The sequence below is a fragment of the Phoenix dactylifera genome, chromosome 5, assembly GCF_009389715.1.
Source record: "Phoenix dactylifera cultivar Barhee BC4 chromosome 5, palm_55x_up_171113_PBpolish2nd_filt_p, whole genome shotgun sequence".
In the NCBI taxonomy this organism is placed as follows: Eukaryota; Viridiplantae; Streptophyta; class Magnoliopsida; order Arecales; family Arecaceae; genus Phoenix; species Phoenix dactylifera.
In genome coordinates this window covers 5,564,569-5,627,057 of record NC_052396.1, presented here as the reverse complement: position 1 = coordinate 5,627,057, position 62,489 = coordinate 5,564,569, and the positions used below count along the sequence as shown (strand labels likewise).

Sequence of the window (62,489 nt, the reverse complement as noted above, 5' to 3'; positions counted from 1 at the left end):
AGCACCTCCCAAGTACATTAGCTATATGAAGGGAAGGTCATCTCTTTAGAAAATCAACGTACTGGTTTATTTTCCAAGTTATACCAGGTATCTTCCCCACTACTGAAAGTAGACATATACATTCCGGTTCAAATAAGACTTCCCCCTTATAATAGGTGTATGGGCATTCGTGTCATGACGTGCCAAGTTGCAGCTGCTTGCCTACAACACAGTAGGACTAGTTTAGGTATTACGTGGCCACAAGCACATTGTTATTGTGCGTCATGTACTGCTTCCTTGGAGATCATGTCTTGTAGGTTATCTGGATTGTTTTTTTTAGCACGCATCTAAACCTTTCGGTCTCTCTGCGGCAATTAAGGTTTCAGCTTTTTGCGTCGTCATCGACGCAAGCATGTAAACGGTAGAGAAAAGTATAAATAAATTAATGCTGGGTCACTGAGTCAATCCTCACCAACCTGATCTAGTCTTGCTTCTATTGTATTGACTATCCTTTTCTTCTGCTAGCTCCTTCCCACTTTTGCTGCGGTAAACTACACGTATGGGATAAAAAATGGCATATATTTAAGACCCAACTACACTCTGGTCTCTTCGCTCTTCTAAAGTAATCACTTATTTAGTTATTTGTATTCTCATAGGCAGTCTTCTTGTGCTTTGATCATTAAATGCTTTTAGGTAGTTCAGCTGATAATTTGGTTGTCTTTCTTCCGTGCACGCTAATGCATGGCTCTTTCTTTCCTTCGCACGAGATGTGTGACTCTTCTCCTGCCCATTTGGTTGTGTAAAAGATCCACACCCTGGAAAAATGGAAAAAGACATTACAACTTGAGGATTGAGAATGGAGAGATATGGAAGAATAACTTTTATTTCGCCGTTTCTTAAAAATATTTTTTGTTTTGATTTGGTGGGAAAAGTGATCAGTGTTCTTTAGAAATTCAAAAGTACCCCTCCATCGCCGTCCTTCAACCGGGAATTAATGAAGTTGGGATTTTTGGCAAGACAGAATGAAATGAGGTAGGATAATGTAATAATTATTTTGTGGACAACTCCACTTTATCCCGAAACCGGACGAGACTGTGACTGCATCATTTTATGTTCGTATCTTATTAGTGTCTTCTAATTACGACCTCCCTATCCCCCTACGTACAACTGGATAAGCAATCTTGTTAGGGTTCGGTATGATTGTATCCTGAGGATAAAGGTCAGATGATCTATGAGAGACTAGCTTAGAGAAAATCTAAAATTAAACAAATTTAAATAGTTCTAAATCTTTAGTGGCTTTGAGGCCTTCTGTCCTTCCTAGGCCATGGAAACTATAGTATGTAAATGCTAAGAACAATCCTGACTTTTACTATAATGAACATATATGGATACATACTACTTAAATGTTGAGGAAATTAATTCCCCATCCTCCTGATGACTGTGGTATAACAGATAATCCCTATTAACTGGAACTGCCATTTCCAGTCCACAAATACCGCTCATCCTAATTCCAGGTCCTTATTAGCGATTTCCATATTTTAAAATTTCGAATATGCCCCCATGACCCCACCAAAATGGTTGCAATGCTGATTGCTAAGGGTCAATATTGCCCGCATCGAACATTCTCCTGGCGGGATGGGGGCTGCTACGCGGGGGTGGGCTTGTCCCTTCCTCCCCCCTTCCCCTTTTTTTTAAGCAAAAAAAAAAAATATTTGTTTTTTATGGAAACTTATTTCGAAAATTGATATCGCTTCTTATGTATTATTCTCCAAATATGTTCGCATTCTGTTTCATTTAAGGTAATTATTCTCGATACTCATATCTGTTTCATGAAATTATTTTGTTTTTTGAAATCACTTCCCTATTCTTCACTAACACACTATTAAGTAAGCCTGGTATATAGTTCAATAAGGTTTGAACATGGTTAAAATAGCCTAGCACATAATTAAGTCATCTTGGCACACAGTTAATAAGGTATGAACACGGTTAATATAGCCTGGTGCACAGTTAAGTCACCTTAGCACACAGTAAAGTAAGCTTGGTACACAGTAGTTAATAGAGCCTGACACAATTTAACACAGTAACATACCTTATTTTTACTATTTTCAAATCTTATTGAATTGTGTACCATGCTTACTTAACTGTGTACCAATGAAGAATAGGAAAGTGATTTCAAAAAACGAAATAACTTCCATGAAAAACAGATATGGGGTATCCGGAATAATTACCTTAAATGAAATGGAATACGAACAAATTTGAAGAATAATACATAAGAAGCGATATCAATTTTCGAAATAAGTTTCCATAAAAAATAGCTATTGATCAGAATAAACGTGTGGGGTCATGGAGCATATTCGAAATTTTAAAATATAGAAATCACTAATAGGGACCGAGAATTAGGATTAGTGGCATTTGTGGACCGACGATGGCAATTCCGGTCAATAGGGATTATCTATTATACCAAAGTCATCAGGAGGATGGAGAATTAATTTCCCCTTAAATGTTTTTCCCATCGACAGGCAATTGTTTAAGTTCTCTTTTTCTAAAGAATACTTCCCAACATTTTATCCAATATAAAAAGACTACACACAGTTGTTGAAGCATATCGACCATTTGATGTTACAGTTTTTATTGAATTTATAATAGCCATTTGAATTAATTTATATACATGCATCGGATAATTCGTTGCAGGCTTTGTTGATGCACTACTAACATGAAAATAACCTAAAAGTGGTCATAATAAGGAGAGATCTGAGGCTATGGTTCCGATAAGATACTTTTTGTGACTCAAATTTGTCTTCAAGCTGAAACCCCAAAATTCATAGGAACATATATATCTTCTTTCTGTAGAAAGAAAATATCCTTAAATTTCACCCGTCAGCTTCTAATATACAAAATTAGTGTGGAATTGTTTGCATGAGCAGTCCGTCTGCAACAATTGTTAATAGCCACGTAAAATTTGAGATTTCAGAAGCATGTACTTTAAGTACTCTACGTTGGGCTTTCCAATGGATACCATGAGATTAATCTGGCGTACAAGTTATACCTACCCATCAAAAACTAACTTGCAGCCTTTTTTTTACTGGAAAAGAATTTAAAAGCAGAAATCAATAGAAATCTCAATTGATGAAATCAGACTCAAAGACCAAGGCTAGATCCAAGTCCTAGCTCAGAAAGGAAAGTATCTTTTTCTTCTTTCCGTTTTTTGTCTGCACTTAAAGGAACTTTTTGACAATATCCATCAGGTCGCGTGAGCAGGTGGTGTATAAATCAAAGAAGTACGGCTTCTCTCACCCACCAAATGATCCTTTTGAGGTTTCAGGGCAGGCGTCTATCTTACGGAAAATGAAATTAAGCACCAACTCTTTATAGGTCAAGTCAGGTTGCTGGATGATCATCGAACATTTCAAACTCGTGGTGCATCACAACTTGAGTAATAAAACATCAGCAATTTAGCTCCACAAATATAGAAGGCTGACAGGAAAAAATGTTGGTGTCCCTGTCACGGTTACATGGACCGCTATAAATGGTCATAAGCCAATAAGATGAAATTTTGATAGATTTCAGGCTATTAGCTACTTTCTTGCACGAAGGAACGATCGTTAGTGGAAAACATTTCTTACTGCCTCTTTAATTGAGAATCTTGACACAATTGCAAACGTGTAAGTGCATCAAAAAGTCAAGGTAGTTTAAGCATCTTGTCAATTTACAGCATCCGTGTAGACTAAATTTTATTGACGAACTAAACTCAGTTGTTCTATCGAATTACTGCGAAGTAGGCTTTGAGTCCACAGAATTACATATCGTGATGGACCAATTTATTGGCTGGCAATTTTAGTTTACAAAGGGAAGGAATGGAAGATGAGTATTTGACGACTTCAGGTAGTGATTGTCGCTCTCTTTCGCAGTAATCCTTCTCTGCTCTCTATCATCAGTCATCATAGCGGGAAGGTCTGAGGAAAAGCATTCATCTGAACCTGATCTCCCTCTGGGTTCAAGAGCTCAGAGTACTCTTGGTACAGCCTTTCAAGTAGTCTATCCTTTGAGGGGAAATCACAAGCTGGAACATGGTTCGAAACATCTTCTCCAAAGAAAAAGCCACCTTGGTCGATATCAGACCAATTAATAATTCCCAAATCCTCCATGCTGGTATCTCCATTCTGTTCCTCCGATGTAGCAGTATTTTCGATCTGAGGAATATCTGACCCACTGCTATTCTCCATCAGATTATAGTTCCTCGAGGTTGGTCCCAACCTTGTGGGTTTTGGAACGTAGATCTTAGTCCTAGTAATCTCTCCAGTGCCTTCCACTTCATTCTTTTTCCTTCTCTTGCCTTGTCGATTCTTGCCGTTATGGCTGCTGCTCTTGTTATTAGTGTTCTCGGTCTTTTTTTGTGCTGCCCGGGCTCGCTTTGATGTACCTTTGGAGGTCCCTTCTCTAACCTCAATTCCTTGCTCTCGGAGCCTCTTACTGAGATGGCTGTTCCAGTAGTTCTTGATCTCGTTATCCGTTCGACCAGGGAGCCTTCCAGCTATCAAAGACCATCTGTTGCCGAGCAACGAATGAAGTCGGATAATGAGATCTTCTTCATCTGGCCCGATGTTGCCACGCTTGATGTCTGGCTTCAGGTAGTTCATCCATCGTAGTCTGCAGCTCTTTCCGCATCTAAGAAGACCTGCAAGCGAGTAGGTTTTAGCAAGCGAGAGAGAGAGAGAGAGAGAGAGAGAGAGAAATATTATCTTTTGTTCAAGAAAGAAAACATGAAATACTTTAAAGTATTTCCTTCGTATTTGCACCGAAGTCTCTTTCTTTAAGAAGAATAGCAACACACCTTCTAGCGTTTTAAATTTTTAAGTAACACGTCTTCCGTTGTCATATAAGAGGAAGTCCACATTTGACATGCTACCGTTTATTAGAAAGATTGAACGTGGAGGTCAAAATGCCTTCAGATTTAAGGATATTGATTTCTCAAAATCCTTCTTAAAACTAGCCAACAATTGGAGATTGTGGAAGGCTTATGATTACTGCTATTCCTATTGGAAATAATATGGAGAAGAGGTCTGCTAAGATAGAAAATAACCATCGATCGTACTCCCTACAGCTTGAAACTGGAAATAAAGGAACTTAAAACACATATCAAAAGTTACCAGGAAAACGAAAAAATGAAGTAACTGAAACAATAAGGGAACGGCACTAAATACATAGAAGAAATCAACAAAAACAAGGATAAATATCTCTCATCAAAAAAAAAAAAACAAGGATGAATATCATAACTCCTGCTACTTATCTTTGTGGAAAGAAGAAAACATTAAGTTCTTACAAAACAAGAGAAAAGGAAAGGAAAAGGGAGAAGATAATATTGGTCCATGAAGAAGTGGGTGTTGGTTTACCTAACAATGAAGTGGGAGTTGGTGAATAGGAGTATGTATACATTCAAAAGATACGTGCCTGCTTTTTTAGGGAGATGCCTCCAGTTTCCTTCTCCATGACAATGGATATAGCTGGCGAGCAATGCATCTTCTCTTGCAGTCCATGGCCCTTTGTGCAGCCCCACCTTGGAGCAGCAAGGGGCTCTCCCCATCTTCCCCTGCGTTCCTCCTAGGTTTTCAGTGTGATGCCAAGAGATCCTTCGTTTTTTTTGGATGGAAGTGTCGTACCAAGAGATCGCGTGACAGAGAACGCTCCCTAGTACTCTTTTATAGACGCCATGTGCGCAAAAGAAGGACTTCAAAGATTTATTTAAAAAAGCTTCAACGAATGGCGGTTCGTGTGTGCCGAGGATTGCGGTCAAAGATGGCAGTCATATCATTGATATATATTATTGTTTGAGGTAACGAGGAGGAAGCATGGCGCTTCCCCAAGTTTATTATATCAGAATGTTATCGATATGTTGAGGCAATCTGCTGCCAGATTCTGAACAGCAAACAGAATTCTGACCCTATGAAGCTATGGCATGGAAATTTTTTTTCCTCTGCCGCCGAGGGAGAAACGTGACCTATTTTAATTCTCAAGAAAAAGTTTCAAACAAGCTGACTCTCAAATTAATGTAACATCATCTAAATCAGGATCATATGGCAACGCCAAAAATATGTTAAAAAATAAAGAATTAGCTCTCTAACTATGTAAATTTATTTTTGAGAATATAAATATTGCTATAATAGAAATCACTTATAAAAATAAATTCCGAACTAGATTTTTGAGTTTCTAAGCCGGATGATGTAATAAATATTTGACAATTGGGTCTTATGGGGGGACAATTTAAGATTCAACTATCATTTCGGCTTTTGACTTTTCTCATGCTGACGTGCAATGATGAGGTTTACAATAGCTAGTGTAATTTCTAAGGTATTGACTGAATGATAAACTTGCTTTGGTTAGCGCCTAAATGGTTAATTAAAAGGCAGGAAGAAAAAGAAAAAAAAGAGCACCATAGGTTGGATGGTCCTAAATTGCATGCTGAGGAAAGCACGGTCCAGTACCAAGAGCACCACACCAGATCCACCGCAGTGAAAACTCTAAGGACCGAGTGCACTTTACGTACTTTTCCTGGTGAGAAGGGAAGTTGTCCCATCCCACCGCCCTTCTCTCGACGCTGCCGTCCCTTTCCTTTGTACCTTTAGATGGACGCGGGTGAAAAGGCAACAGTGGAAAGAAGACAAGAAGGTCATGGCGATAAAAAGAAAAACAGGACAGGTTTCGTATAGATTGTGGCTCGCTCGTTTTAGGAGAGTGTGGTCTCCAAGGCACTTGGGGCGATGACGGCATTTGGGGTGGTAGGGAGTTTCATATATATTGACCATTGACTTAAAGGTTTAATTTTTAAGTGATAAAAGCTGGGGAATACATAGTGGGATGGATTAATTTAGATAACGAGGAGCAATACTGTGATTACAAGCAGCTTAGAGAACTCTCTACATCTGCGTGAAGATAAAGGGAGGGAGGAAAAAAAGAGAACTTTCAGTATTTACTAAATCTACTTAGTAGGAATCGTGTTAATTATACGAGTTGGGTGCTCGATTGTGTCCTAGCTGCTAGAAAGAGTGTCTCATTCTACGGATTGGATTCCTGACTTCAATGAGATTGTCATTAATTGAGATTGGAAATGTTACTAGAATTAGGTATCCTCTATATATATGGAATGATCAGGATCGTTCAGGGTTTGGGCCTGGTCAGTTGAAATGGATGGGTGGCTAAAATTTAAGATGGAATTGGGATGGCTCAGATCAAATGACAATGAAATATGTGCAGGTCAAACTTAAGCTAAAGTTACAAGAATAAGTGGTCATAATTAAATATAATCCCTAGATTAGCTTTATTGATAAAATAAAATATTCTCTAAACTAATGAATTACTTAGTTGTCTGTTATTGACTAGATGATTATTTAGATTCTTTGCGAGAAACAACACATAACTTTGTGATGATGTAAATCGTGACCGCTCAATATTTCTTATAATCAGTTGCCAATAAATTGCAATATTGGTGGATAACTGCCCTACCTGCATTAATTTTTAACTAAATATAACAAAGAAGATGCTCGATAGTTTATTTCTTAAATTTATGTATGCAATTTCTTTCTAAATTTTTTTAAAAGTTTCTCCCTATTTTCACAAGTTTCAAATTTTTATCCCTAAATGTTCTTGAACACTAAATTATTGACAACCGTTGCAATCGATTAGTGCTACAGATTTTCTTGTAAGTGTTTGATTTATCAAACCTGATCTAATGGATTGCGATTATTTGATGCCAAGTCACTCTTTTATTTAACACGCATGCTTCACGCAACTATTAATTTCAATTTGCTCCTCATTTATATATTGATTTTTTATTCTAAACCTTTATGCAATTGAACTATTTGCACCTAAAAGAGATGAAATATAGTCCGTATTTCACTTTTCAGAAAAAAAAAAAAAAGGAGACAGGATCTTTATTTTCATATTTGGGGATCTCCTTTCATTTAGCTTTTCATTTTTTCAATGGTTGGACCATGCTCCGAACTATTCTTTGGACATGTAGCGACAAGGCACTATTCAATTATAAGTGGCTGGGCCCAAAATCATCAAGAGAAGGTAAGTACTCTTGGCGGCAGCGATGTTTCTCTGCTATCTTACCAGTGTTCTCTCCTATACTTATTTCTACATATGGATACACACGCGCAAAAAAAAAAAAAAAAAACCTAGCTGTCATTGTTTTTTTATTCTATTCTAATTTTTAGTATTTTGAACTTTTCATACTTCTTTTAGTTAATTTCCCATACTTTTCTGAATTCTGAATCTTTACCTCCTTGTGACTATAGTTTATACAGGGACAAATTATTGGGAACTAGCCCAAGTGGTAACCAAGTCCAATTTTCAGGTCTAGGCTTAATTCTAGATTTAGCTGAAAGGTGGGATATATAGGCTCCTACCTTACAACCTTTAGTTCAGGTTGCTTCTGATGGATTAGAATGAGTTCGAACTTTGTAGGACGATAAAAGCATGAACTTTTTATCTCGAACACGATTCATGGATCAATTATAGTTCTGCACTACTCATTTTCATGTTGCTTTTGCTTTTGTAGGCTTCTACAACCCATTTCGCATTGCTTTTGTTTCTTGTTTTTCTTTATAAAAACCCTTTAACAAGAACAAACTAGACTGAACAACGTCCAATGAAACCCATTTGTTTTTTAAATTGCTTATTTTCCCTTTGGCCACTGCTTGTGGGAGACAAACTTACCTCATCTAAGTTGAATTCACATCTAAAATTAGAAAGAATAGGCAGTGAAAGAGCTTGTAAGTTAAGAGTATTTTTTTGATGGAATATGGAGGAAGTGAGAAACTTCCCTCATATTATATTAATTTTAAAACTTTTTGAATACAAAATATTTACAAAGAAAGAGAGTTTAGAAAAGAAGGAAAGAAGCCAAGGATGGAGGGTTATGAATACAATGAGAACAACTTGGATAAGACGCCCTAATGATTTAGCCGAGCAAAGGTTATCCCACAAGGCAAGGAATGCAGGAGTAGTTCATGCAGAACATAGAAGGTGGAAACTTTTTTCTTGAAGAAAATTCTTGCATTCCTTTCGTTCCAAACGTGCCACATGAGAGCCATGCAAAGTTAACCCCATCCCTTCCCTTCCTTAAGCAAGCTTGCACTCTTCTTTTCCGCCACAAAGTCCAGAGGGCATTTATATTTGGAGGCCGACCATGGAGATTAACAGATTGGAATCGATAAGGCTTGAGCAGCAATCAGATTAGGATGCACATAAAGAGCATTCAACACTTACTCTCCAACCTTTCCTTGCCGGTATCTCATTTATTTTTAAGAGTCGGCCATAAGAACATCTTAGGGCTCGTTTGGTTCGCAAAAAAAAAAAAAGGAAGAAAGTATGGTCAACGGAAAAGTAATAAGATGCCTCTTGTTTGGTTGGAGTTTTCAAAGAAGAGAGACGAAAATGCCGTATTCTCATGGGAATATGATTCCTATATTTCATGAAAAAGTTTTTCCCATAAGAAACATGCAAAAATTACTTTTTCATGAGCCAGGAATTACTTCATTTTTATTTTTTTTCCAAAAAAGCCCTTCAGCATTAAAGAGGCATCAAAAACCTAATTTTTATTAAAGGTATAATAAGAATTACACATAACTTTTTTAGAAAAGTGAATGGTCAATCAAACACAAGCATTCTGGAAATCTGTCGCTTTTTCATTGTCAACCAAATATGCCAAAAGTAGATTTTTAGGTATTCTCTTTCTAAAAATCTACTTTTTAGAAATCATATTTTTAAGAAAAAAAATGCTTCCTGGAAACCAAATGAGCCCTTAATCTTTTCTAGCACACCAACTTTTCATATTGTCTTGTAATACCGACAAAGAATCTCTCCATTATTGATGAACCTGTAATAAGAATCTCTCCACTATGATTTTTCCGCACGGGCACATTTAAGAGTCAAAACGGAAGCATTCAAATGGTCAAGAAGCCCACGTAAGCTACTGAACATCTTGTTCTAATGTTACCATTCAGAAGCAGACCATAAGGAGGGCTTCGCAGAAGGAACTCAGCCTCAAAGTAAGGTACGGGTCTTTAAACCAGTAAGGCTCTAGTTAATTTGTCTTGTCTTGAACTATTCTAACTCATAGAATACGGAAAATGTTGCTCTTCACTAGAATTTCTAAAACCATGGGCGTCCCAATTAAGTGCTTGGCCATCGCACCTGCCACGAGGCGTTTCTCGCCAGGCATGCTAAAGTTGGTCAAGCTTTTCGATTTGGAAGTGCCGACTGAGTTCACACAGTTCATCCGAACCAAAGCAAAAGAAACTACGCATTCGTCATACTAGAAGAAACAAATTAGTTGACAGGAGCTAAGAAGTTATATTCCCTGGTTTCGACGGGGAAAATAGAAATATGGGAAATCGATAACGATACCCGACACACTTCTTAACTACCCTGCTAAATCTAATGAAAAGCTTCTATATGATGAGGTCTTTCATGGAGTAATCTCATCTTAGAAGCGTTCTTTCCGAGAAAAACTGTCGATGGAGGTGTCGATATTTGAATTTCTTTCTCCTTTCTTTCTTTTGGGAAAAGGAACAGAAGCTCCACCTACTTCATTGAGATTAGAATATGATGACGATGTTTGAAGCTATCGAATGTTTACTGTTCTGGGATCAGAGGATATTGGTAGGGCATTCCGCCGAACTTTCATCAAGGCGGTCCACAATTTGGTCCTTGAACAATTCTACATTCTAAATGAGTTGAACCTTAACATTTGGAACTGCGCTTGTATCTGACCATGAAAAAACTGCGCAGATCTCTGACACGGCTGATATATTTGAATGCTCATTCTTTAAGATACGGAATTCGTTCTTAAGGCATTCGACTTTTCGAAATCCATGGAGAAAGGAAAGGATGGATGTGCACAAAGGTGATCCTTATAACGTTCTATATACCAACTGCATCAAACATGGGACCGTATGCGTGTCGTAGACTAAAAAAGCTGTGTCAGCTAGTCTGACTTTTTTTTATTTTTCAATTTTTTACGTATATATCCTTTTAAATATTAAAATTTATATGAATATTCTTCCAAAATTGATATTTATATGTATATCTTTATAAAATACTTGTTTTTTATGTATATCTTTCATTTTTCTTTTTTTTTACATATATGCCCATCCCATCTAACACCATTAAGAAATTAGTGGTTTAAAATTAAAAATAACTGAAATACCCTTAATAGGTAAACATGAGGGTATATATGCAAATAATACTTTGTGAGGGTATTCATGCAATTTCACATATTTATGAGGGTTTACATACAAAAAAATCTAATTCTATTTTTCTATTTCAACCTATTTTAGTTTTCAGTGAGATATGTTAACTTGTTACCCAATTTAAAAATAAAAAGATATTTTTATAATTTTAATTAATTTTTAAATGAAATAAATATATTTAAATAAATCAAATTTTATGAGGGTAGACAAGTAAATATTAATTTAAAGAACATTCGTGCAAATTTTAATATTTAGAAGGGTATTTATACAAAAATCTTTTTTTTTACATATATACCCTCTTAAATATATGAAATTACATAAATACCCTCTAAAATTGCTACTTTCATGTATACCCTTATAAACGTTTCTTTTTATATGTTTACTCATTAATGATATTTTTGTCATTTTAATTTTAAGCCGCTAACTTCTTGACAGCGTTAGATAGCATAGGTATACATACAAAACAAGTATATGATGAGGGTATACATACAAATATTAATTTTAAAAGGATATTCACCTAAATTCTAATATTTAGGAAGGTATGTACTTTTTTTTTTTTTTTTTTTCCTGTTCACAGGAGTCAATGCCTGTGTTCTCTGCTTCCGTAAACAAAATGATCCATGAACGTGGGCTGTTCATCGAATAGAGTTTACTCATTTAATGGTATTCCACACTTATATCATTCTTAACGTACACAGGAGATACAGTACATATTATATCTTCAGGTAACTCGATCTTAGGAAACTCCTATGACTTCGGAAGCACCACAGATCCAAAATATTAATGCAATATGAGCGGCTTCGCATTTCTTGCCGCCATCTTTGGCATGCTTTACTTTTTTTTTTTTGTTGAACTGTTGCAACTTCCACCTTTAGATTAACTTATTCCTCTGATAACTTTTTACGAGCCCTGTTTTCCCTTGTCACCTCTATTCTGGCCCCTTATCCTGGAAATACTTTCCCCCTTTATCTTGTCAGTCTTTTCCCACGATGTGCTACCAACTTTTCCTCTCTTTCTTTCTTCTTTGTTTTCTTTTTTTAAAGCAAAATTGCTACCAGTGCATGCTGTGCTGGTCTCTAAATTGGAATTCCCTTGTTCCTACTATATTAAATGAGAGAGAAATTTCCTTGCCCTGTTTCTGATGGGCTTCTTGCGCTTTATTAGTTTCACACTCTATACCAACAACAGGCCATTTCAGCCCGTACAAATGATTGCCATATCATTTCAATTCAAATAAAAATGGTTGCCACATTATACGCCATGCAAATCACTGTAGTTCCCTAGTCTTCTCATGATTCTTCTTGCTTTTTCACACGAAACTGGCGGCGAGCCACCATGTCACTGGACAAAAGAAAAGTGAAATACTCTTTAAATCATCGTGCATTCCTTCCAAATGGTTCTTACAAAAGTTTTAAAATAACATGTACTAACATAAATTAAATAATCTAACAAATCTAACTAATATGCCAATAATTAAAAGAAAATCTTCGGAATCTAGCGCACTCTTCAATCCCGTGCGATCATGCCTCTAGATCTAAAAAATGAAAAAAATATGATAATGAGCTATATTAGTACAGTAAGCAACATAATATCCCAGAGTGGGGTCAAAGCATACTAGATATTTAATTAAAACATAAAGTAATGACTAAAAAATAAACCATCAATAAATATATATTTTTAAAAAATTTATTATTATTTTTACAAAAACTCTGATATCAGAATTTCAACATCCATATACCATGGCTACTTAACCCAATGGCATGGGTTGTACAAAGTGTCAAATCCAATATTTTTAACTATCGTTGGCAATGGTGTCCAAATACCACTATTTTAATCACCGGCGGTGTGGTGTCAAAACCAGTTTCTCACATATTATAAGTCGACATGGCCAACAAATAATCTCCATTGGCGGTGCCAGAATAGATCATAGCCATGCTGAGAATATATACATACAAAATAAATTTTTCATAATTTATCCAGCCACATTTTTTAGATTTCGTAATATATAACATAAATTCAAAATGATTATTAACATGTCTGACCCGATTAACTAAGTACAAAATATCAAAAGTTAATCAACTAATAATTATTTTATCAAATAATTTTGAAAACACGCTTTGAAGTATTATGTTACTTATCTCTTCTTGCTTAAATCTCACTTCAGGCAAACATGTCAGATACACCTATTTAATATCATTAAAATATTATTAATTTTAATACAATTTCAGAAGTTAAAATTAAATACTACGATCTCATGCTTCCAGATCAGTTTGGTCCGAGCAAGAAAGATTCAACAGGTTAGAGGTGAAGATCGAAAGTAGCAGAATTTAGTTGGGGCTGAAGTAATGGCCGGTCTACTGCTCGGGTAATGAGGCGGTTCAAGGTCTCTAAACTGGATCAACTTAGATCCGAGCAACAAGAAGAGCAGGGCTTACACTAGGATCTCCAAGCATGTCTAGAGAGAGAAAAAAGAAGAGGAGAGAGAATCTTAGCTCGGATCTGGATTTGGTCTGATCCTAGTCTTGGGCTCGGTCCGAGTGGTTCGGATCGACCATTAGAGAAAAGGTCAGATCTAGCCAGAATGTGAGCTTGCCTAGAGAGAGAAAGAGATACATAATCTAAGGTTAGTTGAGCTTTTAGGCTTGATCCACTTAGTTAAGTCCAATCAGAGGCTTAGACAGGGCCCAACAAGACTGAACTGGGCCCAAATGTGGCCCACAATGGGTACGGCCCAACGCCCATAATGGACACGACTCAACAGGGCTAAGAAGAAATACGGCCCAACAAAACTTAAGATGGCTAAGATGGGCCCAAGTTTGGCCCACAATGGGCATAGCCCAACAAAGCCCAGAGTGACTAAACTGGGCCAGCACAGCCCTACATGAATGAGCTGGGCTCAACACAGCCCAATAAGAGCTCTTCATGCCGACGACTGAGAAACAAGGAGGAAGGGGAAAGAGATGGAAGAGGAAGGTGCTCCGATGGTAGCCGGGCCTGGGTGGACGGAGGTCGACGGCCACCCGACCACAGTGGCGGCCGCTGCGGTGGCCGACGGGGAGGAAGACCAAGAGAGCTCTCGGTTTGGGTCCTAAACAGGGGAAGAAGAACAGCATGATTCGGCTAGGAGTCGAAAAGAAGAGGGAAGGAGACTTACCAGTGAGCGACGGCGGGGAAGGATCTCATCCGAGGGTGGCTCGGTCCAGCAGCTAGTAGTGGCAGAGCTTCCGCCGACGAAGTGGACCTCGGAACAGGGGGAAATCAAAGAATACAGGACAGTCGGGTGGTGGTGCTTGGTCGGGGTGGCATGCCGGCCACCGGATAAGGATGAGAAAGATGGAGGAGAGGGAGAAGAAGACTCGGCGGTGGATCAATAGCAGAGGGATGAGCGGTTTTTATAATGGGTTTCCGAAGGACTGAAGGAGGTCGACTCATTCATCGCCGTGATTCTCGCGGCCGTTCCTAGTGGCCGCGGGGCTGCCACAGAACCGCCGCGGCGCCTCCGCCCCACCTTGCCCGAGGAAGGCAGAGCAGGGGATCGCGATTGCGATCCCGATCCCCTGTTCCGCTTCTCTTTTGGGCCAAGGGCTGGAGTCGGCCGCGCTGCCGACTTTAGCCTTCCATTCAGGCCTCTCGCAGTTTATATAAGTACGAACGAGCACCACGAGCTTACCATAAGAGATTGCTCAGCTAGAGAAACTCTTTCAAACTGCCAATGACGCTATTCACATTTTCTCAAGTCATTACCTTAATAACAAGTTGTGCTAATTCATGTTGATGATAAAGCTAGTCTCTAAAAGACCAGACTAATTGCTTGCTTCAGGTTGGAGAATCAACATGATTCTATTAAATAATACGAAGCCAACTATTACATTTTAGCTTCCAAATCCATCATAAACAAAATATAATAAAAAAATTCAATTTCATCATCCATTAAATAATAAAGCAAACACCAGTTCAAAACATCTAACTCCAAATAAAAATATCAAAACCTATAATCCTCAAAATTCAAAAATTACTAACTACAAATTTATAGTCAATTAAAATACTAAAATTCTTTTATACAATCGTCAAGGTTGTTAGCGCGAACTCCAAACCTGAATCATTCTTCGTTCCTAGTGATCCTATTCATCTGAAAAGAGAATAAAAAGAGATATGAGCTACACGACCCGTAAGTAAACCTTAAACTAGCTTACCAGATCAAGTATAAGTTTTCATATGACTAGCACACCGTTTTAAAAAAATAATAATTAATATGAAAATAAGGCATTTCATAGTGTAGTATAATAAAGCAAGTCAAAAAGCAAATAATGTATGAATATATCATCCACATTTCATAAAAATGGCTCTATGTTTATATTACAAATAAATTCATAAATTATTCTTCTGCCAATTAATACATCATAGTTTAAAATATTGCTCATAGATATTCGTACTAATATCACTTTATACCCATAACAAAGCTTGTTTTTGTAATCGACAAAGTATCATATTTTGTATGCCAACTTTATACATGTTGATTGGACCTGTGTTTGTATGAATTATAGCTATCTGAGAACTTTTAAAATATTTATATCTTTTTCTTAAAACTTACACATAAGTAAATGAAAAAAATACTAAATAGTATGATAAAATCCGTGCTTCATAAACATGTTGTTTTCATCAAAAATATTCATAGAAACCACTTTTTATAACGAAGCATAATTTTCATAACATATATGTTGATCCATAATTTTTAAAAAAATATGATATCTTCACTAGCAAACTATGCATGAAAAACATGATAATTTAAAAAATAATGAGTATAAGATCTACTTACCTCTTCCACCGCAAACTTCAATAAACGAATCTGCTAAGCCTATTTAAAATATTAAGAGCAAAATAATTTCTATTAGATGATTTTTAATATAATTAAAGTAGTAAGAAAAATAAGACAGATGATCAGGTGGTAGCGTTCGAAGACTCCGGCGAACAGGTTTAAGCAACCCGATCAATGAATAATGGGGCACAGACTTAACAACAGCTAAGGTCATTCAATAGGGTTTATTATTAGTAGATTCTAAGGACACTCAACACGGTTGAAAATGATTGGATCGACAAGTGCCCAAGCACGAGGGTGGTTCAAGGTATTTTTGCAAGGTCATCTCGGATCCATAGAATTGGTTGGTAGGACCCTTCACCGGGATCTATAAGCTTGCTAGAGAGAAAAAGAGGGAGAAGAGAGAGGAAGAGAGAGAAGAAAGAGATAGAAGGAGAGGATGTGTTTCTCTTTCTTGGTAGAACAGGGAATAAGGGAGAGTGGATAGTGGTGTTTCGGCGAGGTAACCGCAAGCAGCGGTGGCGGGTAGCAGAGAGCGGCTAGCAACGACGGCCTACCAGCTGAAGTTAGCCTAAAAATAGGGCCGAGTAAGGGGGTTTCTTAGCTCGATCACCCTCGGATACCAGCTTACTAGCCGGCTGGGGCTCCGTCTTCGGCCAAAGGCTGAGGCCCTCGACAACGAACGTTGGCGGTGAAGATAATCGAAAAAGAGATAAACAAATCGAATAAACAGGAAAAGTAGAGTTCGGCTGATTTCTGGCTAATTTCTTCGTTAGTGGCGATGGTTTAAGGCTGTGGGGAGAACAGAAACAAAGGGGAGAATGTTCGGGGTTTTACCTCAGCTTTAGTGGTATTCTTTGGCCTTGATTCTTGGTGGCCACAGTGAGAGTAAGCGGGCGATCAAAAGTAAAAAAAAGGGAGGAAAAGAATGAAGGTGGTCAATGATCATCAGCGGTGGAGGGTCTTAGTAGGAGAGGGAGCCTATTTATAGAGGAGGCAAGCCTCCGGCGGCTCGCGGAAGTTTGACTCGCGTCGGGAGTCGGCATAGAATTAGGGAGCCTTCCTCCTTTTTCTTTTTCCAACGGCAGCTTGGGTTGGGGCAAGTTCAGATCGGCTCAAAAGGACCAAGCCCTGGCTCAGACCATCACAAATCATCTTGGATATTTCTAACAAATCCCTGATAAAAACCAACACAAATGCAAAAGACGCATGCCATACTTAGCCAAAATACAAAAAAGAAAAAAGACACATCCCATTAATTTTGGTTGAAGTATGGAATATTTAATGAACATTCCCAGCAGCAAGCACTCACAATTAACCATGACAATTTTCAATTGTTAGTTTGAGGTCATCCTATTGTATCACAACCCCTTTAGCTTATAAAAATCCTTTTAAGAAATAGATTGCCTTGTTTCATGTCCTAGTTTCTCATAATAACTCATTTAGAATGCCACACTGTTGGACGTTCCCTGTCTCGGCTGGATAGAGCCGTGGAGGTTGAGATTGGCGCCAATCCCTTCACTTTCGCAGTCCTTCCAGCGTACCAACCATCATCCTATCTCACCTCCCGAGTCACCAAGACCCCACCCAGAATCCACCAGACGTTGTAGATCTCAGGTATATACCTCCATCACAACATCCAACGGTGACAAAAGCTACATTACAGGGACCCAAAAGCATCAGAAAAGCACCTAGAGTCCAAAACTCAGGCCGCCTAAAGAAAACCACCACCTACAGCTTCAGCTCATCCCCACATCAAGCACTTGAATAAGCTATCCCACCACACAAACACAAACTTCACACAGAAGAGTCCTTTTTTTCTTTTTTTCCTTAGCAGGCCACCATGGACATCCACGCATGAATAAACGAAAGAATCTGTACAATTAAATGGAATTTGTCTATCCGGCAATACAATTTATCCGGTCCCACAAGCCCCCCTCTCTTTGCCACTTGCTGCTTAAGGCGATAGGCAAGCTTTACAAGCCACTTCTGTCTTTAAATTTGTTTGCGGTATATATCTCCGAAACCCCGGATGGGTCCCAAAGCTGAAAGAAAAGGAAACGCCAAATGCACAAATCTCCAAAGAACTCAAGCCTCCGGGGCCTGCCATCATCTGTCGATGCTGACGAGCTATTGAAGGACCACTCAAATGCATAAACTCTGGCCCACGCACTATTCGGCAGGAACACCGAGCATGTGAGGCTTCGTACGGTGCAACTCCAAACTGGACCAGCGGCATCCCCTTTAGCCAAAACCCAGCCTCCGTGCACTGGGGTTGCCACAAAAAGCTTCTGTTACGAGCATGCGGCCAAGCCAAATGATAGGATTGAGACCCATGGTGCAAAGCCTACATCGTATTACAACCGTACTGGCAGACCGTAATTCTGGAACGACCTGATCCTCCCATCCAATCCAGCAGTTACTATAACTTGACCCCATGCATGGGAGGTGCCCTGGCAAGAGGATTTTAGGAACTTGTACTGGGATTTACACAAGGCAGATGCTGTTGTGGAGCTCGAGGGAAGCTTTTCCTCAGGCCATGTAGCCGAGCCCTTGGGAAGAAACTCTGAGATGAACTCATGGCTTAGAGTGAAGCTACCAGAAGGCGACAGAGAGAGTGTGTTGTTGCCAAAAGAATCTTCACCATGATGGGAACTGTCATCTGTAGTTCCAGCTTGGTCCAGGAAGACGTCTTCTTGCGAGGGGAGAACCTCGGAAGTGACAGAGACTGGATTTCTACATCCCAGGCCATGCCAAGGTATTGCAATAGATACATTGTCGGAGAAGAAGCGCTCGCAAGACCATGTACTCTTCAAGTGGTTGGAGAACGGCACTTCCTGGTTAGCGTGGTCCCATACATAGACATTAGAGTCCTCGCAGGCAGAAATGATATGCCGCCCATCTGCAGTGAATGATGCGGATATCTGACTTCCAGCATTCCGCGGACCTGAATATTAGGGTAGCAAGTATATGTAAGGAATGGAGCCCGGCAAAATGCTGAAATGAAAAAAAGGAGATGGCTTTATGGAGATAGAAAGATTTTGTACCTTTGTATTTGGAGACGACATCAATCCCATCAAGAATTCGAATTTGTGAGTCAGCAGAAGCAACCAGTAGTTTTTGATGATCACTTGGGCAAAACTGGAGAATGCAAATTAAAGATGAACAGTCAATGCACATGTAAAGTTAACAAGAAGACATACATAAGCCATGAAGTCGGAGTTTCAAAGGAAGCTACCTGAAAGCCTGTTATCCTCTTGAAAGGAGGCTTCCTTTTACCGAGTAGGGGGATCTGAACCTCTAGTTGTAGATTATTATCTGATCCATAGTAAAAGAAAGCGATAAGCAACCATAAACTAACTTGTATGGCCAACACTACAAAGTGCATTGCTGCTTTCAAACACAAATACTAACCAGTACAGACATTAACGTAGCGCAATGTAAAATACAAATAATATTTAATATGCAGTTCTAATTCTGGAGAATTTTATTCACAAGCATAACCATCATATATTCCTGATGCTACGACAAACTGCAACATGACAGAAAAACTTGTTTCAACTTTCAAGTTAGGAAGAGCAGGCAACCACAATGCTTCAAAAATCACAAGCCAAATATTTACCGATAACATTTATCATAAGACAATAATCTCAACAAACATGAGTCAGAGGGATGGGGAAAGCACACTGTGTAGCAAAACTAGCAGTGTGGGCGCCAGTAAAAATGGCAGCCACATGATATTATCAAAGGTGTGGCTCACGTTTAATTAAAAAGACAAAAATGAGCGAATAGTCAGCCTGAACATTTTTTACGGATTTGGTGGTACTCTTTATGATCAAGAGTGAAAAATGGATGATGAAACATTGCAGAAAATAAGACAATTAAAAGGCCTGTACTTCATACAACAAGGTGATCTCAACTATGAAAGCACCAACTTCCTCAAACAAATTCGCAAGTTGCCTATAAGTTGCGCATTGATGTATTCACATAAAAGACAGCATTTCCACCTAGTCTATTATTTTCTAGACACTAGAACAAGTATGCTTGTGAATCACTTTGCTATATATGTAAAATGTGTACTCGTAAATCACATATTCTTTAGGCATCAGTATTTGACATTTTAGACTGAACCATGTGGATATGTGCATCTAATAAATAGATTGAATTCTGTTATGGAAACAACTTCCAGCAACCACAACACTCAATTTGTTCAACTACTCTCAGCAAAACCTAAAAAACTACATAGCATGTCCATGGACCACCTACTGAGATCAGCAGATTGCAAAGCTGATAAAAGATGACTGCTGCTTCAACTTTTAGGAGGAAACCTTTATTAGTGCTTTGGCATGTGAATGTTTTGCAATCAAGCAATTATACTAAAAGCAATAAAGATCCACCTAATTTATCCTGCAACATCTAACAAGATGGGGTTCATAGCTCGGCATTACTCGAGCCATGTCAAAAACATATTCAGACAAAGGACATTTATAAAGGAAATAACATTTAGACCATTAAGTATACCTGATGCATCATAGAAGCGACAATCTCCTGTCAAGGTGCCAACTACTACTCCCTACAAGAAAAAAGTACAAGCATTTATTTACATAATGTTCCATAACTATCAATTCGTCTAAACACTGTTACAGAGAACAGTAATTAACATACCTTCCCACCTGGTCGGTAACAGACAGCAGTGACTATTTCTCTAGTATCAGTCCAATCCACTACATGACATCCTGGAATTTCCCAGATACGAACTTTTCCATCTATAGAGCCACTGATGAAATAATCCTCGTTGACAGGATTAAATTGAACACATGTCACTGGATATAATGTATTAGAAAACAAAAGAGCTTATGAGAACAACAAACTAAAAAGAGATAGCAAATTGCATACGAAAAGATAGATCAACAATAATACACCCATAAATATAACAAGTCTATTACCATAATTGCTGTGGCAAAAAACTTTGAGGCAGCTATTGCATCCAACTTGCCACAGGTGGACAGTTTTGTCTATGGATGATGACAGCAGATACTGTGAAAAAAGCATGCATTGGCATTCAAAGAAGAGTTTTTGCATGGCCTTGATAGACATTAAATGAAGAGATTTTAGCTTACAAGCACAGGGATAAGTACACTTTTCTGAGAAGATATCTTACCTTATTATTTTTGGACCAAGAAAGATCCAACACATCACCATCATGTCCATGAAACTCATGCAGTGGCTTATCAGATATCCGAAAAACCTCTGGAGGAATGAGAACACAAGCTGAGTCTGAAGTCCTCCTCATGCTCCTCAACTTAGCCTTTCTCTCCTTATCAGCATACAGGGGAGCTAATTCGGAATTATGGTTCACTGTAAAATATAAGCATGAGGGATCATCCTCAGGAAAGTCACTTTCCTCATTTCGTTCGCATTCCATCACACGCCACACACGCACGACTCCGTCTTCACCTCCACTGGCTAAGAACTGGCCATCAGGGCTAAATTTCATGGTCAAGATTGCACCATCATGGGCTTTGATGTCTTCACCCTTGTAGACTGCCGATAGTTCCTTTGATCGCTTCCTATATGGACGGACTTTAACTCTCTGAATCCTAGCACAACCAGTCTGCTCCGAACCAGAGCTACATAAATTGTTCTCCTCCATTTGCCTATCTACAATGCAAGCCACAGAGCCCAATCTCTGCAACCACCCAATCCTTCTCCTCCTCATCGTCTTGTTGGAACTGCTCAATGCATTGTCCTCTCGCCGCATAAGCTGCTGGATGAAAGACGGTGGACCAAAGCTTCTCTCGAACTCGTGGAGCGTTACGATCCTATTTGAACCAACTTCACGAAGGCTTCTCAAGCTACCATCTTTACCCAACTCATCCACGACAAACATCATGCCATCATCCAAATTCTTAATTCTGTACTTGGACTTCTCCTCCGAGGTCCCATCATGGGATGCACTTGGGCCCTCACTGGACCAGCTAGGCACCGAAGAAGACTCATATTCCGAACCAGAGCACCTCAGCACCGCTCCCCCACCCAACGTAATTCTATCGACTTCCGGCATAACTTCACTGCCCACCTTGAGTTCCTGGCCATGATCGGCGGAGTCTCGACGGGGACTGTGAACCAGATCCAGACCCATCCATCTCATGAACCTATCTCGCCGCTCCTGTATGCTATCAGGATTCTTGATCCAGACCTGGTACCAAGGGTCGGTCGGGGGCCCATCGAGATTTCCTTCCGGACACGGATCATAGACTGCCGGGCTGCTGGGGCACGAATCGCTCGCAGACGATATGTCTTCTCTCGGGTCGAAGAACACCTCCTCCTCCTCTCCGTCTTGGAAGGCGCAAGGACGAGTCATGGCTGTCTCACTTGAAAAACAATGGAAACAGAGAACCTCATCTCAGAAATCAATCCAGTGTCCTTAAAAAACAGCAAGCAAGGTCCTGAAATCCCTACGTGACTAGAGGGAAATAAGTGGATAAACTAAGCGGCCAAATCTTTTACTATAAAAAGAAGAAAAAGGGCCAAATCGATATGTCAACGAGCAAATCTCCCAAATTTTATAACCCTAGATTGCAACACATGTGCCAACCAGAGGGCCATGAATCTAGTCTCTAGTCATCCCATTGCAACTAAAAAAATCCATTAAAGAAAAGAAAAAAGCTGCCGACTTACTTCAAATCCATGACCAAAACCTCAATCTCCGACATTAATTAAGGAGAACGCAGCTCAAACCTCAAAGCGGAAAAACAAATCATCGAGAAAACGAAATCGAGGTGCGATTTTGACCCAAAATTGCGAGCAAAAGAAGCTTAAAAAGAATTCCAGAGAACAGAGCAGGTACAGAGTTAGGACACGGGGGATGCTCACCAGGAAAAGCATCGAAAACGCCGTCAAATCCAAGCAACAAAATTCTCTACAGCGATCGCCAGCTCCCCAGTTCCCAGCCCTTTAACCTTCCCCCCTCCCGCCCGATGGCCCAAAGAATTCGAGAAATCGCTAATAAAAAGGGACTTCTGCGCCGAAATTGACCTAAAAAATTAGAAGGGCATCGATCTCCGCGATCAAATGGCCCGAGGTAGGGATTTGGAAGCTAATGAAAGGAAGGTTCACTCTCTTGCCTTGGCATTAATCCTGGCCTTCTTTTATCGCCCAAAAAGATCCTGGCCTTCTTTTATTTCTCGTTTCTCTCCCTCGCGCTGCTGCTACTGCCGCCCTTAGCCTGGCCATCTGCCGTGTTGCCAAAATCTCTCTCATCCGACCAAATGACGGAAATCGCCCCCCTATTTGGCCCTTCTTTCGGTCCTGCCCCTGTACCCAGGCCTTGCTGCTCCGCTTCACCTGGTTGGTTTTTGGGTCAAATTAGCCACTGCCCACCACTACCACCCATGGGTTGCAGGATTAGCACCACACGATGAGTTTCTTTGTGATGCATACTTGCATTTACTAATTTGCCCATGATGGGGATTACTTGATTAAATTAATTGATGAGCATTGTAATTACTTTCTTCTTCTTCTTTTTTGAGTAATGGATCATCGTAATTTTTTAAAATTAATTGCAAGGGTTAATTTTGATGGTGCTCCCGTGTAATGTATGTTGTGAGCAAGGCTTTTCTTCGGCTTTTATTTTATGGGTAACACTAGGTCGATGCACTCGTAAGGTCTAATGAGTCACAAAATAGTATCATTAAAATGTAGTGTATCATGAAGTTATGAATTTTTTGCTAGGAAAAAAGCAATCATATACATAAAAATATCCGATTAACAACATCTTGTGGAAAAAATGGTATAAGATATGGTATTTACATGAAGCTCAAATTGGTTTTAGATTGACTCTTTTTTTTTCAATTTGTCTCCATACTAGTAGGAGGCATATTTTGAGATGGGATCTTCTACTAGAAGAGAGCTACTTACCCATAGTAATATCCTTTAGTGTCTTTATAAAGTTTAAGGAATTGATGAAAATAGATGAATAATATAGAATGTACAATTATATAAATGTACCTTTGGGTAGCTTGTAAGAATAGATGCATGCTATATTAAGTGCATGAGTGAAACATGAAAAAAGATGCAAAACAAGAAACAAGTGGACTTTATAATTCTAGTTCTAGAAATCTTGATAATCAATGATGGAGCCATTCTATGCCAAACATATAGTTAAGATGTTTGGTGAGCATCTATTATAATACAAGAAGGGCAACAAAGATAACTATGAGTCAGAATGTCATTGGCATAAAGCAACAGTATCCAAGCACGCCTGACAATTAACAAATGCATCAACTTTTAGATTCAATCTAGCAATCTCTCTTTGGCTAAAACCCAGCCAAACAATTATAAATTAGAAAGGAATTTGGAGTTTGTTGGCGTGGAGCTTCATGCTTCATGCACTTGAGTATAATGGCATTGGCCTTGCAAAAGGTGCGAGGTTTTGTTAGCTTTCCATTCATGAAAAACTTGGGCATCATCTTTTAAAGAGGCATCTTATGTTTACTCGAGGTATATAAAACACAAGTATTCAACAAGAAACTAGTATTGTGCATATATTGCAATCAAAATTGTGCACAAGTGTCACTAGGCAAAAGCTTGCTCGCTAGAAATGGTTGTCCATTGGTATCATTTTCTACAATTTATCCCTCGAGAAAACCAATTATGGTTACTTTAATGAGATTTAGGCTCTTATAGGTTGAATATTTCATCTTTATACCAACACAAAATCTCTAGAGCATGTACAATCTAAATTGTGCACAAGTTCTACTAGGCAAAAGCTTTCTTGCTAGAAATGGTTGTCCTATTACTATCATATTCTACAATTTATCCCTCGAGGAAACCATTTATGATTACTTTAATGAGATTTAGGCTCTTATAGGTTGAATATTTTATCTATATACCTACACAAAATCTCTAGAGTACTTATACAGGATCTAGAAAGCTAAATAATATCTTCCAATTAGTTTTTTTTGAATGAGATCCGAAGTTGTTACAAAATAAGTTCCAACTTTCTTTGAGCATGAGAAGCATTTGCTAAGATTGCGGAACTTTGTAAGGCCTGCAAGTTACTCCATGGCATAAGTTACCACATGAGCGAGATAAACAAATTTTGAGGTTTCAGAAATTAATTGAACATTTAAGCAACACTCACATTTTTGATGATTAACATGACACTTGATTCAGGGTTATGCGAAAACTTAGAACATAAAAGACAATCTCATGGATGGATCAATCAATGACCGATCATGCCCTTCAACTCCTTATCCTGGTCTTCACAAGATCCAATGGTATATATATCAGAATCCATGCATAATTTATTAACCTCAAATTGTAGACATACTCTTGTTACCTCCAATAGTTGTATGAGATAAAATGAACTCGAGAGGTTTAACAGAGCCAAGCTTGGCAGTTTACGAATGAGTGGAGGGCAATTGTTAAGCATAACAGACGCGGCAAGGGAGAGACACAGTCTTCATTCGGGTGGTTCTATATACACCCCCCCTATTGCTCAGGACACCCCCCAAAAATTAAAAAAAAATTAAATACTCTCTACACCCCCCCATTTGCTAAGGACACCCCTAAAAAATTAAAAATTCCTAAATTACCCCCCACCCTCCCCACCCCCTCACCTAAATTGCTCTCTACACCCCCCAAACCCCCCCCCACCCCGCTCTTCCCCTCCAAAACACCTCGCCAACGCCCAAAACCCCCTCGTTCCCCCTTCTCCCTCTCGTCGCCGGCATTCTCCCGATCTCCGACCACCTCGCCGGCTTCTCCCGGAACCACCTCGCCGGCTTCTCCCGAAATTTTTTTTTTCACGGTTCGTGCTCCGTTCGGCACTGGATCGCCGAACAAAAGGCTTCTGTTCGGCTGAACAGTGCCGGACAGAAGCCTTCTGTTCGGCACTGTGCAGCCGAACAGATCTGTTCGGTTGAGGGTTGCCGAACAGAAGGCTTCTGTTCGGCACTGTTCAGCCGAACAGAAGCCTTTTGTTCGGCGATCCAGTGCCGAACGGAGCACGAACCGTGAAAAAAAAAAAAATTCGGGAGAAGCCGGTGAGGTGGTTCCGGGAGAAGCCGGCGAGGTGGTCGGAGATCGGGAGAATGCCGGCGACGAGAGGGAGAAGGGGGAACGGGGGAGGAGGGGCTTAAGGGGGTTTTTTTTTTTCTTTTCAAAACGAAACGGAGGAGGAGGAAGGGGGTGTATGAGAAAATTTTAAGGGCAATATGGTAATTACACTAAAGGTTAGTTTGGGTATTTTTTTTTTGGTTTTTGGGGGGTGTCCTGAGCAATAGGGGGGGTGTATATAGAACTACCCTCTTCATTCCCTGGTAGCGGGTCACGTCATGGAATGATGGTTTCTTTTCAGATAAAATTTTCAGTAGAAAAAACCGGCGGTCGCCTCAGCGACTCTTCCTCCGTCGACCGCTGCGGGGTCAACGCCGGGATTTTGACCGGAACCACTCGGTTTTCGTCTCGTCGTCTTCTGGACGCTCGCAGGGTTTTACACGGACGACTTTTTCCTTCCGTTCGCGAACTTTTTTTCCTTCCCTCGTTTTCCCGAAATATCGCGACAGCGGCAACGAAACAAAACGGACGAAGCCCCAGCGCGAAGCCGCGGGCCCCACCCATCACCGACCGTCCAAGCGATGGGCCCCGCCGTCGGATGGCCGATCTGGCCCGCACGATCTCGATGATGAAAAGCGACGTCATTGATCGATGGATCCCTTCCAAATACTAACCAGGCGATGGTCGTCTGATTCTAATCAGATGGTGGGAAGGATATTGGCGTTTAGTAACGTTTACTACCTGGCAGCCGGGGTGAAAGCCGGATGAGCGTCGGACGAGACACTCTCTTCTCCATTCACTCCTAGCTCTACGACGCTGGCACACAAATAACCTTTTTGCCTCTCATATTAACGGCCAGCTAGCTGGTGACATGGTTCTATGACAACGGTATGCATAGTTTGGAAAGGCTGTATATGAATATAATGTTTGTAGATGCATAACAAAATGTCAGCAATATTGTAACTTTGATAAACATTCCCATGCTCGGGCTTATCGATGCATCGATCACGCATCAATCTATTAACGTAGAGCAATGGAGGAGTACTTTGGCCATGTTCTACGGGAGGATGAAGAAAAATGGTCGGTGCATTTTGTCTTATGTGGTTGAAATTATCCTAAGTCATATTAGTTTAACATACATATATGTATACATACATATATATACTTTCATTTATCAAAAATAATGGAGTGACGCATTGTTTTGAGTTGGTGATGGAGGGTTTAGGGTACTATTTCGGGTTCCCAACTCTCCATTGAATTTAACACGGTAGGACTGAACTTTTTTTTATAGCACAGAAAGATGGCACAAAGGTTATGTCTTCGTATCCATTGTTGAAATTTGCAGCACCAAATTAAGCACCAGTCTTGTGCACCAATTGCAGCTCACCACCGCCAACAACCACACCTTCCATGTGCCTCCATGTTCTTAGCGTCGCCAGGGAGGCAACGGACAAGCGAGCCGCCAATCAGAAGAGAGGCCATGATCTGGTAATCTAATTAATATATCCTGGCTAAGATTGGCTGGTAATCTAATCATGAGAGCTAAAAATGTTTGCCCCCTGCCGGCCGGCGCCTGCCCCGACAACCGCGTTGATCTTAGCTTAATATTTTATAATTACTTCAATTATTCCCAGTCCTTCTCTTGACTTGGAGATCTTACAATTAGCCTGATGGGAGCCCTGAATGGTACCCCAGCCCACAAAGTCCATGTGATGTAACATTACACCTTGCAGCCTCCCACTTCATGAAAAGCTGGCCACACTCCCACTAATCTTTTTTTGTGGAAAGATTAAGCACATTTGCTATAATATAGGTTGCGCCCTCCAGAAGACTAAAACTATTAATTATATAGGGTTTAGGAGGTAATCCATGATGAAGCATCGAGGAAAGGGTTCGACATTTGTCCACCTTTTGCACGACAAATCCCTGGATGGGTCTCCCTCCTCTCACCTTAATACCCGGGATTCCTGCATGTGGTGCGCCACTCTGAGGACATGTTGGTGAGAGACTTCATCCACTTTACGGTGCTCGTGGTGCACACTATGTATTTCGCTCTAAGAAACTTATGAGATTGTTCAGTTTATTAGATAGTTTAATAAGTCTACTTACAAATAATCCTTTATAACTAATTTATGGTTTTGCCTCTCTTTTCATAAATTAAAAAAAAAAAATCTAAGAGATCAAAAAAGTAATGAACGGTTAGCGATGAGATATCTATAGTTAGTTTAATTGTATTAGCATGTAAGGTTTCTCGACACATCGTACAAGTTTTCCTTCAGTACAGATGCCATATGCTCGCACTCTCCATGAGAAGATGTTTTTTGTAAAATATAATTAGCGAGTCCATGACGTTCACACCTGTCAACTTACTATTAGCTACCGACTCATGGACCCCACACATGTGGGGAGGCCTAGGTGGCCGCTGGAATTAGGATAGCTTGGAGGTCATATATTCTTTGTATGGGTTTTGCCGTACTTGCATTTCTGTCCATAATAGTTGTAAGTATAGATCGCATTATTGACTTTATCAACGCTAGTGCATGGTGGAGAATGCCATTGTCCCTATAAAAATATTGATGCAGCAAATTACGAAAAAAAAATATTGATGTAGCTAGGACATGTAATCATCCCACATGCATGTCTAATTGCTCATGACCAACTTGCTTTGCTATGGACAGCCTATAGGAGCAATAGTTTTAATATCTTATAGTGATAAAGATTGATGATCAAGAAGGAACACCGGACTCAATGTGGACTATTTTGATCACTACGAGTATTCGAAAGAATCATCAAACTCGATGTAGATCACTTTGACCCCTATGAGTGTCGAAGGAGATCATTAAACTCAATGTGGAATACTTTTGACTGATACAGATATCCGAAAGGATCACTAAACTTGATGTACAACACTTTGGCTACTACGAGCAAGGTTGGACATGGTTCAAAAGCGAGATTCGCCATATCGAAAAACCGAGTTACATACCAAATTTTCGGAGGCCATAACTTGGTCATATGATGCCGGATTGAGATGATTTTTTTTTTAAAAATGGGTATCTTTTCGAGATCTACAACTTTGGGCTAACATCTAAGAAGTTGAATTGGGCCGAAATTTTATCGTTTAGGACACGAAATGGATAGGTCAAACCGAAAGTTTTCTTTTCGACTAAGATTTTGACCGAGCGTAGCTCTCTATCAGAGAAGAATCAGGTAAAGCGATAAAAGGCAGAGTTGATATATAAGTCGAGATCTATCTTCTTAAGAATTTCAGCTTTTTCTAAAATATTTCTAAATTTTAGCCTTTTATAGAATATTTTTATTAATCATATTTATTTTAGGATATCTAGTTCTATTCGAACTAGAAAAGGAATACAACCCAAATTGTAACAGGAGGACCTCATTAGTATTATAAATAGGGTATATATATCTAAGTTTAAGAGATGGAAAAATCAACGAAAGAAAAGGGGACTTAAAGTTCTACTTTCGAGATTTTTCAATTTTTTTCATTTTTTTTGAGAGATTCGAGTTGAGTAGGTTGAATAATAAATTTCTTCTCTCCGATCGGATCAACCGGGCTTACAGTTTTTGTTGTGCATATTTTGCACCATAGACGTTTATGCATGATTAGACAAACGACGCATCGCCTATCCCAATCATGTTGCCATGCTTAATGGATGGTATATATATCAAATATGGTGGGCAACATGATGGGTGACAGTCATCCATATCAAGATATATAATGCCTGTCTAATCATGCATGGTTTTTTGTGGCGGAAAACATGCAGCGTAGAGTATTCCGCCTCCATAAGAGTCAAAGTAACCTGCATTGGAAAAGATGCAGTGCATGTATAAAACAATTAGACTCAGATGCCCTAAGGTGATTCAATAAATGGCTCAATCGAATTTTTCCCGTATATCCAACTCCTCTTCTCCGTTTCCACGAAAAAAAGAAAAGAAAAGAAAGAAGCGATCAGTCCTCCTCATGAATCACATGCAGCATGAGATATCGCATTTTATAGATATACATGAGAAAATATGGATACAAATAAAGACTTCATAATCAATGCGAAAACAGACGTTCTATGCAAACGTACGTGCATCGCTAAGTTAGGATGGAGCATTTATATGCTGAAAACAAGAATCCATGCAGTCACACGTCTCTAAAATCCATTAAGTAGACTAGCGATTTGTTTGACAATTTTTTCCAAGTACCAAGCAACACACATGTCACTCCTCATCAATATCCGAACAGTTACTAGAAAATCTCTGAACAGAGCATATAAATAACTGATGGCCAGTAAAGAGGGAAGAGATGCATACATCGAACTCACCTAAAAAATTAATTGGCCAGCTTTGACTTGCTGCTCGTGATGATTAGAAAACCGTACTGTACATAGAGGGATCCACCGAACGATGATCTTTTACGTGATTTATCACATCCAGACTACGTGGGCATGCCGCAGTCCACATGCATGATTCCCTCGATCCCACCTTGGACTGGAGACTGGCCTAACTCCAAAGCCCCCTGATACGGTTGTGTTGAGGTGGCAAATTCTCATCCCTAGAACACCAATCAAAGTTAGATACTTTGTGACCCCTCTTTCATGTCTAATTCTTGCCATCAGAGCCCAGACACATGCAGAGAGAGAGAGAGAGAGAGGCCCAGATGCTGTGAAGGATATCAGCTGGTGGAGGACTGGCCATGCATGGGTCGCAACTCTTCGTACGTGTTGCTGTGAGACAGTGTTCGTGCTGCGCATTTAAGCAGTTCTCGTATCATGATAAGGCCTCCATAATACAGTGGATATTGTGACTACAGCGATTGTATATATATATATATCTGGGGCAGAGATGAGGAGAGAGAGTAGTAACTGTTGACGTGAAAGCCATGCAGGTGAGCATGGGAACTGACCTTTCTTGCAAGCGTGGCAACAGCCCACACAACGGAGACATGACAGGGATTGGGAGATCTGAGTTTAGTTCAGTGCAATCAATGGCTTCTCCCTCTAGAATGTCTCTTTTCAGTGAATGGATGCAGCGTCTCGAATCTTAGGCTGCAGGGCAGTGGACCTGAGCCAGCCCTGAACTGGTCGAGGCATGGGCCAAGCTCAGGTCGGTCCGCATTTGGCCCCAGTTCCCCAAGCAGCCAACGGCATATTGAGTTGAGCTAGGTTGGGCCAAGTATAAGAGTTTGCTATGGTGGTGTTTCTCTGCATTATTTCTTGGATAATAACTACAAAAAATTGACAGAATAGGTGGTGTTTCTCTGCATTATTTCTTTTAAAAGTAAAATTCCGGGACGTTAGAACCCATTTATCCAAGTCGGCCCTCACCCTATGATCTTCCCATGACTACTCCATGATCTTGTGAAGATTACAGGAAAGGGCAAATTAGCTTCAATTCTAATTTCATGCAACTTGCCAATTGTCAAAATGATGCTTGAATACTAAAGTTACGCATATTGGTTTACCTCGATGGCTTCGAACTTGATACAAATTTAATAACTTAGGGATGTATACAATTTAGCAATATCACTGTGGAACATCCATGGAAGAGTTTTTGATTAACATGTTCCATGTCGAATGTAGAATTGTAGTTACTCCAAACAACTTGCATTTCTATTGTGAAAGTTATAATGCAGGTGGATATTAGTTCTAGCTGGTTTATTTAGCAACCACTATATAATCTATACACATTAAAAAAACCACAGTTTTGAAATTATGGAGGGTTTTTTTTTCGAATTCTATATTGTTTTCTATGATGAAAATATGTTTTCTTTGGATTATCTATATAATCCTTGCTATATCAAATAAAAAAAAATAAAATTTTAGTTGTAAACAAATAAGGGAGCTTTCATCTATTACAACCATTGCAATAAATAAAGAAAGCTAAAAAAAATCTTGACTTGTAATATAATAAGGAAAAAATAGCAACAAACAAGTAAGAAAAAGATTGTACCCAAAAAATTATGATAGAAAATTAACTGAAAAAATTGAAAATACTGTTTGCAAACAAATAGGAAAAAGTCTAATAGAATATTTTTCTCTTTTAATTCCAACTGAAGTTTTTTTTTTCTTTTTTATATCAAAAAGATGAATTTTCTTTTTATCGAGATCATGCCAATAAATTCTTTTATTTCTATGATTCTCTCACCACCATTTTGTAAAATTAAACAAATAAGGATAAAAATAGAGAATGAAAAAAAAACATGCTCCAAAAGATTAAGAAAGACATTATAATTTTCCTTAATATATGTTATGTAGGGATTGTTGTATAATTTTTCTCAATATCGTCCCATAAAGGTAGATCTGACCACATGTTCCGCCGGGGCAAGTATGGGCCGGGCCCGGGTGTCAGGCAAGTGAACTTTTTCGGCCCAAGCTCAACCTCAGGCTTAAATCCAGGGCCGGAGCCAGCCCGATATAGTTTTCCCATGCCTAAAATCCATTTTTCTTTTTTCTTCTTTCTTTTTTCTTTTTTCTTGATGCTATTGCTCCCGACTCTGCTGCTTCGGCTCTTCTCCTCCTCGACATGGATTTGAATATCATTACTGATATTCAATGGCCCCGAGGAAGCCGGTCAAGAACTGCGAAAAGGGTACCGGAAGCGATCCAAGATTCCGATCCCACCGCCATGGAATCGAGCAAGATCAGGCCCCGGCCCTTCGAGATCCACATGGTGACGGCCGCTGACTCCCCGGCGTTCTCCCTCCTGCGCTGGGCCCTCCACCGCTCCCCCGTCGTCGGCCTCGACGCGGAGTGGAAGCCCTCCCGGAACAACCACCACCAATACGGCGAGAGCGAAGGCTGTGGCGGCGAAGCTACCTCTGCTCCCGGCCGTACGCCGTCTTTCCCTACCGTGTTGCTCCTTCAGATCGCCTGCCGGGTCCGCCGCGAGCCGTCGGATCCGGCGGTCGGCGACTCGCCGGTGTTCTTGGTGGACCTTCTGTCCGTCCCCCTCCCCGCCCTATACGAGGTGCTTAGGGAAATGTTCGTGGCTCCGTCGGTGCTGAAGCTTGGGTTCAGGTTCAAGCAGGACCTCGTCTATCTCTCCTCCACCTTCTCCTCCCAAGGCTGCCGTCCCGGCTTTGATAGAGTACTCTCTCTCCTTCTCTCTCCATTTTAGCTATTTTCTTGAAGTTTGGAATGCGAATGTTGGTAAAATTTGTAACTTAAGGTTGCGCAATATGGGAATCACGAGTCTGTTAGAAATTTTGGGGTCAGTCTAGAAAAAAAAATAATGCATTGGTGTAGCCAAAATAGGTACGTTTCACATTCTTTGTTGGACTCCTATCGATAATATTGCGGTGTTTTGCATTCATTTATTCATGTGCCTAATGCGTTAGCTGAGCTCTTGCATTTCCATGTTGTTCACTATTTCTTTGTGTCGGATCTTTTTTTTTTAAAAAATTATTGTTATTTGGCTACATCCACTTTGTTAATATATTCTTATTAGGTGTGTTGATTTTCGGTTCCCGTTGAATTTTTTTGGGGCATGGTTGATAGAATTGATTAATTTCTTCCATACTGTTGAAATGCGGTCCATTTCTATTTTCTTGGATTTTTTACCATTGCTATTCTGGGAGATACGCTAAACATTTAGTCACACAAAGTATTTTTACATTGCTCAATTCTTCTATTGGATTCTTATCTGCTAGTTTTTGTCTTCTTGATGTATCTCACGAGCTCTTATTCTTGGTCTCTGTCTCGTTTTACAACTTAACTGCAGGCCTTTATACTTTATAATTGTCATGAAATGCCAAGTCATCACATGTCATTCACCGCGTCAAGAAAGAAAAATCTGTCATCAACTTTTTGCCTAATGTTACATGGAATTTGTGTCATTTGTTTGAGGAAAATGCTTTAATTAGTCGCAGTAGACCTACAAGTAAATGTGCATTATCTTTTTTCTCCACCCCTTTATACAAGCAAAGTTCTGTGAAATTTCCACTGTATGCTGATTTTTTAGGTGCATACAAGGATTTCACTTAACAATGCCTGTGGAATCAGGAGTTACTTTTATTAAAACAGGTGACATGGGTGTTTTCAATTGTGACATGATTCTTGGTCTTTTGTTTAGCCTCAGGGGAAAAATATAGCTGGTGGAGAGGTGCCAAGTTTTCATTGTATGGAGATCAGTAATAAAGTTGGAATATGCCTTATTAAGAAATCCATACTTGTTGAGGGCAAATGAAGTGATAAGGGGGTTGAGTGAGAAGAATTGACCAACAGTAGATCAAGATGATGTGATCAGGGACGGTTTTCTGCTTAGGAAGAGGTGCAACAATGACTTCCGTTAAAGATTAGGATCATCTCCATCAGTGAAATAGTAGTATCTTTTAGAATAGACAGGTGTTTGATGTACATATTTTTTAAAAAATATCTAGAAAGGTTCGCCGAACTAGTACTGAAGGGCGTACCATCTGGCGATCGGTACAGTGCGGTACGGGTCCATACCATGCCGTTCTGGGACATACAGAAATAGGAAGAGCAGAAGAGGGAGAGGGAGGAGAGAGAGGAAAAAGAGAGAGAGGGTCGAATAGGGGAATCTGCATAATATATTTTTGAAAAGATTTTAGGGCCTTTTGATGAATTGGATTATAGGTGACATGGTCTCATTTAAGTTAAAATGCCACATCGGCCTCTTAGTGTTGGTGCCCACATGGGACCAACCATTAGAGAAGGGAGAGGAAAGGAGAAGGGAAAGATGTGCCCGCCAATATTGCAATCCTTGGCAGCAAGTTGGGAGAATTCTTGTGGATCATAATTTTAGGATTGCTTACATGGTGTTGTAGGACTCGAATATGGAAATATGGTATAATATTTTATTTATTTGTTAGATGTGGCAATTTTTAGAATAGAGAGGTGTTCGATGTATATATTTTTTAAAGAGGGAGAGGGAGGAAGGGAGGGAGAGGAACGGGGTGAAAGAGAGGGTGAAAGAGAGAGAGCTTGAAAGCCCTCCTTATCATCGTCATTAGGGGCAAGGTGCTCCGAATTTATCATGGGCATCGGTTTTGTGGGGGTTTTGGGGGGGGGGGGGGGTGGGTTAACCGAATCGGGGAGAGGGTTTAGTCAAATGGTGGAGCTAGTTTGACCTATTTACTGAACCGACAGGGCGAACCGTCCTGGTTCCTTGTTGGTTCGGTTTGATATGGCCAATCATGGTGTCTAGGATCCATAAGTAACTACCATTTTATTGTATAAGTAGGCCTTAATTCTAACTGGCAATGCCATAGAGAGCTCTCTCTTGAGAGAGTGAACGAGGCAGAGAAGGGAAAAAGGAAGAAAATTGGAGGAAACCTCATTGATCGTTTGGTCTTCTATATTAGAACATTGAGTGATAGAAGCTATCTATTTGTATTTGATTTCACTTCTTAGTTTGATACAATAATGTCAAGGGCATGCCTAAGGTGTGCCTGAGGTGTAAGGCACTCACCTTACGTTCGCCTCGCTAAGGCATTGAGATGTAAAAAGAGGAGCATCTTCTTGATTGTTTTTGTTGTTGTGTATATTGCTGTGGTTGTTTGGCTGTGTGTTATTTATTGTGATGATTGTGTTTGTATCTTTTTTTTTCTTTTTTAAGTGATTTTGTTGTATGCGTGTGTGCATGTTGTCAAATATATTTAACATTGTGAATTCATTATATATGTATATATGTATATGTATGGACATATCTGTAAATGCTTATATGTATATGCAAATACATATATACATATGCACACACATGTATGCATTAATGCCTGTGTATATACATTATTTGTACAAGCACATATCACATTACTTTAAGTCGCGCACCTTGCTTTGCACCTTGTGCTTAGGCTTTAAAGAGACCTTGGTGCCTTGGTGCGCCTTGACTCTTTAACAACTTTATTTTGATATGTTTTTTACTATTGGTTGCCGACCTCACCTGAACCCCCTTTTTTCTTATCTGAGCTACTGGCGTTAACAGTTTTATAAGTGACCTGTCATATAACATGTCTGTACTTTCTAAAATAAAAGAATACGATCATGTCAGTTTTAGATTATAGATGTGTTCTTTGGTGGAGCTAATTGTTGAGTTATGGATCTTGATATGAGAAATTACTAAGTTGGGATTGGTAATGTTGCTTTTTTACTTCATTCTCTTCCTTTTTGAGAACCAGGATGGTTTTATGGCTAAGGATTTGCTTATCAAATTTTGGATTTGAGCCTAAACTCAAGCTCTTTTCTCCAATATGATTCTCTCTATTATCTCATAATTCTATATTAAAGGTCTATGCTGGAGGTAGTGGAACAAATTTTCTGTCAATTCACGATGCTTTCATACAAGGTAGTATGTCTTTTTCAAATGGAGACTACTTTTGTGGTCTTTTAGGAAAGAGTGATGATTTAGGAGAGTATATTGTGTGTATTGTTGGAAGATGGCTTAACCCTTGCCATTGAGCTCTGAGGGAGACCCAGGTCTGAGATTGAAATTTTGGAACATTGATTTAAAGATTACTTGGAGCCTGATCTGCAGACACAATTGAATAGACAAATTGTTTTGGATGCGGCTTTTTTTTTTCATCATTTGAAGGATATTTGCCTTCCAGGAAAGAATGTTGATTCCCTAATCTTATGGAGAGAAAGTTGTTGCTTGGTCAAATCTTTCCATGACAGCATAAAATACTGATAGAAAATAAACAAAACAGGAGGGGCTTCAACTTGGCTTGTCCTTGCCATCTTTGCCATGCGGAGCAACATGGCACCCTTATCATTGTGTTATTTCTCGTGCTCGAGCATGGTTGCATATTTCTGTTGAATTTATTTGGGGAGCTTAACACTTGGTCTTTTGTTTGTCTGTCATTTTATAAGCAGTTGACATTTTTCAATTAGTCAAAGTACACAGTTAGTCTTGTGTTTTGCACACAGTTAGGGTTGTTTCTTTTCATAGTTATCCTTGTTCTATATGCACTTGCAAACCCGGGGATTAAGCATAAAATGGCCTCCAAAATCAAGGAACAGGTCTAAAATTTTCAGTCTGCAGAGGTTAATAGTAATCCTGTTTCTGTTTTTGGCTTATGACTTTTGTTGTATCCTGCCTATAGAATTTTACTCCTTTCTTCCCTCCTCCTTGATGTGAAAAAGGAATTCTTGTAATATTACTACTTATGATTAAATACTAAAATATTTTTATTGGTGAAAGGTAGAATTTTGTATAGTCCAAGCTTGTCTCTTCTTTTCACTCTTTGTTTTATATTTGTCGGATGAAAGATCTATCTTTTCTAATGATAAGACATTGATGCTCTCAGTATTCTTTTCCTACAATTCTGTACATCTTTACTGTGAGATTTATATGAGCGTGTGCTTCTGGACATTTTTAGGAACAACACTGTTGGTGAAGTTGTAACCAACTTGTAAATCCATAAGCTTTGCCTCTTTTATTTGCTGATAAAATGACTTTTAGAATTTATGACTATATTTCTGCGTGACAGGTGGAGCCATTTCTTGATATTACCAGCATACACCATTATCTCAAGAATCAAAATGTTGGGAAAAAGGTTCCAAAGGAGACTAAAAGCTTGGCAACTATTTGTCAAGAAGTGCTTAATATCTCATTATCAAAGGTTCAGCATCATGCTGTTGACTTGTCTCTCCTTTTGTTGGACTCCTTATAAAGTTAGATTGAATTTTTCCTCCTAGTATTCATAGCCCTGATATTTTACGGTTACTGAAATTTTCTCAAGTATTTCCCATGGGTAATCTTATGATCTGAGGAAAAACTTGAGTTCTTCATGTGTGCAAAATCAAAAACATCTTTATTATTGGAATAATATGGAAGCTGATGCGTAAATCAAGGTCTGATATGAGCCATGTACATTCTTTTTTCTTAAAGAAAGAAAACTGCATGCTATTTAATAATAATAGTGTTTCTTATACTTTGAAAATTCGAAAAAAGAAATCATTTTTGAGAAGCTTGTAGGCAGTTTCATCATCTACTAAAATGAACCACTGCAAAGATTGGTATTTTCAAGGGAGCAAAAGCAAGGTTTTATATGACATTCCATATTAGTACTCGGTGTGCCCCTTAATATGGTACTGTATCAACACTGGGTAATTGCTGTTACCTTTCTTGTGCCAGCACCGACTGTGTACCATGTAGGGGTGGCAATCAACGGGATGGGTTGGGTTGGGTTTGAGTTGTGTTGACCTCTCAAAAGCTGTAAAGCTGACCTAAACCTGCCCTGACCCGCCGGTGGTGGTCACGAGTGCCGGACCCGAACCTGCCCTGACCTGGCAGGTCAGGAACGCTGGATCCAAACCTAACCTGCAACCAACCCACAACCAACCTGTCAACTCATTTAAGGCCCAAGCACTCTTATGTTATATATATTACTTCCTACATGGCCATTTAATTGTTTATGGATATTTTTTCTTCCTCCCAAGAAAATGACCCTTGCTTCTTTCATTCTGTTTGGCTTTGGTTAGTAAACACTGGTTGTAATGACACCATCTTTCACACCATCAATAATGAAAAGGACAAAAGTTGACTGCCCATTTCAAAGAGGAGCTTCAGCAAAACATGTATTAGTAATTGTTAATGCTGAGAATCACTAGAATAAATACCATATATTAACCCCATTCTTTTATTCTCTCCAATCTTAATGTTAGGTTTCTTTATTTTTTTCACCTGTACTTCATTTGTCACATTTCACACTGTGCAGCTGTGCTTTTTGAAAGATTATAGCTTAAAATGTTTAATAACATTATAATTGCCTTTTATGTTTTTGGAAGGATCTAATTTGTCTTTGGTTTTTTTTATTATAAGTTTCTGTCCTGATTATGCTGTTTAAAAAACTTCTTTATGGATTTGTCTCATATTTCATACCTTCATTCAGGAACTTCAATGCAGTGACTGGTCATGTCGCCCTTTAAGTGAAGATCAGATATTATATGCTGCTTCAGATGCATATTACTTGCTCGAAATATTTGCTGTCTTCCAACAAAAGTTCATCACTGAAGGTTCATCTTCTGGAAGCTTAAAACCTTATTAGATGCTAAAGTCTCTAATAATATTGTCCTAATCAAGGTTCGCCGTACCGGTACCGAACCCCGTACCGGTGCCGCACTAGTATAGGCTACCGAGTGTCGGTACGGTACCGTACGCTCTGTACCGACCGTACCGACATTGGTGTACCGATACCGGTACCCATCGGTACGGGTACGGTACGCTCGGTTTCGACCGGTACAGCGAACCTTGGTCCTAATCATGGTCTGCCGTACCGGTCCGTACCGGCTGGTACGGGCCGGTACGTATCGGTCCGGCCTAGGACCGGTACCGGATCAGCGTAGAATCCGGTACCGGTGGTTTATTGTTGAAGAATCGGTACGGAACCGGTACGCGACCGGTTCGGACCGGTACGCGACCGGTACAGGATCGGTATGGGACCGGTTCCTACCGGTCCGGGCCGCCACCAGTATGCCGACCGGTACTGGTACGGCGGACCTTGGTCCTAAGACCTAACACATTTTATTTTTTGCTTAGTTTGTATATTTGTGTATCTAGTTATTCTTGTAGTTATTATGGTAAGGGACTATATATTTCCACACATCACTACCAAATTAACCTAGTGACTGATTAGCAAAATGTAAACTGAGGATTTCTTACTCGAATTCTATATAATAACACTAACATAAATCAAGAATAACCTCAAACTTGAATTCCATGTATCCACACAATTGTAAATTAATAATAACTTTACTCAAAGGGCGCAACCAAGTGCTAAGACTCAATAGTTTCCAAAAGCTGCTTCTCTGAAGTTATAGTGGTATACGAGTAATAAAAGAAAACAGAAGTAGGTGAACTTTTTTTTTTTAAAAAAAACAATATTTCAAAGAAGTCAACATATTTCATGTAAGAAAGAAATGAGAGAATAATAGATAAGAAAAAGATAGCCATGCAAGTGTTAGTCTATGATATGATCACAATTCAAAAATGTTATTAAAAAAAAGGAGCATCCTAATACATAAGCCTCTTGCCACTTCGGGGATGGTCAAATATACTCAGCCTTACCCCTGCTTGCGGAGAGTTTGTTTCTGTGTTTCGAACTCATGACACCTAGGTCACAACGAAACAACCTTACCATCGTGCCCAAGTTCGCCCTCTAGTTTAAAAACATTATTGTGATTGAAAAAATATTGTGACCAAACAGGAGAAGTGGCTGCAAGGAGGAAGGACTTAGAGAATTACGATGAGTTGTATGGTGCAGTGGATATAAGAGAAGATATTAGAGGGGCTGAGATGGGATGGAACAGCCGGCGTGCATGGCTCAATGGATGGTGACAGGCTAACTAAAGGCGGAACCCCCATGGAGGAGATAAGGAGGGAATAGAAGGAAAAGCATGTCCTGAGCACGAGCTAGGATTCTAGGGCTCCTGTTTTTAGGGGAGGTTGGATTATCTTATAATCTAGGCTATCTATCAAAACAAAGGATGCTCAAAATATGCTATTATGATATATAATAATAATGATTTGATATAAATGTTTATAATATATTTATTGCAGATCAGGCTTTAAGTTATGAAAGGTTGCCCAAACCCACCCAGTCTAAAGGAAGAAAAGATTAACGCCTGGCCAGACCCATTGTGCTTGAGGCCGAGGCCCATTTCCAGCCCTATGGACGGATTTTGGGCTATAAGTGGCTAGAGCTCCATTATTAGTAATCAACAAATGAGGATCTGCACATGTGGTTCTATGGTTTTCCCTGTTAGTGTTGCTTGATCTGACGTCCCTAGCATCTAAAAGTGTCAATACGTGTCTTTGATTTGCAACATGTCAGTATGTCGAACTCTTACTAATTGCAAATACAATGATTTTAAGTTTAAAACAAAAAAAAAATAAAATAATGGGGAAAGCAAACTTTTAATGCATATTAAGATATTTGGCATTAATTAGCATCAATTTTTGTTCATATTGATTTGCTGTCTCATTAACGAACCCCTTACTAGTACCATCCTATTACAGTGTTGGTATGCGATATGGTATAAAATGGTAAGGCATACCGAGTATCGGTATGGTATGAGACTATGTACCGGTTCGGTACCGGTATGGTATGGTATGTCCAATGTGATATGGTATCAATCGGTACGGCGAACCTTGGTTCATAATGGTAAAATGACTTTATAATTACTAATAGATATAGTTATGAGATCCTTGAATTCTAATTTTTGTTGTTGCTCAGCCAAACTCAACATGTATATTTCTGCTTCCATGCAACATTGCTTCCCATCTCGTTCCCTTATTATTTTATCCTTTTCTTCTACTTCTATTGTTTTCTCCATTTTCTTACCCCGTTTCCATCTTGGGATATAAAATCCCACTAGATTGTGCAAGAAATATACATTCTAACCATCTCCATCCTGCCCATAGTATGTTATCATAACATTAACTTGTTGATATATGTTGGATGCTTTTGCACGTGCTATATGATAATCAGTATCTCTCATGTGCACATTGTATAATCTTCATTTCATCTGATCAAACATTATTTTTATAAAGGGTCATGACTGCTTGAAAAATTTGCTACGTAACAATGAATTATTAAGTGCTTAGGCATTGTTATACTTTTCGTTCTTAATGACGTAAGTTCTGTGGTAGTCAAGGTCGCACATTCCATGCATATTTAAGGATTTAAAATGTGCAATAGAAGAGTTTCAGGGCTCAGTCAGGGTTGATTAATGTTTTCCAGAGGGGAAGGAATTTGACAAATGAGTTAATATGACTTTCTATCTTGTGGAAACTTTTTGGTGCATGACCATGTAGGTAGTCCTACCCGGAGGTGACATTTCTTTTTGGTTCGTAATTTCTTTTTAGCTGTTAAAATGACGGTTTCCATTTCTGGTTTGTATAATTGTTGATGAACATGACTCTTGCAGGCAAACCATTATCCAGTCTTACAGAGCTGAGTGTCTCCAGTGCAATTGTTGGACTGAAGGAAATACTTACAGAGTCAAATATTTGTGATAATGTTTTGAGGATTAAATTTTGTAAAGCATCTGAAATGGTCAAATCAAGTGGTTTGAGTGGACATATTCCGCTGAATGACTTCATCTCAGCCATTGTCAGAAAGTTTGGTGAAAAGATTCTGTTGAAGGAGTCAGACAAAGTCCCTAGGTCTTCTAGACGAAAAGTAAAACGACGGTCATCATTAAATGCAAACCACAAAGGGCAGTTTGATTCTAATGGTGATTGGCAGGGCCTCCCACCATGGGATTTATCATTAGGTGGTGATGGATGCCCAAAGTTTCTATGTGATGTAATGGTATGAAAGGTTTTTTCACATGTTCCTATTCATATTAATACATGCAAGTTTTTTATTTTCTCCTTGTTAATGTTGTTATTCGTGAAGTTATAACAACATCTACTCCTAAGTGGCTGCAATGCTTCCTGTGTGACTAGAAGCTGTAGACATGCATGTTTTGAGTCCATGAATTGATTAGCTTGTATCACCATTAGTTAATGTATATAGGTAGCATATCCTGAATCAAAACTTGAGTTTGGATATGAAGTTTGGGTCAATAGCCTCATGCTTCATTGTCATACCACTTATCAATAATCTAAAGTTACCATTTGAGGGCAAATGCGAACATGGTTGTACTGTGAAGATTCTCGCAATTGATTCTTGCCAATACCAGTTTCTCATTTTGGAAATTTCATGTTTGATGTAAATATTGAACAACTGGAACTCTTTGGTTTTCTAACATGAATTACGACAATATTGATTTAATCCCTAGTTGCAAGGTCCATTTGCCTGATGGTCATTTCTCAGTTCTTGTTCAAGGAAATGTCTCTTTATATTGTTTGATAATGTAGAATCTGTTTTAAACGAATTTTTGACACTGTTCAAATTTTGCTAATTTAAAATTTAGAGCATATAACTTAAGATTGAACACTTCCACAGGTAGAAGGGTTGGCAAAACATCTGCGTTGTGTTGGGATTGATGCTGCTATTCCATCTTCAAAAAAACCTGAACCACGGTACACTCTTCATAAATTTGGTTTTTTTGTGAATCTCATAATTTTTTCTAAAGATATGGTTCTCATGTATTTTTCTTGTGTATTTGCTATGTTGTCTTTAGGCAGTTACTAGATCAAGCATATAAAGAAAAAAGGGTGCTTTTAACACGAGATGTGAAACTCTTGAAACACCAGTACTTGATAAGGAATCAAGTATACAGGGTGAAGAATCTTCTCAAGAATGACCAACTATGTGAGGTACATACATGGATAGCTTTCTAGATACATAATTGAGCACTTTTTCTTGCTTTAGGGTTTTGTGTCGTCTTTCCTTGAGTTCTCATTATGCTTCCGATGATGTTGGATACTCTAAATTAGAATTATCCTTTTAATTGTTCGGAGGGCCACAATCCCACTACAAGGCGAAATATAAATCTTGAGACCAGACCCTGGATATTTTAAGAAATCTAGAATCGTAATATTACGCACTTTTCTTCAAATCTCTTGCAGTGTTCTATTTTTTTTCTAAGTAACCTTCGTCATTAATGTGCATTTGTGCAGTACATAGGGTCCTCAACTTTTATATTCTCATAATTTGTTTGGGTTTATTTGTGGCCTTGCTTTATGAACCAGAAGGGCTAATTTCTTTGAAATGCATTATTCTGTCCATATTATTGCCACTTTCCACTGTTATCCTAATGAAGAAGCAGAACTAATGATGTTCTACGTTAGCTACTAGGCTGATCTGGAGAGAATATATCATCAGTAATAGTTCGTCACTAGAAAAACTGACATTCAATTACCAGTCATCAATTACCAGTCAAGATGCACATAGCGTATCCAATTATCATTTTGGAGGATATTTAAGCTGGTGATATAATGAAGGTGCTTTAGAAGTGCAGCAAGACTTCTAAGAGGAAGAAGAGCAACAACTCATGCAAAGTCTAGCATTTTCCTCGCCTCTTAGTAACAAGTGATGGGAATAGGAATTTTGTGCCAAACTTTCTGGACAACCCTGAGGTATTTCGTTATATTTGAATTGAACATGTCTTTAACTTTGATGATCGAGCTGAAAATGATTTATCACCATTTACATGTAGAAATATAGGGATGGCAAAATGTGACTCGATCCGTCAACTTGGCTCATGTTCGACCTACCATAAGCTGGTTTGGGCTTGGGCTAAACGGGTCGGGTCGGGTTCGGATTTCAGACATTTGACCTGTTTAACACGTTTAACCTGTTTAACATTCGGGTCGGGTTCGGATTTCAGACATTTGACCTGTTTAACCCGTTTAACCTATTTAATATTCGGGTTGGGTCAGTAACTCGTTTAACCCATTTAACTTGTGTGCGATTTGTTTAACCTGTTTAAAACCTGCTTTAATCTATTTTTGTCCTGTTTAACCCGACTCGCTTAACCGGTTTAACCTGTTTAAATCTATTTAACATGTTCGAAACCCACTTAACTTGTTTAACTCGTTTACCTTGACTTGACTTGTTTAATAAGTGGGTCATGCGGGTCGGATCGGATTGCCTGTTTAATAAATAAGTCAGGTTTAGATCAGAATTTTTGATCGGTTTAATAAACACATCCGGTTCAGGTTGAATTTTGGCCCGACTTGACCCGATTGCCACCCTTAAGTAAATAGTGTGTACATGATAAATTTTATGCTATATTGTTATAGAAATATGGTTTGTTTGTGGAAACAAATCAAACTCTCTATGCCCATATGATTAATTTAGGTTATTGATGCTTATGGGGGTTGTTTGGATGTTGATATAAACTATCTAGCGATCTTCGTATATATGGCTATCACTGAGAATAAGTTAAATAGTGAGAAAGAAGAAGCGATGGATTCAAAAACTCGTAGAAGGGGACAATACCGATTGTACCAATTGCTACTGACAATTTTTTACTTTTTTGTGAGGTTTTCAATTTTGGTACATATAGTCGGTGCCAATACCATACTGATATTGTACCGTCTCAATAGGAAAATGGTATGGGGTTCAATGCCGATATTTAAAACTAAGAAGTGCCGAACTGGCCGATTCGGACTGTACCGAATTGAACCGATTGGTTACCGAAACTGTTCACTCCTTAGAAATAGTAGAAATGGAGCTCTCGTTTGAAAGTTGGAACCCCTTCAAGATGTCTTTCTCTCATTTGAAACCCTCATTCTTGCCGAGCTGTCGTCCCTACAAAGCCCTCATCCATGCGAAGCTCTCATCCTCGTCGCTGGTGAGTCTCTCCCCCCCCCTCCCCCCCCCTCTCTCTCTCTCTCGGGTTCCCCATCGCTGGTGAGCATTAGGAAGTGACCATCTTACTACCACTCCCTAAAAAGAATTTCGAGCCAACTTTGAAAATTTTCACTACTTAGCTGTCTAGTGTGCTCCGTGACTTATTATATTTGATTTTTTTTGGATGTATTCATGCTAGAATTGTATGAGTCGTCTGGTGTAGCAAAAAAAATCACTACTTGTAGCATACTTTTCTAGCAAGAAGTCTGGTTTCTTAGAGATATGAAACACGAATTTGGATGTCTTCTTCTGTAGTTTCTGTTTTTGATTAGATCCTTTCAAGTTTTTTCTTCAAGCTGAATGAAATTCCACAACACTTTGAGTAAAGCATCATTAAAGGTCTTTAGATCAATGACTCCAACACCACCTTGAGTCAGCAAGCTGCCTCCTAGATTGATTCCCTGCATTTCCATGGAAAGGCTTTACAAAGTTTATCAATCTCTTTAAGAAGCCATATATCGCCTTAAAGTGTTATCTGGTAAGTAGGTATTATTGTGAACTGTTCATTAACAAATGTTAAACTTCCCCCCAAATGGTAGGAGTTTTCCTTTCCACCATGCTAGTTTCTTCTCTATCTACTCTATCAAGAAGTACCAGTCATTTTTTTCTCTCAACACTGAATGATGTAAAAGGTAGCCCAGGAAAGTGATTTGTAGCCTAGTTTCAGCAGCATCCATAGAAGCAATAATAAATATGTCAATAAATGGAAAATCATTTGCTTATCACTGACAATTGGACACTTGTGAGACAAAATTTGACAAGATACTCAGAAAAGACTTGACATATCTTTAATAGTCTCTGATTCGTTACCGTACTTAATGTGCACGTATTGTTACTTAGATCAATTTCAGGTACATGTGTGCACCTAGAAGCGGTCAAGCATGCCATCCAACCCTAGGATCTTGACATTGAATGGTAGCATAGCTGAGGACATGGCTATCAGCATGCATTCACCATGTCCAGCTTTTTTTGAGTAATAGTGTCAGCGCTAGACAAGTGCCTATTCTCTTATGTACATAATGCTGTTTTAGCAAAGCTGATGGCTTGTTCATACAACCTGTTTTAGTCTTTCAGGATTGTACTCCAATGAGGTTTATTCGGTAAAATTGGCTCCTTCGTTATATTAGCTTTTTTTCTTAAGGTTGATGTCTTTATATTCCTTATATATAAGCATTGTCATTGGAGGCTGGGCCTTGGCGCAACGGCAAAGTTACTCCATTGTGAGCTAGGGATTATTGGTTCAAAATATAAAAACTGTCTCTCTGCACATAGGGGTAAGGCTACGTACATCTGACCCCTTCTCAAACCCCACAATGGTAGGAGCCTCGTGCATTGGGCTGCCCTTTTTTATGACCATTGTCATTCTTTTTCCGTTGACATGAACATGACATGGGAACCACATTATCAATTCAACAAGCATGTGTCAAGCGCTAGGCAGATCCATGTTGTCTGATTGCTTTTTTACATCTATGTCAATAACTTAATATGCTCCATTTTGTATATCAACCTTCCAATTGCTTTTTTACATCTATGTCAATAACTTAATATGCTCCATTTTGTATATCAACCTTTTAACATCTACCCATTAAAAATGAACCCAAACTCATTCAGAAACTTCTAATGTATTATCTCCAAGGTTTGCCGAACCAATACTAGGCTCATACTAGCTGGTTGCCGGTTCGGTGCTATACCAGTACATACGTTACTGGTTTGTCAAACCAGTAGTGGGCTCGTACCAGTTGGCTATCAGTTCGGTGCTGTACCGGTACATACAATACTAACCTGAGACGTATCAGAACCTGGGGAGAGGGGGAGAGGGGGAGAGGGAGAGAGGGGGAGGGAGGGAGAGGGGGGGGAGAGGGGGGGAAGGAGAGAGGGGGGGGGAGAGGGGGGAAGGAGAGAGGAGGGAGGGACAGGCGTACCTCCAACTATAGTTATCATCTACGATGGCCATGGTCGCCATTCTCATTGTCACTCTCATGGTCATAGTTACCATCATCATGGTCGTTATGGTGAGAGAGAAGAGAAAGGTGGCAGCATGGTCAAAGAGGAGAAAAAGAGAGATGGCGATCCATGGTTGTCATCATCATCGTCATTGGCGGCGGCGGCGGCAATGAAACCCTAACCCTAGAAAGGGAATCGTGAGAGAGGAGAGGATTGCAAAAGGTGAGGACGATTAGAAGAGCGAGGAGAGGAGCCTAAACTTGTTTCGATTCTAGAACAGCCAAAAATCATTTGAATTTGGGTAGACCCAAACGATTCAGGCCGGTTTTGATTTGGGGCTGCATCTGGTAGCCAAACTATCCCTATTCCTAGCGGTCTAGTTCAGTACTCCTCGAACCGCACAGTTTAGGATGGTTCTGCAAACCCTGCCCCTCCACCCCCTCTGAGAGAAAGTAGAGGTTGCATGACAAAATAACGCAATTAATGGGCTAAAATTATCTCCATCTTGATTTATGATTGATTAGTAGGCGAAGTCCTGGTGATATTCTACAAGCCACAAGGGCTGCAAACAACCACAACTAGTTACTAGTTAACACAAGAAATTATATATTTTACATCATATTGAAGCTTGGGACCAGCCATAGTCAGCAAGAAACTTAGATGCAAGGCCTTTCATGGGTCCATAATTGGGTTCCAGTTTCTTGGCTTTGCTTACTAAATTTAAGATATCTTATGGTTTGATTTAATTTTGAATCTAGTGAATCTGTGCAGCCCTTCCATTAGTTCATTACCTTTTAATCTATTCCTAAAATTTAGGGATTTAGATTCTGTAATCTGCTTGGATTAAAATTAATTCGAGTCCTTTAAGAATTCTGATTGTGCATTGCATTTTATATCTTATTGTATTTAGTAGAAAAATTTTCACAATTTTCACTTAATGTTAGAAATAGATAGTCACTGCATTTGACATTACAAACACTTGTGCCCCATGTGCTCATGCTTCCTTCTATTTAAATCGTCTGCTTCTCATTCCCAAACCAAAATCTGATGGAAAAATATTTCCATTTTAAGCTATACGGATGGACACAACATTTCCTTCTCATTCACATAAACTCACTTAAGCATATGCTTCTATTCGAGCAAGCTAGTTAATATAAATGATGCCCTATGCATCAAGTGAAGATGACAATCTGTTCATGTTTGACCAAAAAAGCTGACATTAGCAAATCATTACCTGTAAAGATGGTTGTCTTCTCCATGAATACCTGAGAGTCATCCTGGTCTGTTTGCACACTAACTGTTACCTTAAATCTTAAAAAACTCTGTTCAACAGGTGGTTGGCTGGTTTTGATCATATTTGAGAATTGGTAGCTTGAAAAAACTTAAGTAAAGATTATTCTACTGATCTGATTTGTTTATCCAAGTATTTCACATTAATATACTGTTCAACAAGCAGAATGAGAGTATACTTTCCACTTGAGCAAGAGCCAAGAAATGCTAAGGAAGCAATTCCAAATGTCTGCGGATACAGTTTCCCCGTGGTTGGGGGCCCATCAGCACAATCAGCATAACTTCTCATTCTTACCTATTGATCAGATAATATGCGCTGAGCAAAATGAATAGGTGTGCCAGTCACCTCCTTAGTTATTCTCTAGTCATTTGTTGGCTCTTGCAACACTAGCCAAACTCTCTTCTATACCTAGTACCATGGGATTTTTAATATGAAAAAAATTATAAAGTGACATGTAAGTGCATTACTGCACGCAAAAAAAAAAAAAAGACCACAAAAGAAGCAAGAATAACAAAAACATATGAAGGAATAAGTAATGATGTATATGGTTATATATGTTTCATGAAGCTGTTTTAATTTGTTAATAGTTCATGAAAACCATTTATTAAATGTTTGTTACCAGTGAGTACTTGGGAGTAATTTGTTGAATGTTTTGCCAATATTAAACCATGGCTAGTGAGAAAACTTTTTAATAATTCAAAGAATATTGGGACTATGATAACATTTGCTCCATATATCATCACTGGCATATGCAGTAGGGGGTGCATAGTTCGGGTTAGTTTGGAAATAATTCCAAAATCTAACCGATTTAATCCGAAAACCGAAACTAAATCGACCCGAGAAGCCACTTGAAACTAACCCGAGAAGTTTGGTCGGTTCCGATTTGTTGGATTGATGTTCGATGGGTTGGGCTAAATGGGCTGATCCAAGTCTAACCATAAAAATTCCATACTATATAGGGTTGATGTTCGATGGAGTGGGCTAAATGAGGTGGACTAAGTCTAAACATAAAAATTGCATTTTATATATACGAGAAATATGAGAAAAAAAAATAAAATATGTATACACACACATATGGGTCAGGTCGGGTCGGGTTGGGTTGGGTCAGGTCTGTTTGAATTGGTTTTCTGAAAACTCAAATTGAAACCGAACTGAATTTTTTCAGTTCAAGCCTTTCTCAAACTAACACCAAACCAAAATTATAAAAAAAATTGATATAAACCGAACCAAAGAGACTGCTTTGTGTCGGGTTCGCGGCTTGGCCGGTTTTTTGCATACCCTAATATGCAGTATGCATGATAGAGTGCTGCTTAGAGCGAGACATAATTTATCGGTGGCATCAACTTGTTTGCCTATTTAAGAGAGTGAATTTTGCAGCCTCACTGATAAGACTTAACTATTCTCAGTTTTTGTTACATTAAATGTTGCTGATAGAAGGACAACTACTGCCGGTTAAAAGTGATTATCATGAGGTTTTGTCTTATTCTGCCTCCCTTACCTTAATCCAGAGTGGCATTAGATTTATCAACAGATTTTTACATATTCCAATTTTTTGAGGGCATCTCTTGATTTTTTCCAGTTTAGTGCTTCATGAAGCTCATTACACTATCATTCCATTGCCAAGATGAAGATGCATTTTGGACCAATGTCTGATCAATTTTGACCTGACACTTCATCAAGTATTAACAATGCATTGTGCTCATTTGTGAGATGTTTGGAGCTTCTATAATAATCTTTCAGCATTTAAGGGAAATATTACGTACCTTGGAGATTTGGTGGCAAGCATGGATTTGACCAGACTGATTCTTAATGAAACTATCCTGTGGTAGAAGATAATATGCAGTTAGAGTTCAAACAGATGCAGTTTACAGTTTCATGTTAGTTTTGTGGATTGGTCACTGCCTGTTCTTTGGTGTAGCTTTCACATGCTGAAACCAGCTTTCATCTTCTCCAAACTGTTGCTCATTTTACTTTTGTATAGAGATCTTAAAACTGAGAGATTGCAAGTCAAATTAAAGATTGCATCAGACTTTAATGTTGCTAGTACCATTTTATCTTATATAGATATGCCCTGGGCAAATTTATTTTCCTCTGGATAATGGAATACATTATTAGATATGAGAAAAAGATGCAACTCTAACTTAGTAGTTTCTTGTTAGTACCAAAATGAAGATTGTAGCATCGTTACGGCATGATTATGTTAGATTGATAGTGATGCAATGACCAATAGCTGAAATATATAATGGCCTTGAATTTTGGTGATAATTCAATTATAACAAAGAAAATAAGTGATAACTGATATGGGTGTTGCAGTATGTATTCTAGGAAAAAGGCCAAAAAGTTTAATCTGAAACTGACACCGCAAACAGGAAGTTGAATATTGCTATTGAAACATGGGAACTATTATCCTTCTAAGGAGCAGACCAAGTCTAAGCCGGTGAGGGTTTTAAATTAAAGGAAGACCTGATTCTGCTTTGATTGGTGGAAATTCGAAACATCAAGTTGATCTTAGGGAATGCTAGGTTTGATGTGTTTTAGAATGCATGGGCTAATTCTACATGTAAAGTCTTGTTGCTGCTTTATTGGGTTTGAACTTTTCTCCTTCGACCTCTATTGCTCCAAGACTTCGCTCAAAAGTTTCCTTCTAACAAGAAGCCATTTCGTTGATTTTGAAACTTATGATCCAAATACAGTATTTTAAAGGAAGCGGATGTGAATAACATGATCATGATTAGTACCACCGAAAAGGGTCATATCCATGAGCTTTTCATTGGATTATTTGTTGAAATCTTTGGCTTTGATTTATTACTCTTTCAGCAAAACCAGTTGTCATTCCTGACATCAAGCATGCAGCTTTGAGCATTGGGTCTAGCAGTCTAGGCGTTAGCAAGGGCATCTTCGCCTAATAAAAGTAACCTGTTAGTCATAAACTATTCTTTTGAATATCAGAGGGCTTTGATGGCTACTGCTTGTTTAGACCATTGGTTTGGGCAGATGTCACTGCTTTGATGACATTGCAACACCAAATTGTCTTTGAACCTCTATCGGTTTCTTAATCCCACAATGAACAGGTTTTAGTACCATAGTCCCAATTGTTGAAATAAGGCTTGTTGATAATAGTTATAATCGAAAATCAAATCATAGTCCATTAATTACTGAGCGTATTGTAAAAATTTTTAAAATTTGCCAGCTAATATTATGCAAGGATTTCCTGGAAGCTATTAATGTTTATTCACTGTATGGAGTATACCTTGTTTCAAGCTTATGCACACTTATATCCTTGAGCGAAAAATAAGATAAAAAGACTTCAGAGCTTTATAAAAGTTAATTTGTTTTTTATAGTTGCATGCAATCGAGAATAAGAAGCTTGGAAGTTCTGCTTGTGCTTCAGCTTCAACGTGCCTTATTTATTACAGGTGATCAAGACCTTCCAATTGAAGATTACTGAGGAACAACTCATGTCAAGATGTACAAAATGCAATGGGAGCTTCATTCAGAGACCGCTGACCACTGAAGAAGCTATTGCAGCTTCAAGAGGGTTCCAAGTCATTCCTGACTGCCTCTTTAACCGGAACTTAGAGTTTTGGCAGTGTATGGATTGCCACCAACTTTATTGGGAGGTAATCTTACCTTACTCGCCACTTCTTTATCATTCTTTAGTTTTCATTTATTTTTATAATGTTCGTCTTTTCTTCTCATTCAAGGTTGGCCTTCTTGAATGTTTGATAATTGAATATAACAAGGGAACTAGCTTTTTTGTCCCTGCAGATCTTATGATCAATTTGTCATCCATTAACTTAAATTATTAGTGTTCCTGTCATTCTTTATGGTACCAACAGCCATGTGCTGCTGCCACATGATAAGCTGCTAGTTATATTTTTTCTCTCTTTCTGCCTATTTCCACCCTTCGATGACAGAAGCCTGCTATTTTTTTATAGGGAACCCAATACCAAAATGCAGTTCAGAAATTCATCACAGTTTGCAATTTGAATGACTGAGCCAATTTCAAGGCAACTGGCCCACTTTGAAGGATACATTATCATCTCTTAAGTGAGAGAGTTCCGCGGCAACCAGGCCATAATGATGACTTTCAATATAGCATAATAATTTACTCTTCCTTGAACCTAATCCAACCTGGGTTGTTGGATGACAGAGATGCGACCCAGGTGCATCAGCAACTAGTATATCATTTATTTTTTCACTTTGTTAATGGCCTTCCAATTACAAAGAAGATGGCGAAGAGAGCTGGGTTTGACCGCTGTCCATTCCTTCTTCAGATTATCAGAAATCCTTTCTTGGGATGTATTAGTGATATACAGATATAAATACTCTTTATAAGTGAACTGGAAGGACCAAAGAAGTACCTTGGTTTGAGCTTCTAGTGTACGTGTGCAGTGTTTGTTATTTTATAGTGGCTGATTAGATTACGGAGAAGAAAGTTTTGGGTCCACCATGTTTGTTGTTGTGTATTGAATTCGATTTGATTAAGGTGACATCTTCATGAAAGGGTGAAGCAAGGAGTGATTTGGAGAGGGAATATTGCGAGACCTCTCCACCCATAGGGCTCGGCGGTCCAAGCAGTAGGGCGGAGAAGGGTGGGGGTGGTGGCGGGAGAAGAAAGTTATGGAAACTGGACAGCCTCGGCCCACCTCCGTTGAAAGAGACTGGCTTTCATGCTTGTCGACATCTAAAATGCAGAGTTTGGAAAAGAAAAAATATATTTTGAAAATCATTCTTAAAATTGTGGAAACATTTATTTCATGGTATGCTTTTGGGTGATGTAGAGACCACTGCTCAAAATGAAAGAGATTGCATGTCTTCACTAGCTAGCTACCGGACAAAGGGGTGTTTAATATATTCCTCCATTAGTGCGGCGTCTCTTGTTCAGCTCTGTAGAAAAGAGGAAAAGAAAAAGATTTTTATAAGACCTGAGTTTATATATAACAGGTTTAAAAACTTGAATTGGAAAAAGAGAGAGAGAGTTGAAGTTCTTTTTGATCTTATTTCTTCCCTATTTCTGATATAGATGTATAAAAAGAAAAGCAAAAGGGATTCAGGAGATGAGAAAAAGTTTCTTAATTCTCCTTCTGGGGTACTTATAGGTGCAGGAGGGTGAAACGGAGAGCACGAGATGAGGGTTACGGAGAATTCCAATGATCCGGTTTGCTACGTGTCACAAGGGGGCACGTTCTTTTAAGTTGTTATAGATTTGTATCACAAATTGTTAGAATTTTAGGGGAGAAAATTAAATTAGGACCAAAATATAATTGCCATATGATGCTGATCAATTTTTCCAGGTACCATAAGTGCCACGATAGAACCCTTTGACTTCCTTCCTTTTCTAGACGGGAAAAATATTAAAAAGCTTCACGAGCAGAACTAATGAAGGATCGAGAAGAATGTATGGAGCACAGAAGGTTTGACTTGTGTGCAGCAGCAAATCTAAAGGCAACGTCAAAAGTGAAACGCAGAATCTCCGAGTGGCGGGACTATTATGTGGCCGTCGCAAAACGACGTCGATAAATCTCTCTATGAAGCATATTATTTACGAGAATATGGGAAAGTTTTAGAGTGGTGTGCATACATGTCAAGGGTTCCTGTAGACACATGGTTTAGGCCTGCATGGAATGCGTTTTTCCTTTTTTTCTTTTTCTTTTTTGTTTTTCAGTTACATACTTACATGGGGACCCATGGATTCTGGTTTCACAAGTCCTCGCAACGTAATTTATGGACATGCAGCTTCTTTTGTGAGCGATGGTAACAGGCCACATCAAGCAGGGTGCCCTCTTCCAATCTTGGTGCGGCCTTGTAGCCTTGGGCCCTTCATATCCGCCATCAGTGCCTTAATTACCTAAATAAATAGATAAATAAGAATTATGTTGAGCTGTTGGTTGATAAAAAATTTGGCCGAATGATCCCATCCAATCATATCACGGGAAGTTTCAAGGGTGAAGCACACTGTGATGACATCGAAGATTTCTAGGATGTTTTTTAGAATAATACAAAGCTAATTGAAGAGGCATGAGCAATTATGATTTAGTAAGTTGACTTTCAATGCTTGAGAAAGACTCTTTTGTGGATTGGTTAACCAACTTGGATGCATCAACCGATAGGAGAGTGGAGTGGTTGCTGATGCCTTGCTAAATATGATACGAAGGAAGCTTTTTTTGCGAACATCTCTAAATTTCTTGTGGGAGACTTTGTTCTCCTCATCCTATCAAAACATTACGCACGTATTAAACTTCTAGACATTTAATCAAGGGTTTTCATCCTCTCAAATTTTATGATTTAAAATGGTGATTGAGGGCAAAAGAAAATGATTTATCTTGCTTAGGTTTAAAGAATATTCAAAATTAAAAAGGTCTTTGGAAATCCATTGTAAAAGGAGACCGAAAATATTTCACATTTTTTTTTTTTGGTAAAAATAGCTACTCATCTCATATATCTCGAATGTGAGTACAGCCCTCCAATCACAGAAAAGTAAAAAGTACAACTGTGGAGGGACGTCTGATGCAGACGTTCCAAGCAAACCACCGGAATGTCGGACGACAAAGGAGGCGACCCAGTCTGCTGCCCGATTCGCCTCCCTAAACACATGTACCGCCTGAAAGTCAGCCATCATCTGAGTCATCCTGCGGGACTCTCGGATGAGGGGCTGGCCATCCCCAAACCGATCCACTCCCCGAACCCAATCAATCACCACCGATGAATCACCCTCGAGGTGCACCCGCTCGGCCCCGAGTACCTGCCTCGTATAGGATATACCCTCCCAGGCTGTCTGCAACTCTGCTCCAACCACTGTAAGCCCTGGCGTGCGCCGCCCTCCTGCTACTATCATCCTACCGAGATGGTCCCTGATCACAAATCCGACCCCTCCACACATACCGTCCACAGACCTGCTGCCGTCAAAATTCACTTTGAGATAGCCAAGGGGTCGGGGTGCCCAAGAAACAAGGGCAAATCGTGGCGCTGAAACAGCATGATGAGCACCCCAGATGTTCCTAACCAACCCAGAAGTGACTACTGCAGCAGCCCCAATAACCTTCCTCGCAAGCAGCATCGCCCGGTCTACCACCATCCTCGAGGGCGACCTCCTCCCCTCAAATAGGCCGGCATTCCTGTCCAACCATATATGGTAGGACAGGTACGCCACAAAAATTTCTGCCTCAACAGATCTAGGACACCACGTGGAACTTCTCACCAGATGGATCAGGTCCTGTGTCGAAGCCGCCGGGCCGGTAACGGAACCGGTGATCTCCTCCATATCTCTCGGGCCCTAGGGCACCGCAAAAGAACATGCTCCATAGTCTCCTCGATATCTGCACACTCCTCACAACACTGAGAGATCCTCATACCACGCCGAGCTAACAAACTCCTAGTCGGAAGACAGCCCCAAGCCACCTTCCAGATGAAGAGTGCCACTCGCGGATGAACCTGCATCCTTCATATCCACCGACCCTCAATCTGTCGAGCTGGCTCCTTGCTGATCAATGCATGAAGGTCTCTAGCTCGCACTCGTGACCGCCCCGTCGATATCCATACTAGCATATCCGCCTCACCCCCAGTAGGTGCCGTTCGGACCAAGACCATCTCCGCCAACTGCTTCCCAAATACCTCCCGCACCAACTCCTCTCTCCATCGACCCCCCCTCATCATCCAATAGATTGCTGACCCTCCATCCTGCTAATCTCGTCGTATCCACCTGCTAACCTCTTCACATTTTTTTTTTAGATACTACTACTTTGCTTGGGTTTGGCAACTCTAACACCTCAAATAAGGCGAGGCATAAGCGGAAATCTGATTTTTCTCTTCCATCTTAGAGCAGCTCAGCTTGGATAGGTGTTTAAGGAGAGAAGTCAAGTCAGAAGAGTTATTTTTTCAGCTTGCATTTGGCATCTTTGGAAGGAAGCAATTCTTTTATACATTATTTTCATATTATTTTATCAAAAACCCATAATTTGATGGTAGAATAAAGATTGAGACTTTTATCAACCGAAATATTAATATCGTACCTGCTGATATCTCAAGATACACGAATTTTCGGTGAGAATTCATTTCATACTTTGCCTCGTAAAACCCAGCAACTTAATTGAGACAAAAAAATCATCTTTACTATCAAAACTCATAAGACATTTGGCTGCAAGCACCATTGTAAATATACTTCCAAATTCATTAATAAATCTATTTTTTGTTAAATATTTCTTTTACGAACAAAGAAAATACGACACTAACTTATCAATTCCAACGAACACCCTTTCCTTTTGCCTCAACCGAAGGAATCAAAATGTGCAGAATACTAATTAGTCTGAATCTGTATCTTGCCTACGATTCCACCAGCATCTCGAACCCTTGGGCCGTCCATCCATGACTCCCAATTACAAACAACATTCTTGCAGTCCATTCTCTACAACAAAAAGCAGTAATTCCATCAACTTTCATTTATGTGCTCTTTTGAATCAGTCACGTACAGGGTGCATGTTAGGTGCTGGTGCTGTTAACTTAAATTTCAACTTTAATAAGAGACGAGATTGGAAGTAGACATCCCCCCTAATTTAATAACATGGGATGTATGTAGATCCCGATACAAAAATACATCATCCCTTGTCCGCTTGCTGTTAACTTGCGTTACAAAACAACAGAACACAACATTCTAAATCCTCTCTCATCGTCCTTCTTTTATGAGAGCAGGTGACCCCGTGACGATAGCAACAGTTGGACTGCCCGACGAGAGAGAATGCGAGCAGAAGGAAGGATACAAAAGAAATTTAAATAAATAAATAAATAAAGAATTCGGTGACGTGTGCACCCACCAAGAAGGGACTCGGGAGCGTGCAGTCCACGTCGATTTGCCACGGATGTGACGTCACCCCACCACGCGGGCCCACAGAATTCCCAGGGAGAGGGCCTGAGGTTATTCTTTGCATCTACTGGGGATTGAGGAGGCAAACGAACGGCCCACCGATGGGCCCTCTCTCTCTCTCTCTCTCTGTGTATCTATCGATATCTTTTTTTTTTCCCTTGCAAGCCTCAAAATTCCAACCGCGGCGCAAATGGAGGACACGTTTCGACGCGAGAGGACTCGTCAGGTTCGTCGGACGGTGCCGGATCGCCGCCGATCTGCCGACAGAACCGACGCTGGGGGCCGAGATTTTCCGGATTTCCCGTGTCGGTCGAGAGGTGGCTCGGCGGAGGCTTGAGGCGGGCTCGCTTAAAAATACGGAACGGTGTCACGTTTTTGGGTGCAAGTTCTCTGTGCCGGCGCAGCGTGGCTCACCGTACTGGGTGGAGCCCCATGACTACACGCGCTGATGTGGACCCATAGACCGTACCATGCGCAGATCTGAAAGCACCTACTGAATGATCTAATGGTTGATATAGTAAAAGAAGTTCGATCATTCTTTCGCGACCCAGCCGTCCAAGGAAAAAACATGGTCTACGTTCTCATGGTGTAATTGGAATTTGATTTATTTAAATTATTTGAGCATGCGAGAATCATGATTTATCCAAAAAGTAGTTTCTCTTACGTCATAACACTATTGCTGACTAACAAAATATATTTTTAAAACTAATATTTTGTTAGTAATTTCTAATAATTTAGAGAATGCATTTGGTAAAATGATGATGATTCAAAATCAATAACAGATATAAAAAAAATAGAGATCCGTACTGTGCTGAAAAAAAATATAGAAATCAAATTTTTTATTCTTCTAATCTCTATCGCATATATCAAGTGGATAAAAAATAATTAATATCACAATCGATCGATTTTCAATCTATATATATATTCACATATGTAGATTATGATTGATAAAATAGACTCCTAACTCACATACATATCATATATTTTAGTATTATAATCAATGTATATCATCCATTTTTTTCATCCAAGTGATTTATAGTTTAGGTATCTTCAAAAATATATTTTTTAAAAAAAATTAAATATTCTACATATTTAGATTATAACAAATGGGGTAAATCTTTGATTTGAACGCTTATACATTGATTTTAAAATTCTTGAATTTTTATTAAAGATTTGATATTGAATTGTTATCATCTTGTTCTTTAATTTACTTAAATTTAGTTTTTTTTAATTTTCTAACCTCTTACTCAAAGTATTATGTAAAAAGAAAAAGAATCCAAAAAACTTAATTTTACTGAAAATAAGAACAATGCTTTAGTAGTTTCCATTACTATATATTTTGCATTAAAAAAATATTATTTTTAGTAGAAAGCCTACTAGCCATGGAAAGAACATCGATGTTTTTAAGTTATACGCAAAGTAGATAAAGGGCATGTGATCATCTTGGTAGCAAGAATCCCTTGCTTAGAGTGCTGCTGAGCTCATTTTGAATCTCTCTAGAAGCCTGCTCCTGCCTCTACTTATTTAATAAAAGAATTTTTAAGAAGACCAGTTCCTTATATTCATATCTGAATTTGCTCTCATGCGTATACCATGTTGGGTAGCTAATGCGGTAACATAATAACCTTTCCCGATATAAGTTACACTTATGTTGTTTATATTAAGCCTTATTTTTTACTTGCAGTGCATGTAGCTAATTCAACTAGAGAAGTCATTCAACATATGGGAATGATCTTATCACTCAAAAGATTCTTTTTTTTTTTTTTTTTTTTCTCTCGAAGGTGGGCTAGTGACTAAGGAATAGAATCCCCACTTGAATATGCTTTAAACTCATGCACTTCAAAGATTTTGATATTTGAATAGCAAGTTACTAGAGTTTGAGATGATAATACAACCAAATTTATCTTGATGGTTAGATCGAACATATGAAAAGGGAGATTCCTTTATATATATATATATGGCCTAAGTTGGGTACATGGAGTTGAACCTCATAAGTAACTGACCTCACATCCTTTTGAGAAATTAATCGACCTCATGTTAGGTTTGCACGTTGTACACAAGGACAAGAGAAACCACCTTCCAATGCACAGCCATGCAAGTTGAGTACGCCCACCCCTTACAGTGGAAGTCACCTAATAAGTCAAGCATTGAGTTAGGGCCTCACCTACCATGTTCACTTCAAGAAGCATGGTAGATCATTCACACCTATTTTCCATACTTTATAATCTGTTGAATATTTTGTATAGATTGCTGACACTTGACTTGAAATAAATGAATACTTCTAAGGGTCCGACATGCCCCCTGTGGCTTGGAAAAAGTTCAACTATATGAAGTTTGATCTGTCATTCTGTCCTTTCATGCATGTCAACTTTGAGGTTCTCAAAAGAGATCCAATTGTGGGTCTAGTTTAATGCGTGGCATGTAGCCCCTTCTTTAATCCCATTGTTGGTGCATTTACTGCCAATATTTCCTATAATGACATGTCGCAGTACACCACGAAGGCTTCGCATTTTCACTGGTCCAACATGAAAGATATATATAATCATTTGTGATGGCGAAACATATCATCCCATGGAGACACGCAGCACGATGAACGCTTGATGAATAAAGGTCTCAAAAAAAACGAGCAGATGTGATTGGCTACATACACAACTATACAGTGCAAAATATAAATACTCATGCTGGCATTGTCTAAGAAGATGCTTGCTCATCAGTTTGTAGCTTGCCGCTAGGAGCTTATTATATATAAATCTATTTTTAATATATATATATATTGAAAAAAATCCTATTAGATAGTTTCTGACATTTCAAAAGAAATAATGGACCCTCGTATTTCTAGAGGTGCAATGTTAATTTGGTTGAATTGGGTCCGTGTCCAGCTCCACCAAGATGTGATCTAAATTGGCTCATGTTTACTTAGATTCAACCCGTTCACTAATAATGTGGAAGTCGGTCCCTTTTTGATCGAGTTTAGGTTAGGATCAAAAGTTTATCAGCTAAGTCCAAACTTATGAATAATTCTTTTCTGGCTTCATGTCGAATCGTGTCTGGTTAGACCAAGCACGACAAGGTCAAAATCTGGGTCTTAATTCCCCTTCCCCTGCAATAATTTTTTTTTTTTAAAAAAGGAAAGCTTTGAGGACTATATTTTGATTAGGTCGAACTCTAAGAGCCGACTGCAACCTTTGATGGTTATTCATTCCAACTTAATAAAAAATACAATCCTCAAACCTTAATCTCACCAAACAGGTTCAAGTTTGGCATATACCACTCAATCTTTAATCTGCGAAGCTTTAGATATCCATAGAAGATTAAGTTCGGCTTGTCTACACCCACAAAAGTGAAATTTTGTGGTGTTTTCTTATTTTATTTTATTTTTAACAAAAAAAGAGGCGTAGATTATTGACCTATATCGTTGCTGGCTCGTTTAATTATTGTTCAAGTCCTATAGATTATAAAACAAATTTTGTCTCACAATGTTTCGTATTATTCTCCTACTGGCCCAGGTTTGATGGTTAAGAGGATGGTTTCATGTGCACCGAGGGAAGACAAAACCAAATTGCGTATGGATGTTGAGAGTCCTGGAAGTATTTCTTTGTTTGATCGTGAGGGATGGATTTTTTCTGGTGGACTCCACCAACAACTCAAATAAATCCAGGGTAGATAGTCCAGGGTAGCTTTGTCTCAAGCCTACAAAACTCCTGGAAATGGAGTATTTGTTCGTCAAACTAGAGTGTCATCATCGTCGGACATTACATGCAACCTGGGGCCCTTGAAGCAGAAACGTTTCTCTAATGAAAAAATAGAGTGGGGCCTTCAATAATGTTTGAAAACATAATCATGGTTATGCAATGGCTGTAGACGTTTCATTTTCCAAAACTTTTAACAGTTCAAAAATGAGTTAAATGGGAAAAATATTTATGTCATGTTGAGATGTATGTGAAGTCTACACACGGGCAGAGTGAGAGTAAGAGAGAGAGAGAGAGAGAGAGGAGCTAGCATCTTATTAATTATATGGAGCTTCAATCCAATTCCAGCCACTGCAAAGTGAGAGAGAAGCAGTTTATTTTAAATCAACTCAATTAAATATAATTCAAGACAACCGAAATTCATTATGTCATGATGCGAGCTTTTTTTTTTTTAAAAAAAAAATAGTGGATTAGAAAAGACTGTTAAATTTAACGGTATGACAAAAATTTTTGATTTAATTTGTGTGATTACAAAAATCTGAATCCAGATTGAATATATATATATATATATATATATATATATATATATATATATATATATATATATATATATATATATATATATATATATATATATATATATATATATATATATATATATAAAGTTCCAATTATTAGTACGATGTTTGATATAGAAATATAAAATAATACATTTGTTGTTTCTACATGTGTTAACTCATGTTAATCGGTGTTAATGGTGTCAATAAAAAAAATTTATCGTTCATCTCATACTATTTGAATTTATTGTGATGTGTTTTTGTATTTTATTGATACGCTAGTAAAATAGCTTTTTCTCGAGCACCCAACCTAAAGATACGAGCACACATGCACGCATGTACATTTTGTTCAACCTAAAGTTTTGGAACATACATTTTTATCCGAGGTTTTTGATATCCGGTGTTTGTAATTAGTTTTCTCCTCTATTATTAATAAAGCTTTCTTTAATTTATGGATGCAGGTCATCGACCAAACCATGTAAATTTTTGTATTTTTATATCTCTATTTGTTCTAATATCTCTAGATCTAATCTAAACCTCTCCAACACCAACATGCCTCTCAAAATCTCCAATAATAGGATACTTGTGCGAGAACTTTGACATACAAGATTGCTCTAATGAAAATCCAACCTAAGATTTGAATGGCAAGAAAATTCCAATAGAACATCGATTTATGCGTCCGAGTGCGTCTCGGAAGGTATGTCTCTCAATTCTTTAATAGCAACAATGGTGCTTAGTTATCATCATTAGAACGGCAAAATTATTT

The 62,489-nt window shown here is 39.0% G+C and overlaps 3 protein-coding genes and 1 long non-coding RNA gene across 4 annotated transcripts; 1 reads left to right on the top strand and 3 right to left on the bottom strand.

Annotated features, from left to right (window-relative positions):
* Positions 1-3,610: 3,610 nt before the first annotated feature.
* On the bottom strand, positions 3,611-5,133 carry LOC103707702 (transcription factor MYB7-like). Its single transcript, XM_008792292.4, has one exon. It carries the CDS (start codon positions 4,614-4,616, stop codon positions 3,918-3,920), a length of 699 nt encoding a protein of 232 aa, XP_008790514.1. The 5' UTR covers positions 4,617-5,133; the 3' UTR covers positions 3,611-3,917.
* A 6,746-nt stretch (positions 5,134-11,879) lies between these two features.
* LOC120110739 lies at positions 11,880-14,845 on the bottom strand. The gene is made up of 2 exons (XR_005511870.1): positions 14,386-14,845; positions 11,880-12,572 (listed from the first exon to the last, which is right to left on the bottom strand). It is a non-coding gene; the product is annotated as an uncharacterized LOC120110739 (long non-coding RNA).
* A 2,591-nt stretch (positions 14,846-17,436) lies between these two features.
* On the bottom strand, positions 17,437-23,263 carry LOC103707703. The gene is made up of 8 exons (XM_008792293.4): positions 22,924-23,263; positions 21,209-22,421; positions 20,994-21,084; positions 20,713-20,870; positions 20,569-20,620; positions 19,286-19,365; positions 19,095-19,188; positions 17,437-18,994 (listed from the first exon to the last, which is right to left on the bottom strand). Exons 2-8 carry the CDS (start codon positions 22,409-22,411, stop codon positions 18,405-18,407), a joined length of 2,268 nt encoding a protein of 755 aa, XP_008790515.2. The 5' UTR covers positions 22,412-22,421; positions 22,924-23,263; the 3' UTR covers positions 17,437-18,404.
* A 9,286-nt stretch (positions 23,264-32,549) lies between these two features.
* LOC103707705 lies at positions 32,550-53,070 on the top strand. The gene is made up of 8 exons (XM_008792294.4): positions 32,550-33,201; positions 37,562-37,693; positions 38,966-39,089; positions 42,003-42,388; positions 43,028-43,104; positions 43,206-43,341; positions 52,034-52,237; positions 52,556-53,070. The coding sequence occupies exons 1-8, from the start codon at positions 32,638-32,640 to the stop codon at positions 52,613-52,615; spliced, it is 1,683 nt and encodes a 560-aa protein (XP_008790516.2). The 5' UTR covers positions 32,550-32,637; the 3' UTR covers positions 52,616-53,070.
* The last annotated feature ends 9,419 nt before the right edge of the window (positions 53,071-62,489 follow it).

Coding starts and splice junctions, on each gene's coding strand:
- LOC103707702 (XM_008792292.4), bottom strand. CDS start 4,616: ATGAACTACCTGAAGCCAGACATCAAGCGTGGCAACATCGGGCCAGAT.
- LOC103707703 (XM_008792293.4), bottom strand. CDS start 22,411: ATGACTCGTCCTTGCGCCTTCCAAGACGGAGAGGAGGAGGAGGTGTTC. Junction 21,085..21,208: donor CTTGGTCCAAAAATAATAAG/GTAAGATATCTT, acceptor CTTTTTTCACAG/TATCTGCTGTCATCATCCAT. Junction 18,995..19,094: donor TGTCGTCTCCAAATACAAAG/GTACAAAATCTT, acceptor CCTAATATTCAG/GTCCGCGGAATGCTGGAAGT.
- LOC103707705 (XM_008792294.4), top strand. CDS start 32,638: ATGGATTTGAATATCATTACTGATATTCAATGGCCCCGAGGAAGCCGG. Junction 33,202..37,561: donor GCCGTCCCGGCTTTGATAGA/GTACTCTCTCTC, acceptor TCTGCGTGACAG/GTGGAGCCATTTCTTGATAT. Junction 43,105..43,205: donor TCAAAAAAACCTGAACCACG/GTACACTCTTCA, acceptor TGTTGTCTTTAG/GCAGTTACTAGATCAAGCAT.